The sequence below is a fragment of the Muntiacus reevesi genome, chromosome 1, assembly GCF_963930625.1.
Source record: "Muntiacus reevesi chromosome 1, mMunRee1.1, whole genome shotgun sequence".
Classification (NCBI taxonomy): Eukaryota; Metazoa; Chordata; class Mammalia; order Artiodactyla; family Cervidae; genus Muntiacus; species Muntiacus reevesi.
The window spans coordinates 71,989,144-72,061,232 of NC_089249.1; the positions used below are offsets into that span (position 1 = coordinate 71,989,144).

A 72,089-nucleotide genomic window follows, 5' to 3' on the forward strand; every position below is an offset into this window, starting at 1 on the left:
ATGGTTCATCACGTGCTTTGTCTCTAACTTATGCTGGAAATTTACCATCGGTCTTATGAAGAAGCCCAGGAATAATGTTCCTTTCCCGAGGGCATGAAGCAGTCTGTCCCAGGTCTCTGAGGATGGTCCCTGGTCTTGACCACAGGTCATACTCCCTGTGCCTCACCTGCTGCAGCTATTTGAGGTTCGTCATTTAATCACTTACACCTACTTTCAAGAAATAATGAAAATGACAGACGCCAAATGCAAAACACCCACCAAATACTGCGCTGGACACCTTACTTGAATTAGGTCTTTTAGTTCTCCCAACAACCCCATGAGATGGTGGCTCATCTTAACACTGCTACTGATGAAGAAAGAAAGGCTTAGAGAGATTAAATAACTTGCCAAAGTCACATGATTTATAAATAACAGACTAGGGACTTAACCTCAGGTTTGTCTGACTACAGAACTGAGCTTTTTCTTTTAACTTTCTAAAACTTTTTATTTTGTATTGGGGTTTAGCCTACATATGTGATAGTTTCCGGTGACTAGCAAAGGGACTCAGCTATACAAATACATGTATCCATTCTTCCCCAAATTCCCCTCCTATCCAGGTTGCCAAATAACATTGAGCAGAGTTCCATGTGCTATACAGTAGGTCCTCACTGCTTATCCATTTTAAATATAGTAGTGTGTACATGTTCATCCCAAAGTGAAAGTGTGAAAGTGAAAGTCTCTCAGTCATGTCAGACTCTTCACAACCCCATGGACTATATAGTCCATGGAATTCTCTAGGCCAGAATATTGGAGTGGGTAGCCTTTCCCTTCTCTAGGGGATCTTCCCAACCCAGGGATCAAACCCAGGTCTCCTGCATTGCAGGCAGATTCTTTACCAGCAGAGTCACAATCAAACTCCCTAGTTATTCCTTCCCCCCAACCTTCCCCAACTCCTTGGCAACCATAAGTTCATTCTCGAAGTCTGTGAGTCTGTTTCTGTTTTGTGAGTAAACTCATTTGTTTCATTTCTTTTTAGATTCCACATATAAGGATATCATACAAAATTTCTCCTTCTGACTTATTTCACTCAGTATGACAACTATGTTACTGCAAATGTCAAGCCAAAATTCTGAACCAGTCACTCTAGCACCTTATAAACAAAGATTTAGAGGAGATTTGCAAACTTGAAAAGTTGTGACAAGGCTGGAAAACTATAGAAGACTTTATTTTCTTTCTTTAAAAATTTTCTTCAATATTGTGCTATATTTGCAATCTTTAAAAGAGGAGACAGAATCCTAATATTTAAAAACTCCACTTCCTAAATATTCTGCTTTTAACTAGTAGTGATATCTGATAAAATAATTCAAGCAAGTAGTTGATAATTAAATGTGTTAGTCCTCATACAATCACGTGAAAAAAGAACATTTGGCATAATTATATTTTAACCCAGTGGAATGGTTTTCTCAGGGTTAGTGTTGGAGCAAGCAAGTGGATGGAGAAGAGGAAGCTACTAAACTTCCTCTACCATCCTTCATCTGGGGCCGTCCACATAATTCATTGCGCTCTCCAGTGGCCCCAGCTAGAGTCTTCACCGAAGCTTTCTAGTCTATAGCTCATTGTTGGTTTTTTGTTTTGTTTGCTGCCTCTAAGAGCCCTTCTTTTATTGGGAGATAAATACAGTCAAACAGGTGGGTCAGCCAACATATGTAGTTCTAGGGGCTACATATGTAAGAGGAAAGAAACTGACTTTCTCAGAACTCAGCTAGTATCCTAACTTCTCCCTTCTCCCTGGACTTGCTTCGAGTCAGTCCACTTCACTGGCATGACGACACAGGATTCCCTGTTCTGGGCTGCATACATGGCCCATTAGCGTCTCAGACAATCATTAAATGACCTCACAGAAGGTGCAGTGCTCCTTCCCCAGCTCTGTGTCTCAGGGAAGCCATGGTGGTTGGAGACTGGATCTATTCAGAGAGAAAGGAGCATTTTGCTCCTTGCCAACCTTTGCAGGAGAAGTGCTCAGTAAATGTACCAAAGAGCCTTCCAGAATGACTGAAATGAGGCCTTGGCTTGAGCTTTGTATAGAGGGAAGAATAAGGCTGACAGTGATTATTCAGGGTTTCTAGAGTACTTCACAAATTATAGTCATATTTATCTCTCTTGTCTACGAAGGTAGATCAGGGACTTCCCTGGTGGTCCAGTGGTTAAGAATTCACCTTCCAATGCAGGGGATGTGGGTTCAACCCCTGATCAGGGAGCCAAGATCCCACATGCTGCAGGGCAACTAAGCCTGCATGCCATAACTACTGAGCTGTGTGCTTGCCCATGAGCTGCAACGAAGAGCAGAGTGTCACAAGGAAGGCCCAGTGCAGCAAAAGATAGAGAGAGAGAAGGTGGATCAGAGTTATGGGAGGCAGTTTTTGGTGCACAGGAAAAGGTTTGAGGTTGGTGCCTGAACAGCCACTGTCCCTGGCTCCTGAGGCTTGTTCCTTCCTAGAAGGTGTGGGCTGATAAGGGCATTTCCCTCTTTTTGGTGGTTTATGCCTGTAGAAAGCAAGCTAGCAAGCTACGTGGCTGCCATGTAGGGCAATTTGGGGGACATTAAAGAGTACCCCCACCCTACCAAGAATGCTTCTCAAAGAGCTGAGGAGACTTCAGGGACATGAGAAGTTCAGGGTCAAGTTCCAAAAAGGTCTCAGAAAAGGAGAGATCTCCACGCATTGCCTCTGAGGTCTGGAAGGATGGCTAAAGCATCAGGGAAGTGAGAAGAGTTTGGAGAGAAAATCTTCAGATTACATATGCTCATAGATCTCTCTCCTCAACATCCAGGCTCCAGTGATCTGAACCAGATCTGAACTCTAGAGAAGGCACTGATGTGGGAAATCTGGTAAAAACCCTTGAAGTGGGCAATCTGAGTAGCACAGATCAGGTAAGGGTCAGAAGGCGCTGCCAGTGGGCATCATTACAGGCTGTTCTGGGCTACGTACCCAGCTTCCCCTCCTTGAGCCTGGGCACATCAACCTGCTCAGGAAGGTAACTTCCTGAGTTCTCAGGGGAAAGATGCTGGATAAAACCTGGGTCTAGATCTGAGTGACAGCCACCTCATAGTCTCGTTTTCGCCCCCGTCTCCCCTCAACCCTACACCCCCAGGCTGTGGCAGGGCTGTTTGGTACACTGGTCTGCTCAGCCTCCATATCAGACACCTGTCCCCATTGAGCTTCCTCATCTCACCCCACAGGGCGGACCCCAGGGTGTTTTTCCCAGTGCTTTCCCCAGGCCAGTTTTAGACTCTGCAATCAGGTCTCCTAGGAGATGTTTCAGAGTTTGGGGGAATTTCATACTTTCATTTTGCTTTTGTGGGGTTTTTGTTTATTTGTTTTTTTTTTTTTTTTTTTTTTTACTTATCCAGATAAGTGAACTCATCATGGGCTCCGAGTGGCCAGGTGATCTGAACCTTCGCAGTGACCCTTCCTGCGGGGCTGGCTTATATTATAGGGACCTCTGATCAGAGACCAGAGAATGGTCGTTGGCTGGGAAGTTGGAATGCTCAGGGGCAGTCTAGAGCCAGGAAACTTCAGGCAGGTCACTTTGCCATCTCTCACCTTAAAGTGTCAGAAGAGAGAGTAGCAAGTCTCAGGGGGATATTTACACCGTCCTGATTAAGAGCAGGAGATGACTTCATGTGCAGCCCACCTGAGATTGTTTGCAGAGGGTTTTTTTTTCCACAGACACATGGTCCCCCTTGCTCTCAGGGAGAGGCTCCACTAAGGCAAAGGGAAGGAAGTAGTGTTTTGTGACAAGAGATGAATGTGTGGGGCAGAAATTGTACTCATCCAGATGCTCCTGTTGCCTATGCATGTCTCTGTGCCAAATGGAATGTTCCATGGATAATGGGCTATTGATCAACACAAGCATGAAGATTGATTAGGATCCTTGTCCAGTGCAATGTGAAGGCTTTTGAACATGACTCTGTAAATACAAGGCATTATCACCGGTCTATCTTTTGTTGTTGATCTGTCAGAGTCTGTTCTTTATAGCTGACGAAGCAGCTTGGTGTACCAAGTTAATAACTGCAAACCTCAGGTTAGTCACCTTGCCCCTTAGGTTTTAAAATAGTTTCCTGTGACAGCTGTAACAAAGCAGCTATAACAAATTACCACAAACTTGATGGCTTAACTATAGGATTTTGTGGATATTCTTTATCAAATTGGGAAATTCCCCTTCCCCCATTTCTAGCTGGTCGAGTTTTTATCATGAAAACCTGTTCAATTTTGTCAAATGTTTTTCTGCATCCATTAATGTGATCGTGTGAGTCTTTTTCTTTAGCCTGTTGATATGATGGATTAATTGATTTCCACATGTTAAACCAGTCTTGCATACCTGGGATAAATCCTATTTTGTTGGAAGTATATAGGTTTTTTTTTCCTCCTTGTAGTTCTAACAGTTTTTGCCTCATTATTTGAGCTCTGTTGTTAGGTGCATACATGTTAAGGATTGTTATGCCTTTGTGGAGACTTCTTTGTCATTATGTAATACTCCTCTATTCCTCATAGCTTTCCTTACTTTGATGGCTTGCCTGTCAGAAATTAATGTAGCCACATCTGCTTTCTTTTGATTAACTTGTTTTCTTTTTCCATTCATTTACTTTTAATTCTTTTATGTGTTTTCTTTTTCCATTCATTTACTTTTAATTTTTTTATGTGTTTATATTTAAAGTGGGTTTCTTGAAGACATATAGTTAAGTCTTGCTTTGGGATGGACTCTGACAATCTCTGCCTCTTAATTGGTTCATTTAGACTATTAACATTCAAAGTGTTTACTGATATTGTTGGGGTAATATCTACCATGTTTGTTACTATTTTCTATTTGTTAACCTCATTCTTTGTTGCACTTTTTGTCTTCCATTCTTTTTCTGCCTTTTATGGCTTTGATTGAGCTTTTGTAAGATTTCACTTTTTCTCCTTTCTTAGTATGTCAGTTATACTTCTTTTTTTAACTTCTTTTAGTGATTGCCCTGGATTTTGCAATATACATTTATAACTAATCCAAGCACAGTTTTAAATAACACTATACTGCTTCATGGGTAGTATGAGTACTTAATAGTAGCAAAATAATCCCAATTCCTCCCTCCCGTGACTTGTGCATCATTGCTGTTGTTCATTTCAGTTATACATAAGCATATATGCACAAGACATATGCAGAAGCATACACAATTTGGTATATTGTTTATATATTGTTGCTATTATTATTTTGAACAATGTGTTATCTGTTAGATCAATTAAGAGTAAAAGGAATAAAAGCTTCTATTTTTACCTTCACTTATCCCATCTCTGATGCTCTTCCTCAGTAGATTTGAGTTTCTGACCTTTATTATTTTCCTTCTCTCTAAAGAAATTCTTGTAACATTCCTTACAAGTCAGAACTATGGCAACAAATTCCCTCCATCTTTGTTTGTCTGAACATATCTTTATTTCTTCTTCACTTTTGAAGAATAATTTCACAGGATACAGAAAATTATAAGTTGGTGGTTATAATTATATAATTATAATTATATTTATATAATTATGTTTTTTCCTCAAGACTTTTAAGTGTTTTATTCCATTCTCAATTATTGCTTGCAGTTAATTCTTTTTAAGTTAAAGAAATGTGAAGATATATAGAAGACATATATTGTGACACTAGTGACTTTATGCCGAATAAAATAAAAGTTTTTAAATACTAGAAAATATTTCCTCAACTTTTTATGCATTTCACAATTAAAACTACAGTCATGACACACTTTTAAGTTTAATCTTTTTCTCACTGTCTTACATCTAGACAATTAACAAAACAATAAATCAAGGGACTTCCCTCATGGTCCGGTGGTTAAGAATGCACCTTGCAATTCAGGAGATGTGGGCTGGATCTCTGGTCAGAATGCTAAGACCCTGCATGCCACAGAGCGACTAACCCCAAGCAACGCAACTACTGCGAGTCCCTACACCACAAGAAAGACCCCGCATGGCGCAACTAAGACCTGACGCAGTCAAATAAATAAATATTCTAAAAACCCAGTGAATCATTACTCTGATTTATATGGTTTTCCTCTTTTCATGGTATATGTGATGTCATTGAATGCAAAGCTGGGAAAAGCCGTGTAGCAGCACCCATGATCAGATATTTTGTTCCCATGACAGAGGTACGATAGATGTAATGTTCTCAAGAGCATAGAGAATAGTAAAATGCAAAATAAAGAAGAAGTAATGAGCTTTGAGTTTTCAATTCCCTCAGTTTTGGATGTAATTTGTTTACTTGTAAATTTATATAATTCCATTTTTAATAATATAATGTTTATCAATTACCAGCTCACAAGATTTCTGAAACTTTAACAACCGGCTCTCGAGAGTTGATATGTGCTGACTTCAGCACATCGCTGGATAGTGTTGTGGGCAGGATAGCTGGGTTTATAAATGTGGAGAGGGGAATGATGAGAATAAACAGCACTTTCACTATATCACCAGCTCTTATTACCCTTATCCTCTTAGGGAGGCCCATTGGAAGCGACTTTGACCTGTTAGGTGGACTTTAAAAATACCTGTTACAGGGGCTTCCCTGGTGGTCCAGGAAGAACCCACCGTGTGGTGCGGGGAGCGAGTATGGGGCGATCTCACACGCCAGGGGGCAACTCAGCCCGTGCCCCACGGTGACCGCGCCCACACACCTAGAGCACGCGAGCCGCGGCTGCTGAAGCCGGGGCTGGCGACCAGAGAGGCCGGCACAGCGAGAAGCCGGAGCACCAAGGTTCAGAAGCCCCTGCTCGCAGCCAGAGAAAGCCGGAGCCCAGCAATGAAGACCCAGCACAGCCCAAAAAAATTCCCGTTGCAATTGCATTTCAAAGTTTCCTTGTGAGCCAATAACAGTGTGTTTCATATTTATTGCTTAACTTATGGAAAAGCACAAGACTTTCTGTCAGTTTTAGTCCCTTCTCCTCAACAAAAAGATTAGTTGCAAAAAAAAAAAAAGATCAGTTGCAAGATCTAAAATAAGGTAGCCCCTCCAAACACAGCATACGGCTCATTAAATTCTACCACAATGTACCCAGCAGGGAAATTGGGTTTCTGCCAGCTGACCCACCCTTGCCCACCTCCATCTCTCTGTGATTTTGGCACCAGGACCCGACTGCATGGAGAGATGCTCTCTGAAATTATGGAACAAATCAGAAGTAAAATGTCCGTCATCTTGCACAGGGGTCACGCTAATCTTCTCTGTATCATTCCAGTTTTATTTACAGGGGAACAATGGGGAATCAGATGCAGAGAATAGACATATGGACATGAGGAGAAGGGAGGAGACGATGAGATATATGGAAAGAGGAACATGGAAACTTCCATTACCATGTGTAAAATAGATAGCCAACGGGAATTTGCTGTGTGGCTCAGGAAACTCAAACAGGGGCTCTGTACCAACCTAGACGGGTGGGGTGGGGAGGGAGATGGGAGGGAGGTTCAAAAGGGAGCGGGTATATGTATACCTATGGCTGATTCATGTTGAGGTTTGACAGAAAACAACACAATTCTGTAAAGCAATTATCTTTCAACAAAAATAAATTAATTTTTTTAAAAAGTCAATCATCCAAGTACAACTTGAACGAACCCATCCAAATTTGGGGTAGCCTGACACAACTACATCTTTTCTTTGCACTGTAATAAGAGTTACCAGACAGAACTGCTCAGAGAGGCTTGACATCCCTTTCCCGGAGACAGCAGAGAAAGGGAGGGGGTGGGGGGGGGTGGAGGGAACATCTCTGCCAAGGCTGGGGGTTTGACCGAGGTGATTACACAGATCCCTTCCCGGCTCTTGCAGTGTAAGCACCTGACTCTGACTTCTTGGGAAGAGCAGAGTGACTTCAGGCTTGAGAGAGATGACCAATCCTCGAGGCACAGGCAGAAAAAGCCCCAGTGAGACAGGAAGCCTGCTGGTTTCTGATGCATAAACTAGACAGTAGAGGCAGCATTTGGCTGACGCGGAGCTCTCTCTGCTCCGGCTGGTGTCTGAGAGCAGCGGCCCGGCTCTCACCAGACTCCCTTCCTTATCCTCACTGGCTGATGGATCCCAAAGGGCGCCTCTCCTTGAATGTCCTGCTGTTTTTCTCTCTGATTTTTGAGCTGAGCTTCAGAACAGGTAAGGGTTCATCTGTTTGAGGGCTTGGGTCCTAGGATTACCTACCAGGAATCAGCTATAGCCACCTAGACAAAGAGAGAACTCAGCGGCCAGGGGTTGTTATTTGGCTGTGGGTAGGAGGCAGGGGGGTAGGGGGAGGGCTGTGATCTGCTGCCTCTTCCTCAGAGACTGAGTTCCTCCTGCCTCTGTTGGAGAGGAAGGAAGATTGTGAGTTACTAGGCTCCTGGATCTGAGGCTCAGCACCGCCAATCCTAGTTTCCAAGGAAACCAGGAATTCCAGTCCAAGACACCGGTCACATTCTAGACCGGCCTCTCTGGGGGAGAGGCTGCAGTCAAAGTCCTGGCTGAGTGGTTGGTTTTGTGTGAGTATCCTTCTGGCAAAGGCCCAGGCTAAGGGAATGAGCTGGAGGGAGGGAGATCTGGGGGAAAATTACTCCTACAACCCTGTCCTGGATGGGGATCTTATCCTTCTGGCAAAGACCCAGGCTAAGGGAATGAGCTGGAGGGAGGGAGCTCTGGGGGAAAATTACTCCTACAACTCTGTCCTGGATGGGATCCTCACACACACAAGCAGACAAACCAAAAACATGGTCCACCTACAAGAAAGAGATGTAGCGGGAAGACAGGGTCAAAGTGAAAACCCCAGGGAATGGTTGGGAACCAATAGTGGCCAGTGTGGTTGTGCTGGTGGCTACTTTCCTGGAAGTAGCGTTCCAAGGCAGCAAGAGGGGAAGAGGCCAGGATTTTTGGAGCCCAGGGCTGGTTACAGTTAGTGAGAAATGCAAAGCAGGAATGCTCAGAGTCAGGGTAGCTCCAGTGTAGAGCCAAAGTGTTTGGAAATGGACTCTGCTACTATCTGTCTGATTTGCTGGCATTCTCTGTTTAGTAGTTTTGTGAACTACTCTGTTTAGAGATTTGAGAAAAGGTGTTTGGGAAAGAAAAAGCCAAGCAAGGAGCAAACTTTGGGCTCACTAAGGAGTGGATGAGCATCTACTTTCTGCTTAAATGCCTCCAGACTTTGTTTAGACTGTGGGAGGCAGCCTAAAGTGGAAGCGGCATTAGGGAAAGAGGGAAAATCCTGAGGCTCTGGATGTTTTGTTCTTGGGGTTTTCAAGACCGCAAATCCATTATGGACTTTTCCAGGAGAAGCCCAGAGATACGCTGAGGTTATCTGAGGGGCTGCACTTGAGATTGGTCTTGTGACAGATTCCCAGATGAATAGCTCTTCCTTGGCCCTGCGTTTCCTCAGAATCAGACAGACTGATGGCTCTTGCTGCCCAGGGTCTCAGAGAGCAGTGATTGAACTCAGAGCTCAGAAAGCCATATGGAACTACTTTAAGCCATAATAAGGAGATGGCTCAGATGATAAAGAACCTGCCTGCAATGCAGGAGACCCAGCTTTGATCCCTGGGTCAGGAAGATCTCCTGGAGAAGAAAATGGCGACACACTCTAGTATTCTTGCCTGGAGAATTCTATGGACAGTGGAGCCTGGCAAGCTACAGTCCACGGGTTCGCAAAGAGTTAGACATGACTGAGCGACTAACACTTCACTTCAGGCAGAGTCAAACATTCCTGGGGGCACTCCATTCACAGCTCCACCATTTTTGGAATACTTTCTGGTGACTATCAGGAGTGATGGGTTTGAACAGTGAGCTGAACTTTTCTATCCCTGTGCTGACTTGCCTTCTAGTCAGCCTGGCCCTGGCATCTCAGGTTCTGCTGACAGCTGCTGCAGGCAAAGCTTTGGAGGTCACTGGTTAGTAAGAAACAGCCCAGCCTTTTAAAGGCGTGTCTATCCAATCAGCAGTGTTCATCTTTCTTACGACTGTCTTCTCTGAAATATGTACAAAAATTTTACTGTTTTTATTTTTAAACATGCACTCTCTTGTGAAACCCCAATAAAACCCAGACAGAAATGCTTTGCAAATGGGACAGGTCAACCATGACAGATTTACCCAACCAAGAAGCCCAGTTCTTGTAAAATTAGTACCCACTCCCCTTTCCATCTCTACTCAGCTCACCTTCCAATTCCCAGTCAAAACCGTAAAAATCAAAAAGTCCACATGTCCCCTCCCCCAATGAACTGAATTCTCCTTTTCCCCCAGTGATACATTTTTTTAATAGGCTTCACTTTTTCAGAGCAGTTTTGGGTTCACAGCAAAATGATTGAAAAGTACAGAAATTTCCCAGGGCCCCCACATACACATAGCCTCTCCCATTACCAATATCTCCCACCAGAGTGGTACATATGTTACAACTGATGAATCTACCCCAGTAGGATTTTTTATTCTTTCATTCAGGTCCTCCCCACTTCCTTCACACACATAGGGGGAGAAGTGAGGGGCAAGTTGGGGGAGTGGTTCTAGATTTTGCCCAATCTTGGGTATTCACTGTCCCATTCTACCCCAATATTTAGATCTAGGCATTTTTATTTTTCAAAAGTTTTAATACTGTGACATAACGCCACTGACTTCCCTATCTCTGGTGTTAGACTGGAAATCAGAACTTCAGGGCTATTTGGTTTTATCCATAGATTGACTTTGGACAATCACATTCAGCAACTATCTGTTAAGGACGCATGGCATGGCTGGCACTAGGTGACATGTGGGGTAAAATGAACAACCACAGCCTCTGCCCAGAACTTGGCACAGACTCTGGCACATGAGAACCTTTCTACAAGTGTTTGTTGAATGATTAATAACAGTATGTACAGAATTTTCTTGCTATATACCAAACACTGTTGTAAGTGCTTTATGTATATTATTCATTTAATTATACCAACTCTATGAGTTGGTATTGCTACATTATGATTTTATAAAAGAAAAAAAAGAGGCATAGAGTAGTTAGTAATTTCTCCTTAATCACACTCCAGAGGCCTCAAGGAATGAAACTGGATAAGCTTATGTTTAGGGAGGAGAATCCTAAAATTTGTATCCAGGTCCCATGGTAAAAATTAGATTGTGCTGTGTATAATTGAAGCACATGAGTTGATTTTAATTGAATTGAAATTAAATATAGGAATTCACAAAAGGTGAGAGAAGTTGGATAAATCAGAGAAGGAAGTAGAAGGCATAATGGAAGTATTTGATCTGGGATTTGGAAAGTAGATAGAAACATCTTTCATCATGTGGTTTTTTTATTTAATTTTCTGTTAACTAGTTTGTTCATAGAGGAGTATCCTACGTAGGTCTATAAAACTTCAACAGTATAAAAGGGTATTGAAGAGAGATTTGTTTCCCTGTTACAATGGTGAACAAAACAGACGCAGACCCTACTCTTAGAAGCTTGTAATTGCATAAGGATAAAAGGCATTGAACGAGAGTTAAAAGTGTGATGGGTGATATGAAAGGAGTGACCCAAAGCGTGCTGGTAGCACATGGCAGAAAAACCGTATCACAGCCAGGGGCCAGATGTAGAGGCCTGGAGGACGAGAGCTAGCCAGGCAAATATAGGGCAGTGACAGGCTTTCAGGCTGGGGAATGGGTAAGTGCAAATATTCTAAGATGGAAAGACCCAGCAGCATCAGAGAATGGGACTAGAAGGACATCTGGTAGGACTTCAATTTAAGAAGGAGACTTAGACACTTTATCTTTTCTTTGTGAGCCCAGATTTCCCATAAGAACTATGAGGGCTCTGAGTCCTCCCTGAAAGAAATGGTGTAGCAAGATGCCCAGTGTCAGGGCTGCCCCCCTCCCCGCCCCCGCCAAAGAGGTTATCATTAGGTAGAGTCCCACCTTCTGAAAGGGTTGGCTAAATGCTACTAATTTCAGGAAAATATCCATGGGCTCATGTGAATCACTCTACTTTCTAAGTAGAATTGCCCTGGAAGGAAAGTGAGTTGGTGTTAACAGCTGCAAATGTTTCCTCCAGACTCTTTTAGTAAACAGGGTCTGACTGAATCACAAACCCACTGGAAAACACTCATCAGGCAGTAGGATGTTTCAGGAGCTGGTACTCTACTTGAAGGGTTTTAATGAACCACTTTAAAGTCCCCACTTGTTTTTCCACTCTTGCTCAGGTGTCAGTGAGGTCACACACCCCCTACAGACCGGGCCACTCACACACTCAGTTGTTACATCATCATTCTTCATGTGGGTTGTGGCATGTGAGGGTCTGTTCTTAATGAAGTTTTGATTCCATTCCCCATGACCAAGTCTGCTTAAACCACTCATCCTGTCATTCTCATCTGCCCTCTCTTTCTTTCCCTCTTCTTTTCTTTAAAAAGAAATTTAAAATTTTTTTTTCTTTTTTTGGCTACTTTGCCCCATCCTCTATCTCCTCTTCCCCTGACTCCCTTCCATTTCTGAATTCCAAAAACAACCATGGTGTAAACAGTCTGTTGGATTAGGTGGGTGGAAAGGACACACAGGCCACAAGGGAGGGTGGAGGCTTATGGTCTATAAGTGGGTATCATTTGCATTTTTTTCTTCTCCATATCAAAAGTGATCTAAAAAAATCAACAGTGTGATGGTAGTTCTCGACCTTGATTTGAAGCTCAGACTCCTTTGAGAAGTGACATTCGTGGCTATGCTCCTAGAAAAAATGTACATATGCTTACCTATATGACTTCTAAATTCAATTTAGGGGGCCTGTATACCATGTGATATTTCTGCTTGCATGGATGGTTCTAGTTTTCTGCCATCCCTTTATGGGTAGAAGTTTAGGTTCAGGATTCAAAAGGTACTCTCCTGGGTATCTGGACAGCCAGGCATCCGTAAGTGCGACTAGAAGGAATTTCAACATATTCTCTTATATATCTTTGTAAAAATAACAATACCAGCACCAAGAATAGCATTCTTTGTCTAATAAATTAAGCAACTGTTTAATTAGGCACTCTGTTTCAAGAGTTGATTTAATAGCAATATGCAAAAGAACAAGTGCTAATTGTCTTTCCACCATTCCTTAATAGTTATGTGCCAGGAATTCCCTAGCAATCCAGTGGTTAAGACTCAGCGTTTTCACTGCTGGGGCTGAGGTTCAATCCCTGGTTGGGGAACTAACATCCCACAAATCACATAGCATAGGAAAAAAACTTACAAGAGCCAACCACTCAAATCCTAATTTTTCTTTTTCCCAACCTTTAAATCTCTAGTCTGATATCAGCAGGGCCTTTTGCAGGATATCAAAGCATTTTGCTATCAAGAACATCTGAATCTGTTTGCCCAAATTTCCAACAACACATCTTAACCACAAGTTAATTGTGCCTTTTCTAGGTGTCTGCATTATTTAAGCAGTTTTATTGTACTCTTTTGACTTTCTTATCAACTAGAACAATCTGTGCTCTCTTTGAGTCATGGGCTCCTTTTATGAACATTAGCTTATGATTAAGTTCAGTTATTAAGTTCAGCCACATATGGGTCAAAGCTAAATAAGAGAGATTTTAGTCAGGTAACATGACTTTCAGCATTCATAAATTGAACAGATATTTATTTAAAATCTATTGTATGCCAACCACTGTTATAGGTCCTAGGGAAAAAACAATGAACGACATGAACTTCTTCCTCTTGAGAAGCTGGCATTATAGTAGGGGGGGAGGCAAAAATAAAAATGACCAAATACACAGTATAACATCAGACAGTGATAAGTGCAGCAAGAAAGGATAGGGTAGGGTAGATAGGATCATCAGAGCAGGTTTTTCAGAAAAGATGATTTTTTTGAAATCTTGAAATGAAATTGAAATTGAAATCTTGAATTGAAGTCTAAAAGAAAATGAGAGTATGAGCTCTTTAGATACGTAAGAGAAGAGATTTCCAGAAAGAGAGACAACAATAAATGCAAAAGCTATGAGATGAGAATGCTCCGGATGAGTTATGGACCAGCTGGAGCTGGTGTGGCCATAGTGTAGTGAGTGAAGAGTGGGCAGGAGATGGAGTCAGAGAGGCACAAGGGACTGGATTATTCAGAATCTTTGAAGCCATAACAAGGACTATGGATTTTGTCTCTCTTTGAAGAGAGGCAAAATCTGACATAGTTTTAAAAGATTTCTCTGTCCATTGTATAGATGCAGGAAGATTTGTTGGAAGACAAAAGAAGAGCCAGGCCTGTGATAATGGTGGTAGAAATGAAGAGGGTTGGAAATTCTCAGATGCCGGATGTATTTTGAAGGCAGAGCCAACAGGATTTGCTGATAGATTGAATATGGAATATGAGAGGAAGAAAGGAGGCAAGGGTGATTCCAGTGTTTTGGCCTGGGAATTGTAATGTTGTTTGCAGAAGAGGCTATAGAATCAAGAGTTCATTTGCAAAGTCTAAGATGCCCTTTAGACCTCCAAACACACACTAATAGTAATTGGTGTAGGCAGTTTGGAGTACAGTGAAGGATTTGGATGGGCGATACCTCTCTGGAGGCATTCCAGAAACCTGTCAAACTATGCAACTATTTATAGATAAGTATTGCTGGGAAAGAAAAGAAGTCTGAGGACTGATCCCTGGAATGCTCCAATTTTAAAGCTCTTTAAAAGCAGAAGATTTCAGTCAAGGAGACTGAGAAAGGGCAGCTAATGAAATAGGAAGAAAACCAAGAGAGTGTATTGTTCTCTGGGCCAAATGAAAACAGTGTTTCAATGCGGGGATGTGAACTTTCTTAGCACTCTTGAGAAAGCAAGATAAAGATGGAGAATTGACTTAGTATCATAGGATATACAGTGACCTTGACAAGAGTGTTCCAGTGAGGGGTAAAGGAGAAAGCCTCTCTGAAGTGAGTACAAGGAAAAATAAGTCAGGAGATGAGAACAGAAGGGATAAATACACATTAAAGAACTTTAGGATAAAGGAAAACAGAGAAATGGGGAATTGGCTGGGGATGGACCTGCGATCAGGGTTTTTAAGATAAGGGAAATTACATGTTGGTATGTTGGGTGTAATAGAAATAACCCACAGTGTACCATAGCAATAACAAAATTGGTGATGCAAGGGGTGCAGAAGTTGCGGGAGCAAAGCCTTAAAGTGAGTGAGTGCTCCACGAAGAGGCTAGCCTTACCCAAGAGCATAGACCATCCATCCAAGTGTGTAGGTTGACTTGGTAGTGGGAACAAATGGAAGTTCTCTTTTGTTTCTTTTCCTTTTTCAGTGAAATGAGAGGCAGGTTCATCAACTGAGGTTGTGGGTTTGAGGAGAGAGGAGGTGTTAAAAAGTCAGCAGTAGGATCCCTTACAGTGGTTTGAAAGATTTGGGGTTTTTTTTTTTTTTTTGGTTCGGCATTTTTGAAAAAGAGAAATAAAATAATTTCTCTCCCTCAACATTATTAAATATCTCAATGGCTTTTTGGAGAGATAAGATTCCACAGGCTAACCTTCTCCTTGACTCCACATCCCTTAGACTTTTCTCTTTCCTTCTCACTTGAAATGATGCTTCTGTAACCTTGGTCTCTTGGGCTCACAAGCTCAGAATTAGTTTCAGTTACGCTCCTTCCTTCATACTATTTATGAGTAAGTCCCCTATGTATGAACGAGTTAAGTCCCCTATGTGTGATTGAGTTACATTCTGAGAGGGAGCTCGTAAGTCCAATTTGCTCATAAAACCTATTTCTTTGTAGGTCCAACAAAGTTAGCGTAGGTACTCAACTAACATGATCGGCTATATAGTACTGAAATGTACTGGGTTGATGATACTTTTCACACAAATAATGCTTTAAAAACAAACACATAAAAAGCATTTTGAGAAGGTCATGTACACACTACTATATTTAAAATGGATAACCAACAAAGTACCTATTGTATAGCACAGGGAACTCTGCTCAGTGTTATGTGCCAGCCTGGATGGGAGGGAGTTTGAGGGAGAATGGATACATGTATATGGTGGCTGAGTCCCTTCACTGTTCATCTGAAACTATTACAGCATTGTTAACTGGCTATACCCCAATACAAAAGTTTTTGGTGTTAAAAATAAAAAGAAAATTAAAAGAAAACATTTTTAATTTTACAGTATAGTACCTTGGAAAGTACAATAGCACAATACAGTAAACAGTTGGCATATAAGGGCACGTTCACATCTCTGAAAGTTTGCAACTTGAATACTCATGTGTAGGGGACTTACAGTATCCAGTGGTGGTGAGAAGTCTGGCTGAGGAATTAATCTAGTTACTAGTTATATGACTTTAGGCATGTCATTTAACTTCTCTATGCCTTAGGTGCCTTAACTGTAAATCTGAGTTGATAGAATTCCCTCCTAGATCATAGAGACCAAGTATTCTAGTTAACCTACACACTTCTATTATAAGACTTCCACTGGGATTTTTTTAACACTGAGAATGCAGTGAGATCCTCATGACAGTCCTTATAAACTACTAAGGATCTGGCAACCCCAGGGATTGGCCAAGAGGAAAAGAGAGATCCTTCACTCTGTTTTTCCTGATGCATGGACATAAGTCTCAAAGGCTTCTATGATAAGATACTTCCCTCTCCCTCTTTCCACAGGTGAGGGCTTGACCAGTTCCACAAAGACGATTCTCGGGCAGCTGGGAAGCAGCGTGCTGTTGCCCCTGGCATCTAAGGAGATAAGCAGGAGCATGAATAAGAGCATCCACATCCTTGTCACAATGGCAGAATCACCCAAAGACACGGTCAAGAAGAAAATAGTGTCCCTAGATCTGCGGAAAGGTGACTCTCCACGTCCTCTGGAGGATGGCTATGAGTTTCATCTGGAAAACCTGAGTCTGAGGATCCTGAAGAGCAAAAAGGAGGATGAAGGCTGGTACTTTATGAGCCTGGAGGAAAATGTTTCAGTCCAGCAGTTTAGCCTGCAGCTGAAGCTCTATGGTAATGACGGTGGCTTCCGTGGCCCACAAGGAACGATATAGTGCCTTGCCTAAGAATTCAAACTTCTCTCAGAAGCAAAGGGTATACAGAATTGGAAGCAACTTGAAAGACATCTCAGTCTAGGGTTAAACAGTGTTTCAGGGAAAAGTTGTAGAGGTTCACAAATCTTTTGGGGGGGGTCCAAATTGCACATTAGTAATAGCTGATTAGCACTAGTTACCTTTACCCCCATTTTCTAAAGGAAAGGAGCCCAGCTGCTTGTATGCTAGAAGGCCTGGAGCCTCAAGAGTCTCAATCTTACAAATAAGATTTTGTTTGAAAAAAGTGGGTTTTTCTTCTGATTTTTAAAAGTTTGAATACCACTGATCAAGCAAAACCTCTCTTTCATAGGCAAGGACACTGAAATCAAGAGATAAGTGGTTTGCATGTGCCTACTCACATCTGCGTAGGTGGTTCACTACACTAGGGGTCCTGGGAGAAGGAGAGCTGAAACTCAGCCCACACACCACTCACCAAGCCCTGCACCCTGGCAGAGGATTGCATCTACCCGGTGGAAGAAGCATAGTTTTCTCACTTAAACAAAGGCCCTGGTTGCTAAAAAATCGCCTAGTTGTAGAACTTAAACTAAAACCTAGGTCCATCTGAATCCAAGGCCAGTGTTTTTTGTTTTGTTTTGTTTTTGGTTTTGAGCCTCTTTAACTACCAGCCCCTCTTGAATGCACCCAGGGTTTATCTCTTCAGTCCCAAAGCTCCTTTGAATTCCCAGGGATCCCGGCAGCCATGTGTGGTATCCTGCTTCTTCAGAGTGATTTTCTTATCTCTGAAGATGGGTCAAGAAACCCCATACACACATTTCTTTAAAATCCTCAGGTACCACAAGACAGCAATTCCCTCCCTGGCCTTCCCTTGGTATCTTCCCTTCCAATGTCTGCAGAATTCCCACAGCCCTTCACCAACTAACAGGGCTCTCTGATCATTCCAGTAGTGTCCCCAGGGCAAGGCTGCCGTAAGCACAAAGGTTACACATAGGTTTTCTAGAACAGTTCACTGTCTTTGTCACATCTTATCATATTTTATGATCAAATTCTCACCTTAGAAAATATGTTCTCTGCAACCATGGTTTTGTCTCAAGTCAAAGAAAGAGGCTGGATTTTGGAATCAGACAGACATACTTTCAGATCTCAGCTTGGCTGTTAAAAGTTGAGTGGCATTATGTAAGACACGCTACCTCTCTGGGACTCAGCTTCCTCATCTATAAAATGAGAATAATTAGACTAGGGTAATAATTGTTAGAAAGTTGTTGAAAAGATTAAAGAACACGATGAGTGTGAAATTCTAGCATTCTGCCTGTCCTATAGTAGTTACTAAATAAATAGGACTTTCCCTTTTACCTTGCCAATTTTACATCATTAGAGTGAAAAAGTTTGGTGAGGCCTGTGGCTATCCCAAGTTCAGGCATCCTAAAGCACTTGCCACACACACACACTCACACACACAGAGCACAGATGAAATTCCACCACTGAAAAGTCATCCTTTTAGATATAGAAGGTAATACTTTAACCAAGGACATTAAAACCCATGGGGAAATTAGCTGAGAACAAACTCCCCAGATGGAATACAGGAGAGCAACCTAAATTAGAAACAAGAGGAATGCAAGGGGAGCCGTAACAGTCTTGGTGGGAGGGAACTAAAAGACAATATTTCTCTTCTCTGTTTTATCCCTGGTCCTGGAAAGGAGTATAGAGGGGTAATAGGGGGAGGGAAGGTGTGAAGTAGTAGGTTCCTACTAGAAATATATTACAGCGCAGATCCATAGGGAGGGAACAATGCTGTTAGTTTGCATTATTTCTAACAAAAAGGTTAAATCACCATTCCAGAGGATTCATTTCAGTGATGGCTCCCTTCCTCCCCCTCTTGACAGAGCAGGTCTCCATTCCTCAAATTAAGGTGTTGAACTCCACCCAGGAAGATGGGAACTGCAGTCTCAAGCTGGCCTGCATGGTGGAGAAAGGGGACCATGTGACTTACAACTGGAGTGAGGAAGCAGGCACCCCTCTGCTGAGTCCCACCAACAGCTCCCACCTCCTGTATCTCACTCTTGGCCCTCAGCATGCCAACAACGTCTACGTCTGCACTGTGACCAACCCCATCAGCAACAGCTCTCAGACCTTCATCCCTTGGTCCAGTTGCAGCTCCAGTCCCCCAGGTAAGTGTCTGAGAGGCAACTTTTATGCCACATTAATGATATGGACGCAGTCCCCACCTGGACCAATGCTCTGCTTCCATAGCCATGGCCTTCACCGTGGTAACAACACTTTGTATTTTCTCTATGGCTTGTAAAAAGCCTCCCATGTGCATTCAGTGAGTGGCTACTCTTCATAATGAGCAAGATGTTGTTATGCTCCATTCATAGTTGAGAAAACTGGTGAGAAATGATGGAACTAGACCTAGAGCGCTGGGTGAACCCTCCCCTCCCCTCCTGCCTTGGCACCAACCTACAAGGCTGGCGGGGTAAGGGGGTTAGGCGGCAGGTCCTGACTTCCAAGTTCATGTTCTGCTAACAGTGGGACAGTTCTACACCATCAATAAGTATTTATCAGCCCCGTGTGCTGTAGGAAATTGGGAACAGATATGACATGCAACCTCTACTGTCCAGATAATACATGAAACATGGGCTCAGTAATGAGAAGCAAGATGTAACAGAGGGAAACATTTTATGAAATGGACTGTGACTCTCACAGCAGGTCAGAGGGCCAGGGGAGTCAGGTCTCTAACTAAGACCTAGACTGTGAAGCTTGGGAAAGTGGTAAGTCATATAGCATTTATTGTTGACAAAGCATTTCAACTGTATGATCTCTTTTGTTTCTCACAATGGCCTTATCAGATAAGTGTTGTCATCATCCTCATTTTATTACAAATTAGGAACTTGAAGCTCACAGCCTGTAAGAACCCTTCTCAAGTTTTTTCAGGTTATAAATGGTTCAGTTCAGTTCAGTCGCTCAGTCGTGTCTGACTCTGTGCGACCCCATGAATCGCAGCATGCCAGGCCTCCCTGTCCATCACAAACCCCCGGAGTCTATTCAAATTCATGCCCATCGAGTCGGTGATGCCATCCAGCCATCTCAACCTCTGTCGTCCCCTTCTCCTCGTGACCCCAATCCCTCCCAGCATCAGGGTCTTTTCCAGTGAGTCAACTCTTCACATCAGGTGGCCAAGGTATTGGAGTTTCAGCTTCAGCATCAGTCCTTCCAATGAACACCCAGGACTTATCTCCTTCAGGGTGGACTTGTTGGATCTCCTTGCAGTCCAAGGGACTCTCAAGAGTCTTCTCCAACACCACAGTTCAAAAGCATCAATTTTTCAGCGCTCAGCTTTCTTCACAGTCCAACTCTCACATCCATACGTGACCACTGGAAAAACCATAGCCTTGACCAGATGGACCTTTGTTGGCAAAGTAATGTCTCTGCTTTTTAATATGCTATCTAGGTTGGTCATAAATTTCCTTCCAAGGAGTAAGCGTCTTTTAATTTCATGGCTGTAGTCACCATCTGCAGTGATTTTGCAACCCCCAAAAATAAGTCAGCCACTGTTTCCACTGTCTCCCCATTTATTTCCCATGAGGTGATGGGACCAGATGCCATGATCTTAGTTTTCTGAATGTTAAGCTTTAAGCCAACTTTTTCACTCTCCTCTTTCACTTTCATCAAGAGGCTTTTTAGTTTCAGAACCTCAACCTAGATCTTCTGACTAATCTTTCCCTGGAAAGATAAAGGGTCATTATTCTGTTATCAAAAGGAAGGAAGGGCTGATTAAGTAAGCCCATCTCTCCACTTGAGACTGGAAACAGAGCCTGAAATCAGACCACTGAGCCTTTTCACTAAGATCTTGTGTCTGTGCCTCAGGAAGGTTCAGGGACAGAAGAACCAGTGTGTTGGACCTGCCAGTCATTACCTGTGCCCTGACATTCTTCCTTCTGCACCCACTGAGGGTAAACAGGAATCATTCTAAGGAGACTCTTGCCCACAGTAGACTTGATGTATATTTGGAAGGCTTTTCTAGATAACCAAGGATCTAGGGACAGGGGAATCCAGTCAGGTCATGCCCTTAAGCATAGCATGTCCAGTCAGCAACTTCCCTGAGGAATTCCAGATGGACTGCTGGGGAAATCCACCTGCCTTCTGCATCTAAGAGCTCCTTGGTGAGACTCACCCACTGCAAGTTGCCTCCCCCAGCCACTCATGGCAGAGTCAGCCACGTGTCCACTCACATGAGGTGTCTGGCTGCTTGCCTACCTTACACATGAACCACATTCAGAGTTTCTCCCGCAGCTATTCAGAACATGATGGTGGGATCAAGAAAGCAGTCTTTCATGAGTGTAGAGTTTACAGAATGCAAATTCTAGAGGATCACAGACCCTTCATCCCTGCCTGACCCTGATCTCGGGTACCTGCACCCTGCAACTCCACTCAGAGTCCCCACAGACATTGCGCCCATGCTGAGGGAGATAACAAAGTGCACCATCACAGAGCTACCACCCCGATTCCAACTACTGTCCTCTTTTGCCTGGTTTTCTACAATAGCCTTCTTCCTGGTCTCCCCACTGCCACCCTTGGCCCCCTGGAGTCGATTCTCTACAAGCAGTCAGAACTAACCTTTGAAAACAATACCATGGGGAACATCGTTTTCTGTTTGGATTACTATTGGATCTCAAGTGTCACAGACCAAGCCTGATATATAGCAGAGATCAAACCCTGAGCCTTTGGAGTGGGAGCACTGTCTCCAAGACCCTAGACCAGAGAGTTAACCCTAGGGAGTATCAAATGGTGAGAACTCACAAAAGGAAACCACTTGAATACAAGATCCAGCATCACCCAACCACCAGTAGCACCCTGTGTGGGACACCTCATCTAAACAACAAACAAAACAAAAATACAAACCCAGTCATCAGCAAACAAGATTACTGCCTCACTCAGCCTTGCCCATCAGAGGAAAAACAAACAAGCAAAAACTCAGCACAAATCTCACCCTATATGAAACTTACACAAACCACTGGACCAAGCTTAGGGAAAGAGAAGTCACTCAGTCGTGTCTGACTCTTTGCAAACCCATGGACTGTAGCCTACCAAGCTCCTCCATCCATGGGATTTTCCAGGCAAGAGTACTGGCGTGGGTTGCCATTTCCTTATCCAGGGGATCTTCCCGACCCAGGGATCGAACCCAGGTCTCCCCCATTGTAGGCAGACACTTTTACCATCTGAGCCACCAGGGAAGACCAAACTCAGGAGGGCAAAAATCAAAAGAAAGAAAGAATTCAACTGTTTTCAAGGAAAGAATTCAACTTTCCTTGAAGCCTAGGAAAAGGAAACCTCAAACACAGTAAGTTAAAAGAAAATAATAAAAAGGCAGAGAAATACTACACAAATGAAGGGACACACTAGAAACACAGAAGTCCAAATAAATGAAGAGGAAATAGGCAAACTACATGAAAAAGAATTCAGAATAGTGATAGTAAAGTTGATCAAAAACCTTGAATACAAAATGGAGAAAATGCAAGAATCAATTAATAAAAACCTAGAAGAATTAAAGAATAAACCTACAGAGACAAACAACACAATTACTGAAATTAAAAATACTCTAGAAGGAATCAATAGCAGAATATCTGAAGTAGAAGAACGAATCAGTGAGCTGGAAGATAAAATGGTAGAAATAACTTCTGAAGAGCAGAATAAAGTAAAAAGAATGAAAAGAACTGAGGACAATCTCAGAGACCTCTGGGACAATATCAAATGCACCAACATTCTAATTATAGGGGTCCTAGAAGAAGAAGAGAAAAAGAAAGGGTATGAGAAAATTTTTGAAGAGATTAGAGTTGAAAATTTCCCCAACATGGAAAAGGAAATAGTCAATCAAGTCTAAGAGGTATAAAGAAAAGGATATTAAAAGCAGCGAGGGAGAAGCAACAGGTATCATACAAGGGAAACCCCATACACTTAACAGCTGATCTTTCTGTAGAAACTCTGCAGGCCAGAAGGGAATGGCAGGATATATTTAAAGTACTGAAAGGGAAAAATCTACAACCAAGATTACTGTACCTGACAAGGATCTTATTCAAAATTGACAGAGAAACAAAAAGCTTCTCAGACAAGCAAAAGTTAAGAGAATTCAGTACCACCAAACCAGCTTTACAACAAATGTTAAAGGGGTCTATATAGTCAAGAAATACAAGGGAAGAAAAAAAATCTACAAAATCAACCCCAAACAATTAAGAAAATAACAATAGGAACATAAATGTCAATAATTACTTTAAATGTAAATGGATTAAATGCTCCAACAAAAACATGCAGAAAGTAAACTCTAGATCCAGTGTTACCCTTCTTACTCACAAAGATAAGCCACTTAACCTAAGACTCGGATTCTTTATTTAAAATAATACCTGAAAGTTTTTCTTGACTATGTGTCAATTATGTGGACTCTCATTTAAATCCTCACAGCAACCAAATAGTATTAATATCCCCACCTTACAGATGAGGAAACAAAGATATGCAAAAGTCACACACCGAGCAAGTGGCAGAGTTGAGTTGTCTGATCCTGAAATCCTCATGGGTACTATTGGAATAGATAATACACTTTTAAAATGCCATATAAATCATAATAAATATGTGTGTTTTTCCTTTGTGGCTGAGAAAGTGGTAGCCCTCACCTCAGCACAGCCTTCTCTGGTCATAGCAACCCCCTTAGAGCACCAAATGTTTTACCCTGACCCATCTCAGAAAAGAAGAATAATTCTCTTCAAGTTCCTCAGTATGGTTTAACAAGAATTTAATTAATGCATCTCAAAGTCTTGGCCATAAAGTTTCTGCTAGAGGCACTTAGCTCAAGACATTCTTAAAACAACATATAAAGGGACTTCCCTGGTGGTCCAGTGGTTAAGACTGCACTTCCACTGAAGGGGGCATGTAGCTCAGAGGATAAAGCATCTGCCTACAGTGCGGGAGACCCAGGTTTGATCCCTGGGTCAGGAAGATCCCCTGGAGAAGGAGATGGCAACCCACTCCCGTACCCTTGCCTGGAAAATCCCATGGACAGAGGAGCCTGGTAGGGGGCTTCTCCATGGGTAGTCCACAGGGTCACAAAGAGTTGGACACGACTGACCGACTTCACTTTCTTTCTTTCTAGGGAACTAAGATCACACATGCCACATGACATGGCCAAAAAATAAAATAAAAATTGAATATAAAATTTTAAAAAGGAAAGAAAAAAGAAACATGTAAAGTTGTTTGAGTGGTTCATGTAAACCACTTTGAGGATTGAGTATGCACTAGTGTGAGCCGATTTACTGGATATGGAGCAGGCTTTCATGAGATGGGAGGGACAAGAAGTGGCAGAAACATGGAACCAGGGGAAAACCCTGTCAGGACCTCAACTCAGGTGTTAAGGCAGCTACTCAGCAGCCATTGCACTTTCTTGGACCTCTGTTTCATTGCATGTAAACTGAAAAGGGCGAACTCCTGAAGTTCTTTCCAGAGTAAGTAGTCTATAAGTCCATTTGTATGTACGTTAATAAGAAATGCCAATGAAGGATTACCAAGGTATATTCATTTGCTGGGGTGTTGTAAAAAGGTGCTGTAAACTGAGTGACTCACATAACCAAAATTTATTGTCTCACAGTTCTGGAGGCTAGAAGTTCAAACTCAACGTGTCAGTAGCGTTAAGTTTCTTTTGAGGGCCATGAGGGAAGGATCTGCTACAGGCTTCTCTCCCTGGCTTGGAAATAGCTGTCTTCTCCTTTTGTCTCTTCACGTTGTCTTCCCTCTCTGCGTATATCTGTCCAAATTTCCCCTTATTAAAATGATATCAGTCATGTTGGATTAGGACCCACCTGTAATTACTTTGCTAGGGTTGCCGTAACAAAAACACCACAGATGAGGTGGCCTACATAACAGAAATTTACATTCTCACAGAAGAAAAGAGGCTAGAAGTCCAAGATCAAAGGTTGGAAGGGTTGATTTTTCCCTGAGGCCTCTCTCCTTGACTTGTAGATGGCTGTCTTCTTGCTGTGTCCTCACGTGGTCTATGTTCACGTTCATCCCTAGCGACTCTTTGTATGCCCAGATTTCCTCTTACAAGGACACTAGTAAGATTAGATTTGGATCCACCCTAATGACCTCATGTTAACTTGATTACCTCTGTAAAGACCCAGTCTCCAAATAAGGTCACATTCTAAGGACTTAACATGTGAATTTTTTGGGGAAACACAGTCAACCCATAACACAAACAGAGATCCCCTCCCCTGCCTCCAGGGATGGGGAACCACAGCATTCGAGAACCAAATCATGCAGCTACTCTGTGGCATGCCATTTTCAGTACATCAGATTGCCTAAATATGGAAAACAGAATTTTATTATTTCATTGACTTGGGTTTGCAAAGGAATATCACTAATTTTTAAAACACCATGCTTAGTTCAACAAACAAAGCATTACTGAGATTCTGCTATGTTCCAACGTTGAGTTAGGTGCTGGGAGCACAAAGCCAAAAAAAAAATAATAATAAAGACAGAGTCTTTGCTCTTAAGAAAGGGAATAGCTCTATAAGTAATGATTATTCCAGGTTAAGTAGTACAATAGGGGATGTGCAAGTTAACCCAGAGGAGGGAATGCTTGACACTGTTTAAGGGAATCAGAAAGAGCATCACAGAGAATGTGACACAAACTAGGTTTTAAAGAATAAATAGAAATTATCCAAGCAGATAAGAGAAAGACACTCCAGGCAGAGAGAAAAGCAGATATAACTGGGCCTTGTTCTGTATTGTCCTATGGTATTCTGATGGGAAATAATAGATAGTTTTAGATAGAAGTGTAATGTAATCAGCTTTGCATTTCAGAGAGAATTTTCAGTGGTGTGGATAGTAGACTGTGGTGGGGAAGAAGCAGAAGAAAAAGAAACTAGTTGTGGGGAGGGCCCATTATTGCAGTCACCCGTCAAGAGATGATGAGTCCTGAGACAGAGCACTGGCTGTTCCTGTAACAAAGATCCCATACAAGGGAGGGAAATCCCAGCCTTGGGATGATGTGGTGGGGTATGAGGATTTATTAGAGGTCTCTTTGCCATCTGTAATAAGAACAGTGACTTTAAGACATTTCTCACTTTCGTTTATGAAAAATTCAAACAGTAATGATGTGATGAAAGCAAATGTGACATGATGTCAGCACAGGTTCTCATCAGGACTAAACCATACAAGAACATATTTGTTTCTCAAGATCTTTTTTTCTTAACAGTTGTCCAGGCTCTCCATCATATATTCATCTTTATTCCAATTGTTATCTCAGTGTTTTACAGCAAGAAATACCTTCATATCTATTATTATGAAGCCTCTTTACTATAAAGTACTTTCTTAGTGGCTCAGTGGTGGGGGAAAAAAAAAAATCCACCTACCAATACAGGAGACGTGGGTTCAATCTCTGGGTCAAGAAGATTCCCTGGAGGAGAAAATGACAACCCACTCCAGTATTCTCCCGGGATCCATGGAAAAATCTCCTGGGAAATCCATGGACCGAAGAGCCTGGCAGACTACAGTAGACAGGGTCCCAAAGAGCTGGACATGATTTAGTGACTAAACAACAACATAAAACCAAATCCAGGGATGCTACCAAGCCTTCTCCGAGGTCATGTCAATGTGGGTCAGCACTGGACAGTGAGTGACTTGCTGCCATCCTTCATGACTGTGTTCTGAAATAGTTCTGTCTGTGCAGTAATGAGTAATACTAAACCTTAAACAGTTGAACTCGGAGGGAATGCCCCTGGTAGCTCATTTTGAAAAGAGGACCCCTTTCAGTAGATTAGCAAAAAGGTTGGCTCAGCAAGTCTAGGTTAGCTCGGTGGAAGGAAAATCTGACTCCTGCCAGTGAGCTCCGGGGGCTCCCCCTTTCTAACAAGGCCATTGCATCAAAAGGGAGCTCCCATTGTTACTGAGTCATCTAGCTGTCTGTGTACAGGCAAGTCCCTCTCCCCGGTACTCCCAACCCAGGAAGCATGGCAACAGTCTTGGAAGGATGAAACCTGTCCCCGCTCACGGACCAGAGCCCTGTCACATGGCCACACCTGCTGCACAGGAAGCTGAGAAATGTAGTCCTTAGCTGGGCAGGCATGTGACTGGACAAGACTTGCTTTGTCGGAGAAGAATGAAAATGGCCCCAGGGGTTACACCCAGCAGTCCCTTCAACACAATGCTGGGTGGGATAGGCAAGTGTAAGGGATTTTTCTGGAAGCTGAGAACTCTGTAATAATTTTTACTTGGGTGGTCCCAGGACTTAAATTAGTGTATGGTTTGGGACCACCCTTCCCCCACTCCCAATTCTGAGAGGAAACTGCCACCAACAAAAAGGTGTCTCTTGAAGATGATTGACTTCTTCAAGTTGATGTGCTCCAGGCAGACGGCCTTACTGACAGAACCACATGAAAGGCAGGAAAGAGATATGGCACTCTCAGACCGTTACATTAGCATCTCAGTATCTCCTGGTGTGAGCTACGTTTGTTTCTCAGATTCTTTTTATTTTCTTCTTTATCTCCCTTAAACAATTAGAGTTTGGGGACTTGAAAGAGACTTTTGTGTTTCTGTGGCAGTAGACTTTCAGAGATAAATTAAAAAGGCCCTTAAGCCTTTTCCTTAGAGGCGTGGCTACCTGCCAACTTGTCAGGTTTAAACTATAGCCAATCAAATAGAAGAGGAAAGGTTGGAAACTCATGCAAAGAACTCTTCATAAATGGCTCTGGAGTTCTCAACCAGCCTGCTCAGCTATCTCTAAGAGGTTCCACGGGGGGGGGAAAGTCCTAACTCTCCTCTTTAAGAATGTTCAGGGACTTCTGGCAGTGGTTGAGACTTCGCCTTCCAACACAGGGGCTGTGGGTTTGATCCCTGGTTGGGGAGCTAAGATCCCATGTGTCTTCGACCAAAAAACCAAAACGTAAAGCAGAAACAATGTTGTAACAAATTCAATAAAGATTTTTGTAATGATTTTTTTTTTTTTAAAGAAGACTGTTCAGATAAAATTTCTTTTTAGATGAAGAATGGGACCTGTGGACCCCAGAACAATATTGGTCTGATTTCTGAGCATTGTCATCCTGAGGGGCCTCACTATATGACTGAGCAAAAAAGAGGGAGAGCAAAAAGAGCCAGAGTCTCTGCCACAGGAAGTGGTGGTTTGAAAATGGGAACACAGATGGTGCTGAGAGCACAGATGCACACCTTCTTTCTGGTTCCATTTGGCTATAAAAAAAACACTGCCAAGTAGGTCATTGATTGTTCTCTTCTACTCCTGCCTTGGGCCATTCAGAAGGTGACCCTGAGTTCCTTCTGAGACCTTCTTATTCTTTTGTGTATATGCATGCATGCTCAGTCATGTCCGACTCTTTGCCACCCCACAGACTGTGGCCCTCCAGGCTCCTCTGTCCATGGAATTTCCCAGCAAGAATACTAGACTGGGTTGTCATTTCCTCCCTCAGGGGATCTTCCCGACCCAAGGATCAAACCTGCATCTCCTGTGTCTCCTGCACTGGAAGGTGGATTCTTTACCACTGATAATTCTTAGCCAAAGGTATATGACAGTCTTCTCCCATCTTCATGCTATGGCTCCTAATTTAATTTAACTTAAATCATTTGCCCATCATGTGTATATTGGGTGCCCCCTGCCCTCTACTGTGTCATGTGGAAAGGGGAATGCATGTGAAGCATAAGGTACAGGATCTACCTTCAAGGAGTTTACCATCTAGATGGGATTCCTACACCTGACTGGGTTAGAAAAACATGATCATATTAAAGAAACCACTACTAGAATCCCTTTTTGGGAGGGAACAGAGTTTCTTTAGGATAAAGAGCTTCATAAATACTTTATGAAGAGTGTAAGGTGCTCTTTATGGAAAGCAGAAGATAAGACCTCCCTCCTGCAAAGAATCCAGCTGTAGGTTAAATACTTCTGTGTTATAACGGGGGAAGGTGTTGCTTGTGCAGATATAGGAAGAGAAAGATAGGGTCTGAGCCTCTCATGTGTTAGATAGCTTCCCTTTTCACGATGGAATCTGCTTCTTGTGAACTTTCAAATCTACATACAGTAGAGGATTTGAACCCACAACATTCTTTTTGTTTGTTTGTTTTTGCTACACCACACAGCATACAGGATCTTAATTCCCAGACCGGCTACTGAGCTCATGCCCCTTGCAGTGGAAGCATAGAGTCTTAACCACTGAATCACCAGGGAAGTCCCCCAACAGAATTCTTAGTATAGGTTTCTTGGTTTTGTTTTATTTTTGTGTGTGTGTGGAAACTGGTGATGGCGCTGAACCTTGCACTCAGGACAGCTCAGACTAAAGGGCTACAGGAGAGAAAACTCACGGGATTATAGGAAGTTATTGATAGAAATTAAAGAGATCATGGTCAGCCTGACCCCCACAAGCTGTAAAAGTAGCTTTTTGTTCATATTTATTTAAATTCCCAAAGGCATAGAGTCCATGACATTTAGTTTCCATATGCATATGATAATTGAAAAAGAGCACCAAAAAGATGAGCACCAAGTGTAGAAGCTACACCTGGGAAGAATGTGGTGAATAAACATCAATTCCACTTGCCTCGGGATTCCCAGGTGGTGCTAATAGTAAAGAACCTGTCTGCCAATGCAGGAGATGCAGGCTTGATCCCTGGGTTAGGAAGATCCCTTGGAGTGAGGGCATGGCAACCCACTCCAGTATTCTTACCTGGAGAATATCCATGGGATGGAGAATCTCATGGACAGAGGAGCCTGGTGGGCTATAGTTCTTAGGGTTGCAAAGAGTTGGACACAACTCTTTGTTGTGATAAATCAGAAGTGATTTATCATGCATGTACCACATGCTAGATTCTAGGCATTGCTCTAAGCACTTTCCATATGTTATTTCATTGGTTCATCAGAACAACTCTGTGAACTGAATATATTTATGTTTGTTTTGCCATTGAGGAAACAGGGACCCCAGAGGGTATGAGGCCTCTGGAAGTCACAGAGCTATCAAGTGGTAGACCCAGAATTTGAATCCATCTGTCTGGCTCCAGGTGCCCTCCTTGAAGACAGTGTCCACAGCAAAGATGATTTTAAGATGTAGGACATAAATCAGGGGCCTTCAGAGTCCAAAGGAGAGGGGAGAATGGGAGCTGGAGTGGAAGGAAAAGTTACACAGAGGAATTAAGCTTGGCCTGGGGTCAGCCTGGGCAGGCAATGGGACTGGTGAAGGTGCAGTGGGAGGAAGTAGAGGATAGAGCATACCCGCAGATGTTGGATGAAGGTTGGTGAAGGGGTGAGCTGGGACCTCAGGAAGCTTTTGACTCATAATGTCTGCCAGGCATCCTACCCTTCTGCTGCTCTCATTGTAAGAGGCCTCACCTCCATAGAATAAAACAAACTGTAAAGCCTACATGTCTCTTCTCACCTGTTTTGGCCATTGCCTTCTTCTGTGACTCTAGGTATGCTTGCCTGAGTCTCAGTTTTCTCAACATAAAACTAGTGAGCTGGGCCAGATAAGCTCTGTAATTCCTTTAAAGTTAAAAAAAAGTCTGTGGTCCTATAACTTAAATCCTCCAATAGATTCATATCAATTTGTATCCGAAGATTAGGGGGGAAATTAGGACTTAAGAAATATCTTTCAGGACTGTGACCAGCTTGCCTTTCAGATGTGGCTGACCTGGCAGAAATTGGTCATGTATAGGACCTTGGAGGAGGACAAGAGGAGCAGATAGCTTTCATCCTCCTGAGACCCTGAAAAGAAAGAGACAGCTGTTGCTATTATGTCCCCTGGGCCAGTAATATGCCCCAGTTATGCCAGTTATGCCCCAGTCCCAGCAATATGCCCCAGTTTCGTTTATGTGAGTAGGTAGGTGGCTGGGCTGTCACAACAGAAGCAACTCTCATTTGGCAGGTGTTACTTATGCACTTATGTCATCTTCTATTTTCTAGTTTTACTTTAGTTAATTTCTTTAGCTATCTTGCTATTTTCTAGTTTTAGGTACACCACCTTATTGGTTTTTTACTTTTATATAAAGAAAATTTGAAAGAAATGCTATTTTTTAAATTCACTTATGTACTTGCAGTGCTTGTTCTTAAATTAACTGTTGTTTTAGAAGGTCTCAAAATACATGAGGGAAGAAAAAAGAGGAAATAGTCTTGAAATACTAAGTGCTACTACAACTGTTTGCTGGGTCCATCCCATGGGTTGAAGAATCCTGGTGGTACTTGGGCTGCTGGCTCTGCTGCTTTATCTTAGGATTTGAACACTTTCTCCATGAGTTTTCTTGTGTTGGCAACATAAGCACGAAATAATCAGGCTGTCACTGTTCCTCAGATACACATACACACACACGTAAAGTGGACTCTCAGCAACCCTCAGCCATTCAGGTGAGAGCCGTTCACAAGGCAAGTCCAGCTCCCACAGCGACTTTGTCCTCACATCTCAGACTCTATGTAAATTTAGAAGCCTTATTACAACTCTGCTTCCACCCTTGCTTTTTGATTGGGGGTCATGTGACTGCTAAAATTGTTATCTGGCAGGGTTAAAATATGTTTAGTTCTGGGAAGAAACTCTATAATTAAGATGCTTACAAAACCCCAGTTCAGTGGGATTCCCTGGGATGTCTTGATGTGTTAAAGACCTAGAAAGAAAAAATCTTTTCAAATCCTGGAGGCAACTTCTGCTCATCTATCAGGCTGAAGGCCCAGTTGGATCTTGGCAGGACGCATTTTATCAGTTTGTTGTGACTTCAGGTTATATCTCTGGCCAACTTTGTAAATGTCTGAATTGTGTCTGTAAGTACCCTGCCCTTCTGTCCCCTACTTATTCCTTTCTATCAGTTACTTCCCAACAAATCCATCACAGATTTAACAACAAACAGCATGATTCCACAATCATCTTTACAAATTACTCATCTTTCTATTTAGAATGTGAATGCTATTACTTCACTTGGAACCCTAGTGCTCTGGGTTGTCTGCCACTGTTCATTACCCTGATGTAACTTAACCCCAAGCCCATACATCTCCCTGACTCTCCAAGAAGTCTTTCTTCAATATTCAGCCATGTTTCTACTCTTAGACCAACCTATAGTTCTCAAGGATCTCTGCACCCTCTTCCTTATCCACAAAATAGGAGTAATGAGTATCTACCTCATAGGATTGCTTTGAGGATTAAATGCATTAATAGACAAGATGCACTAAAAATGCTTGGTCCATTGTAAATGCTCAGTAATTATCTATTATTATCTTATTGAGGTAAATGTCTTATTTACTAAGACGCTGCTCCTGGTTCAGAAGGATTTGGTAAAGGAGGGAGAGGAGAGAAAGCAATGAACACTGGCTCTCTGATTTTTAACTTAGTGACTGGTACTCCAGTGATTCAGAGGAAAACTACATGCTTTTCTTTCAGTTCAGGTCTAGTTGGTTCAATTATTTGCATGAAAGGACAATAATAGCACTACTGTGTTTATTTTAAAAACAAGGTAGATCCTCCTTCCTCCTGGTGTCTCATGAGAATTATGTGGGAGTATGGGGACAGTATGTGGAGCCATCATGTTCTTTTTACCAAAATGGATACAGGACACATTAGAAATTCAAAAAAGAGAGACCTAGCAGAGAAATTGACTTAGGAAAAAACAAAGATAAGTTTAGCTTTCAGTTCAGTTCAGTTCAGTCGCTCAGTCGTGTCCGACTCTTTGTGACCCCATGAATCGCAGCACGCCGGGCCTCCCTGTCCATCACCAACTCCCGGAGTTTACTCAAACTCAAGTCCATCGAGTTGGTGATGCCATCCAGCCATCTCATCCTCTGTCGTCCCCTTCTCCTCCTGCCCCCAATCCCTCCCAGCATCAGGTAGTCACGTGGTAAAATAGGTAAAGTGAAACGAAAAACAAAACATCTGAATAGAAGAGTCTTTACAAAAACTAGGAGCCTGGAAGTCAAGCATAGTGACAGAAATCAGGATAAGGAAACAGATTTGGAACTCTTCAGTGGGCTAAATTTGATCTCTAAAGCCATGAGAATTAATGTCTCCCTTGAGAAGGAACATAGGCAGAAAACATGAGGCTAGGTCTCCCCACTTCTGCGTGGGATGTTTTTAAACTCACAGCGCTTTTGAGTTTGCCCTTTAACATTTTTTTTTCAGAATCAAGACAATGGGGACTATATGCCGGGCTCTTCTTAGGGGGCATCGTTGGCATTATCATGATTCTCCAAGTGGTGATACTACTGTTGAGAAGAAGAGGTAGGTGTCTGACAACAGAGATTCTTATCAGACTCCCTGTGGTAAGCAGGGGAGCTCTCCCCACAAGCACTTGCTCTCACCAGTTTGGCTTTCTGCAGGAAATAAGCGCCTTTGCAAAAACACCAAATAAACATATCCTGAGACCTTGCTTAATTCAGCCTCATTCAACATGTCTTGCTTGATCCCCCCACGCTAGTCTATAGGGATGAAAGGAAAGATGAACCACAGGTATATAACATAGGAGACATTACACAGATAATTTAAATTCAGTATGACAAGCACTGCAGCTGAAGTGTGTATAGGATGCTGAAGGGCTCCAGATAAGAGGCTGAAACTAGGAGCAGAATTCAGAGGAGCCTTGGATCTTGTTCAAGTGAAGCTATATCTGATCAAAAAAACCTTATAGTAAGGTGTTTTTACCCAAGGGTTGAAACCTTTCTATAATTTCTTTTTATGCTTAAGATATGTCTCTGAGTAAAGGAGGGGATAGTTGTTTCCAGGTGACTTAGCAATGGGGTAACCAAGGCACAGAGAGGCTAAGTGACTCCTGCAAGCTCACCCAGATGGTTGGTGAGGGAATCAGAACTGCAACTGTGTGTTCCAACTCCCAGGGTATGTTCCTCTGGGAAGGCCCACAGGTCATCAGAAGACAGCAGAGGGAACACACTTTACTATGACTTAGCACATGTTCTGACTCACCTTGGTCAAGTGTGCAATCCATGAGGTCACTTAAAGCCAAACTAAATAGTTAATGGAAAGTCACCCAGGGTAGACTGAAACAATTACGGTCCAATGACTCCCTTGAAGTTTCAATGTCTAGCGTTAGTATCTCCTGGCTTCTCCTCCACGTTGTCCTGTGATTCAATATCTCAAGGCCATATGCTCTCCTCTGCCACACTACCTCCCACCCGCCCACACCAGCCACAGAAGCTCCTGCTCCACAATCAGGACAGGTCCCCGGGCTGGTCTGTCCATGAGGAAGATAGAACCTCATCTTCACACCACTGATCTGATGGCCAGCGTCATTCTCAAGCAGATTAATGTTCTCCACATATAACCTTCTTGGAAAAGCCCTACCTCAGCACTCTGATGTTGGTTTTGCTTGTATAAAATAATCTAGGTCATAGCAGGCCACCTACCTTGTCTCATTTCCTCCATCTAAGAGGTAGCTGGGGAGGAACTGGAGGGGGTGGGGCGATTCAGACAGACATCACGACGAAAGCTTGTGGGGATGAGGCCGGGTAACCACTTTTGGCTAAAATGATAAAGAAGCACTGAAATACTAGCAATGAGAAAACTGAGATTCGTGCCTGCATTAACCCTGCTGGCGAAGGTCCTGGGATCCTAATCCACACTCTTTCCTCAACTACATCCTGCTGTCACGTGGTTACCTCTGAAGGGACTCGTGCTCCTCACCCCACAGTAATTCTCTATCACTTTTCCCAGCACACGTACCCATCCTTGTTTCTAATCACTGTGTATTCTTTGTAAGCCAGGAACACACAAGAATCTTGCCTTAAATCTGTGGTTAAAACCTATACTTAATTACTGTAACCCCATAAGACTTTGTTCAAGAGATTTTATCGGCCACGCCTACCGGTGTCATTTCCAGAATGCAGTCCATGTGAAGGTTTTCAAATGGACTCTGGAAATTCCGGGCCCAGGAGGTACATTGAGTAACAACAGAGATTTAGCCGTCAAATGCAGACTTTGCCACTTATGAGTTCTGTGATCAAACAGATAATCTAACTTCTCCTCTGCAAAATGGGGATAATAATACATACTTCATGGCATTTTTGTGGGGATTCAAGAGTCAATACCAGAAAGCACTGATAAATGATGAATTATAGATGGATAAATAGATGGATGGATACATACTTAACATACAGAAATAAAGTTTTTAACGTAGGCATTACTATTTAAATCCTATTGCCAGCAGAGGGCAGCACTGGAAGGCTCTGGGAAGAACACAAAGAGAGGATTTAAAGTATCAATACTTGAGGTTAGGGTGACATAAGACAACTTATTGCCGCAGGTAAGAGTTGAAAAAGAATAGTAGACAGTCCACTCCTTTATCTTACAGTGATGGTAAGAGAAGAGATCCATTGAGATGACATGTGTTATCTAATGTCACACAACTAATGAGGACTAGAAGGTAGATGCCGCCATTCTAAGGCCAAGAACTTTTTCATTACATCCTAAGGTCTCAGTGACTAGAGTTGAGCTGGCTCATGAAAACTTGTCCCTGCATTGAGGAAAAAAAGCACGAAACTGAATTATCTTGATCGACCAGTCTTTTTGAGAAGCAACGTTCAGCCTTTTGCGTCTCTCTGACTGTTTAAGACTGTCCCCTCTACTGTAATTTTCAGCGTGAGCTGACTGAAAGACTGAAAGTCCTTAAGGTTACTCTGTACCCTCTCTGTTCCCCTCCAACACCAAGGACAGTGCTGAGTGAGGGTTCTAACTGTACAGACACCCTGGATTTGAACTGAAAGGATGTATTTCACAGAACTAACTTGCAAGGCCTCTGTTATCTCCTCTGATCATCCCAATCTCTATTCTCCATTCCCATATCCAAACACGTGCACACTCCTCAGCCAGTTATCCACTCAGATCAAAAAAGGGAAGTTGAAACCACCAGGTAAGTAAGCACTCCATGCCCACACCCACACAGGAAAACCATATTTTGGTTTCTTTGCATTCTCTGAGCTTCTCCTGGGGCTGCCCATCATTTCCTCCCCAAGGGTCACACCCTCAAGCAGCACGTTCCACCACCTTTATCACGAACATACACACAAGGCCTTTTCCTTCCAAATAAAGGTATACCTCTCCTAAGTGCTATTTCCTCAGAGACATGTCTAGATTTTTAAGAGAATAAATTAACTGGTGTTAAAATAAGTCTTCCCTAAAGACTGTGATTTCCTCTGCATTAAGCCCCATTGCTTTTGCTTGGACTTTGCCATAGTCCCCAAAACAGGCATCCTTGCTTCTGTTTTTTCCCTCCATCATTCTCAATACTACATGATGCATGCAAAGCATACCATGAAACATCAGAAAGAATGAGATCGATCTACTGCTTTAGCAAGGAAAATGTCCTCAATATATCGTAAGGGAGAAGGTTGTGTTACAGAGAAGTGTGTATGGAATGACCATATTTGCATTGAAAAAAATCTATACAAGTGTCCAGAACCACATTGTCTAATTTGGTGGTCACCAGCCACATGTGGCTGTTTAAATTTAAATTAGTTAGAATTAAATGCAATTGTTTTAAAATTTTTATTGAAGAATAGTTGATTTACAATGTTGTGTTAATTTCTGCTGTAAGCACAGTGATTCAGCTATACATTTATGTATATTCTTTTTCATAGCATTGAAAGCAGTTTAAAATTGAAAAGTTGAACTGAAGGTTCAATTCCTCAGTTGCATTAGCCTCCATTCAAGTGCTCAGTAGCCACTTGAGAATTGTGGCTACCATATTAGATTGCTGATAGGGAACATTTCCATCATCAAAGATGAAGTTCTATTGTACAGAGTTCATCTGGAAGGAGGTACATCAAACTGTTAAAAACTATTACTTCTGAGAATGAAATCATACTGGTTACTGGGTGAAGAAGGAAGGGGAAAGTGCTTTTTGCTCTCCACTATTTAAATTTTTGTAACAATGAATTATTTCTATAGATTTAAAAAGAAAAAGTTTAAAACTATTTAAAAATTTAAATGTTCTGCAACATATTAATTTTCAGAGGCCTTGGACTTTGAGGGGAAAAAACAAAGATGGTAGGCATTAGAATGACATGGCAGCTTTATTCCAAATAGTCCCTGGCAGATCATTCCTCTTATACCCCTCCCACTACACATCTACCAGGTTCCCCAGAAACAAGGAGGTGAGAAAACTGTGAATGAACCTCTATGAACTGAAGAATACAAAAAAGGTGTAAATAACTTTCCATACCCTTAAAAAACTTGGAATTCTAATAGGAGACTAGATATGCACATCAAACAATAGGGATCAAAACAATCAAATGGCATATCAATTACACCTGACAATTACACGTAACACTATGTGCCAGGCACCATCCTATACACTTTACAGGCAATATCTCATGTAATCATCACAACAGCCCTGAGAGGCATGTATTTTGATCTCATTTCACAGATGGGGACATCAGGCCCAGAGAGATCAAGTGACTAGCCTAATGTCACAGGACAAATGTGCACGGGATCTGGGGCTCAGTGCTTTTTTCTGTGGCACTCCTGGGGTAGGTGGGTATGCACCGAGGTGCAAAGATCAGAGAAGTCTGAGCAGAGAATTCATGCTGGAAACCAGAGCGAGAGATAAACATTATGGTTTCTTTTCCCCAGGTAAAACAGACAATCACCAGCCAACAATGGAAGCAAAAAGCCTTACTATCTATGCCCAAGTCCAGAAATCAGGTGTAAGTGCTATACTTTCTTTGTCTGGGGCGAACCTGTCATGTTTCCCATGGACTCCTTGGCCAATCAGTTCATTTTGCATGTCTGACATTCATTGTTCTACATGAGTTATAAAGCAGAAGAAATTTGGAAAGCAGAAGGCAAGAACAAGAGCTCTCTAAAAGGGCATTAAACTTCAGTGTCAGATGGGATGATTTATTATTTGAAATGATGGGAAACACTGGTTTCTTTTCTAGCTATCTGTTTCTTCATAGGAAAAAAATGAGGACACTAGAAACATGTAGTGTATGGCTCCTTCCCCCTCTGGCATTTTAGGATTTACAGTTCCATGTTATCAAACTCTTTCCTTCTCTAAGGAAAAGGATGCAGCTTGAAGAGAGAGGGAATGGTTGAGAAAGGCTATTGTGTGACATGTTGGTCTGACCCGAGTTTAAGAGTTTGCAAACATCAAAGAGATAAAGAAGGAGGATCTTGAGGATTCTGACTAGAGAGTGGTTGGCAGATGGAAGAGGGTATGTAGGCAGGAGATGAAAGCAGAACTGTGATGGAGTGATGGTTAGATTGAAATGGAAGAGATGGGTTTTATTTTATTTTTTTTAATAAAAAGTTTTATTGGAGAAAAATAGAACCACAGGGAAAAGAGCACAGAAATTCAACTGATACAGAACTGAAAGTCACAACCACCCAATGTTGTTTGAGATTACTTTTCAATTTCTTAAATGGCTTCCCTCAATTTTTTAAATAGCCTTGCCAATTTTTTTCAGCTGAAATAGCATCAAGTTTTCAAAAAATTAAGAGCCTCAGCGAAGGGACCAGCTTTTAAGATAACAAAGGTGACACCAAGAGTATCCTAATAGGACCAATTCTACTGAAAAATTCCTGAAGCACATAACTGCTGAGTCTGGTAGAACAGTAGCTCAGAGACCATCAGGGATTAGTTAGAATACTGACTCAGACGGTCCAGTATGCAGAGAGGGCAAACAAAAACGCTGTATTTCCCTGTCAGATGAGTTCACGTAAGAAAACCAAGGAGGTGCTAAGAAAATACAGGCAATGGCTGCTCAAAATAATTAAGAAGGCATTCTAAATACCACATATTATTAGACAACCGTGTGTAAAGTGATGCAATTAGAAAACAGGCAACTTTAAAAAAAATATGGTCACAGGTCTTTGAGAACTCAAGAAAACAATTAATAGCAAACACAAGAGCTGAAAGTCTTCTCAGCTGAGGGTTGAAAGTGAAAGTGAAAGTGAAGTCGCTCAGTCATATCCAACTCTTTGCGACCCCGTGGACTGTAGCCCACCAGGCTCCTCCGTCCATGGGATTCTTCAGGCAAGAATACTGGAGTGGGTTGCCATTTCCTTCTCCAGGAAGAGTTGGATTTTAAAAAAGAGTCGAGATAAAGTTGAGGAGCAGATATGTTAGAAGTAAGAGGGTGGCTAAAGGATAATGGGTTAGATATGAAGATATTTTGTCTCTGGGAGTTGGTGATGGACAGGGAAGCCTGGCGTGATGCAATGCATGGGATCGCAAAAAGAAGGACACAACTGAGTGACTGAACTGAACTGATGAAGATATTATAGTTTTTCAGAACTGAAAGCAATTCTAAGTGATGTGTAACCCAGAATCTCGCCTTTAGGCTATAGGGGAAGGCAAATTCTTGAGTAAAAGATGTGAAGGTAAATACAGTTTTGATTAACACCTTGGGAAATTGCATCATATGACTGTAAATACATTTCTGTAAACCAGAGATTAACTCTTGGACAAAAATCTTCTTTCTGCTGTCCCCTAGAGGCCTGGAGGATTTATTACACAGGCCATGACCACCACTGAGAACCAAACTCCCTTTAAATATGAGTCCCAAGAGCAACCTCTTTTGCATTTACACTTTCAGGTAATCAGGTTCAAGTTTACCATGGTGCCTTCCCTATCTATTGTATCCCATTTTGTTAGCATCTCTCTTTTTACTTCCTGGTGGCTCAGATGGTAAAGAATCTGCCTGCAATGCAGGACACCTGGGTTCAATCCCTGGGTTCAGAAGATCTCCTGGAGGAGGAAATGGCAACCCACTCCAGTATTCTTGCCTGGAGAATTTCATGGACAGAGGAGCCTGGTGGGCTACAGTCCACGGGGTTGCAAAGAGTCGGACATGACTGAGTGATTAACAGCATGACATACATACTAAACAATACACAATCTATCAAGTGTCACCTCAATGAATTATCCCATCTTCGTATCTAATAAAGTCTTCTCATCTTGTTTTCCTTCAAGAGTTTTGACTATCCTTGTCCCTTTGTACTTTCATATATATTTTAGAATCAGCTTCTCAAGCATCACAAAAAGAGGAAAAATCCTATTAGGATTGCACTGAACCTGCACATCTATTATATTTGAGGAGAAATTATATCTCTCAGTATTGAGTCTTTTAGGAACATAAAACTAACCCCTAGATCAAGGAACAGAATATCATCCGGACCCCTAGAAGACCCCTTTGTATGTCTCCTAATCACTCTCTTCTCTCTCCTCCTCAAAGATTCCATATCCTGACTTTCTAAAAATAAAGTTTACTCTTTTTTTGGACTTTATAAAAGTGGAATCCTACAGTATTTTCCCCCCCTATGTCTGGTTTCTTTTGCTTAGTATTACCTTTATAAGATACATCCATGTCTTTGATCTTAGATACAATGCATTCATATTCATTGCTTTATGGAATATCGATGTATGCATATATTAGAGTTTATTATTCCAATTAACTATTGATGGACATTTACTTCATTTCTAGTCTGAGGGATTATGAAAACTACAGCTATTTGTATTCATATGTGCACTTCTTGGTAGATATGTGCACATATTTTTGTTGGGGATATGTCTAGAGGTAGACTGCTAATTCATACAGTATACATGTCTTCATATTGACTAGACAAGGCCAAGCTATATTTCAAAACATGTATATCAATTTACTTTTTTACACCTGTATACCAGAGTTTCCGCTGTTATACATTCTAATCAAAACTTGGTGGTGGTGTTTTTCAATCACTAAATTCTGTCTGACACTTTGCAATACCATGGACTATAGCATGCCAGGCTTCCTTGTCCTTTGCTATATCCTGGTGTTTGTTGAAATTCATGTCCATTGAGTAAGTGATGCTATCTAACCATCTTATCCTCTGCTACCCACTTCTCCTTTTGCCTTCAATTTTTCCCAGCATCAGGGTCTTTTCCAATGAGTTGGCTCTTTGCATTAGTTGGCCAAAGTATTGGAGCTTCAGCTTCAGCATCAGTCCTTCCAATGAATATTCAGGATTGATTTCCTTTAGGATTGACTGGTTTGATTCTTTGCAGCCTAAGGAACTCTCAAGAGTCTTCTCTAGCACCACAATTTAAAAGCATGAATTCTTTAGCACTCAGCCTTCTTTATGATCCAACTCTCACATACATACGTGGAAAAACCATAGTTTTGACTATATGGACCTTTGTCAGCAAAGTGATATCTCTGCTTTTTAATACATTATCTAGGTTTGTCATAGCCTTCCTTCCAAGGAGCAAGTGTCTTTTAATTTCATGGCTGCAATCACCACCTGCAGCAATTTTGGAGCCTAAGAAAATAAAATCTGTCACTGTTTCCACTTTTCCCTACTATTTGCCATGAAGTGATGGGACTGGATGTCATGATCTTAGCTTCTTGAATGTTGAGTTTTAAGCCAGCTTTTTTTCACACTTCTCTTTCACCTTCATCAAGAGGCTCTTTAGTTCCTCTTCTCTTTCTGCCACTAGAGTGTTATCATCTGCATATCTGAGGTTGTTCATATTTCTCCTGGCAATCTTGATTTCAGCTTGTAATTCCATCTAGCTCAGCATTTCTCATGATGTACTCTGCATATAAGTTAAATAAATAGGGTGACAATATATAGCTTTGATGTACTCCTTTCCCAATTTGGAACCAGTCCGTTGTTCTATGTCCAGTTCTAACTGTTGCTTCTTGATCTGCATACAGGTTTCTCAGCAGACAGGTAAAGTAGTCTGGTATTCCCATCTCTTTCAGAATTTTCCACAATTTGTCATGATCCACATTGTCAAAGGTTCTAGCATCGTCAGTGAAGCAGAAGTAGATGCTTTTCTGGAATCCCCTTGCTTTCTCTAATGTCTGATGAATGTGGCAATTTGATCTCTAGTTCCTCTGCCTTTCTAAACCCAGCTTGTACATCTAGACATTCTCTAGCAAGCTTCACCTTGCTAGCATGTGAAATGAGTGCAATTGTGTGGTAGTGGGAACATTCTTTGGCATTGCCTTTCTTTGGGATTGGAATGAAAACTGACCTTTTCCAGTTCTGTGACCACTGCTGAGTTTTCCAAATTTGCTGATGTATTGAGTGCAGCACTTAAACAGCATCATCTTTTAAGATTTGAAAGAGCTCACCTGGAATTCATCATCTACACTAACTCTGTTCATAGTAGTGTTTCCTAAGGCCCGCTTGATTTCACACTCCAGGATGCCTGGCTCTGGGTGAGTGACCACACCACGAGGGTTATCCAGGTCATTAAGACTTCTTTTGTATAATTCTGTGTATTCTTGCCACCTCTTCTTAATCTCTTTTGTTTCTGTTAAGTCCTTGGCATTTCTGCCCTCTCTTGTGCCCATCCTTGTATGAAATGTTCCCTTGATATCTCCAGTTTTCTTAAAGAGATTTCTAGTCTTTCCCATATTACTGCTTTCCTCTATTTCTTTGCATTGTTCACTTAAGAAGTCTTTCTTATTTATTAGTCTTTTGAACTTTAGTCATTCTGTTGGATACCTTTTTATAGTTTTCTTTTGCATCCTCTAATTATCAAGCAAGTTGAACAATTTTTCATATTGTTTATTGCCATATTAATATCCTCTTTCTTAGAGCGGCTGTTAAATCTCTTACCCATTTTTCCTTTGAGTCTCAGTCTATTTGGGGTGGGATTATCATAAGATACTTAAATATTTTTAGCTTTTTGCCAGTTATATGTTAGCAGATACCTTTACCCATCTTATGGCTTGCCTCTGAAATTTCTCAGAGATACATTTTGATAAAAGAACATTCTCAATTTTAGCATAGAACAATTAGTAATTTAGTAATCTCTTCCTTTGTAGATAAAACTTTTTGTATTCTGGTTAAGAATTTTTGAAGATATTCCAGTTAGTCTTCTAAAAACAGCGTGGTCTAACTTTTAAACTTTTGTCTGTTATGTACCTGAAAATGATGTCTTGAGGATGGTATGAGATGGGTTGTTTTATATTTCTCCATATGGATATCCTATTGACTGTATTTAAAAGACTGTTCTTGACCTACTGCAGTCCCATATCATTATAAATCAAGGGTCCATATATGTGTGGATCTATTTTGAAGTTCTCTATTCTGCTCCATTGTTCTATTTCTTTACACCTGCACCAGTACCATACTGTCTTTACAAACCTGTGCTTTCAGATTTATTATAAATCTATGGCTCACATAGTAAAGAATCTACCTGCAATGCAGAAGACCCAGGTATGATCCCTGGGTCAGGAAGATCCCTTGGAGAAGGGAATGGCAACCCACTCCAGTATTCTTGCCTAGAGAATCCTATGGACAGAGGAGCCTGGCGAGCTACAGTTCATGGGGTTGCAGAGTCAGACATAACTGAGTGACTAACACCTTCTTTCTTTTCACTTGTTCTTGTTCTTCTCCAAGTTCTTGACCATTTTTAGTCCTTTGCATTTTCATCTATATATTTTAGATTCAATTTTCAAGATCCTCCTAAAAATTTTGTTGGAATTTTAATTAGAACTGCATTAATCAATTTGAGAAGACCAAGTATGTTTTAACATTGAACTTTAAATTCACAAAATGTTATGTCCTCTCCTTTATTTAGATCTTCTTTAATTTCACCCAGTTACTGCTTGAATTATCTTCTACAACATTACTTCCAAAGTGCTGGCTAGCTCCTTTTTACTAAAATGATCTTTTACTAAAAGCATTACCTGGGACCTAATTAAAAATGCAGAAAGTTCCCACCTCAGATCTTCTGAAATGGAACCAAACTTCTAACAAGATCCCTAGGAAATTCTTATGCACATTAAAGTGTGAGAATTCCTGCTCTACCCCAACCACTTCCCGTAGTGGGGAATTCACTGCCTCTCAAGACAATTCATCCCACATTTGAGCACCTCTTACTTCCCTGGTGGCTCAGATGGTAAAGAATCTGCCTGCAATGCAGGAGACCTGGGTTCAATCTCTGGGTCAGGAAGCTCCTCTGGAGAAGAGAATGACAACCCAGTCCAGTACTCTTGCCTGGAGAATATCATGGACAGAGGAGCTTGGAGGGCTACAGCCCACGGGGTTGTAGAGAGTCAGACACAACTGAGCGACTAACATTTTCTTTCTTTTCTTTTACTATTAGAAAGATCTTCATTATACTGAATCAAAATCTTAACCCTAAAGCTTCCAACCTTGGTTTAAAGCTAAAGTACTCTATAGAACAATGTAATTCCTCTTCTACATGGCAATTCATCAGATGTATGAAAAGAAAGATCATGTCACACCTTGAATCTTCTTTCCTCTAGTAAACTTTTCCAATTTCTTATCTCTTCCATCAGATGACAAGATTCCAAGTTCTCTCCCAATAAAACCCATGAGCTTCAGCGTTAAGTCTTTCTCTATGTTCAGGAAAGGAGAATATAACATCCTACACCAGTGTCCCTATGTATGTTGAAAGGATGACTTTCCAGGCATCATATCTGTCATCTCCATCTAAGAGAAATGTGATCTCAGTTAACACCAACACTGATTTTGTCCTGGTATTGTAGATTTTAATTCATTCTAAGTAACATTAACAAACATCGACTGAAGATTTTTGTATGCCCAGCACTGCTTTGTAGGTAATGCAAAAAAATATATATAGGCTATTTGTCAAGGAACTGATGGCTTGTTTGGAGAAGCAACATATAAATATAACAGAGTGTCTTGTGTGCAGTGTACAGTTAAGTGCCATAATGTGAGAATTAGACTTTAAGTACCTAAGGAATTTGAGTAAAGGAGAGGTCATTATAAGTTGGGGTAACCAAAGAAGAACAGCATGATGGAAAGTACATGTGCTTTAAGTTAAATCCTGGCTTTAATACTTCTTGTATGTGCCATTAAGAAAACACTAAATTTTTCTAGACTTTAGCATCTTCATCTATGAAATGTGAGTCACAATAGTATTTAACATATAGAGTGATTGTGAGACAAAAGGGAAGATACATGTGAAGAACTTTGTGAACTTAAAACACTTGCATATGTATGGTTATTATTAAGCTCGATATTTAGATAGGAAAGTGAATTGCTGAGAAGCCATGAGACTGAGGAACAGCAGGACCTCTGCATATTGTGAGTGATGTGTGTGTGTGTGTATGTGTGTGCTAGTCACTCAGTCGTGTCTGACTCTTTGCAACCAGATGGACGATAGCCCGCCAGACTGCTCTGTTCATGAGATTTCCCAGGCATTTTCCCAGTATTTTCCAGAATACTGGAGTGTGTTGCCATTACCTTCTCCAGGGGATCTTCCCAGGGATCCAAACCTGGGTCTCCTACACTGCAGGCAGATTTTTTATAGTCTGAGTATCAGAGAAGTCCTATGTAGGTGATACAAGTGAGACTAAAATACTGTGTAAATCTCATTCTCATCGGCTATCCATGTAAGAGCCACACCAATTTCAGTTCACTATGAGGAAGACTTTAACACAGCTGAGAAGTGGTAATGGGAAATCAGGCTGCCTCACAAGGCTGTAAGTGCCAAGATGTCACTCAAGGAGTCTTAAGCAAAACCCAGGGAATTGGGTTCCTGGGAATCCGTGGGAGAATTTTCACCTGAAAAGGACCAAATGACTCCAAAGATCTTTTCAGCTCATAACTTCTTGATTCTGTGCTTCTGCATGAGGAGAATTAGGTGGGAAATAACTCGATGCTCAACTAACGTCTTGTCTACTTTGTTTCCCTTGTAGTCTGTTCAGAAGAAACCTGACCCTCTGCCAGCACAGGACCCTTGCACCACCATTTACGTCGCTGCCACAGAGCCTGTCCCAGAGCCCGTCCAGGTGAGGCGTTGCTCTGTAAAGAGGGGATAGGTGGAGGCAGGAAAAGGGTGGAACCTGTGTAGAGCTGAACGCAGATCCTAGCAAGCACGTAGCAAGGAGCATCTGCAGCCTCGACTGCAGGGCTTCTGGGAAAACCCTCATGGCTTCTCACGTGCAGTTCCTGCTCGCTTTCTCTTCACCAGTGTTTCTCTGAGAGCTGTCTAAGGACCACATCAGAATCAGCTGGCATATTTATTAAAAATAAAGATTCTGAGAACTTCTCTCTAGGATCTGTTCAATCAGAATGTCGATAGCAGGTCACCAGGCATCTGCACATTGAAAAACACAACATCTTCCAAGTGATCCTGATGCATGCTTAAGTTCAGGAATTGCATCTTGAGTCCAGGAGTTCTTAAGTCCAGCTGCACATAGCCAGGGGAGCTTTGTAACAATGCCCATGCCTAGTTCCATTCAGCCCTATTTATCAGAATATTTAGGAGTAGAGCTCTGCAAACGTGTAAAGAATATGACGCCTAGCCCACCAGTTTTATTCTGTTGCAATATCAGAATGGAGTAAGTTTACTTGATAAATATCTTCCTTTTACTATATGAACAGGAGTAAATTCTGGGCTGAAGTCTTGGCTCCAATTGGGCTTTATTAAATAAAGCATTTTAGGAGATAATGGAGGATCAAAAGACCACAGAAATATCTACTTTTACCTATTTTCCTCAAGCCTACTGTACACATACCCAGCAATGCCTGGAAGGATGCCTTGTCTCCATTTTGAGGTTTAGTTACAGAACACTCCTATCCAAGGGGAAGGAAAAACATAAATCTGACTTTTAAAGCTTTAAAAAAAATCACATAGATTTTTAATGATGTTTTCTTGGGGAACAAATACCACACTTGGTATATATTCACATTTTACAGCAAAACCACCTGAATTCCCCACTCCTGTCTCTTTGTGTCTCTGATTCTTGAATCTCCTCTCCTATGAGAATTCTTTGCTCACAGTCTTCATCTCCTCCCCATGTCTCTCCCACCAGAACCACTTCTTCCTTCTCCCTTTAGGTCTCACCGATCTTCCCTTTTTTAAAACTTGGTACTTTAGAACTCTCTTGGCTGCTCTAAATTGAGTGCCAGTCCTCAGATGACTGGGTGAGTTCTCCTTGTCTCCCTGCTGGCTTGCATATGCTTGAAGGAAATCATTTTTAAAGTCTCTGTTGAGTTTGTTAATACATTGCTTCCGATCTATGCCCATCTGTGGGCAGGCAGACAACCTGGGGACCTGAGTGCTGCCTCTAGCTCTATGGTTTCCCAGAGGTCTTGTGGTTAGTACTGTGCATTCCAATGCAGGGGATGTGGACTCGATCAATCCCTGGTTGGGGAGCTAAGATCCCACATGCCTCAGGGCCCAAAAACCAAAACATAGATCAGAAGCAATGTATTAACAAACTCAACAGAGACTTTAAAAATGATTCATATCAAAACGATCTTGACAAACCCAGCTGTGACAGATGCTGAGCAAGTGGCAATGCTACCTGATTCTCGAGAACCTTTCCTTTTCCTGAGCATCACACTTTCCATTCACAGCCTGTAAACCTAGTGCTGGACCCTCCACTCACAGACCTGTTCTGTTTTCGCCCAGGAATCAGGCTCCTTCACAGTCTATGCCAGTGTGACGCTTCCAGAGAGCTGACATCACAGACTCAGTGAAAGGACTTTCTGAAGGAATATAGAAGAGGCAAAATAAACACTGAACTTGGTCCCGGATCCCAAGTATTCTGTGACATCTGCACATGTGCCTTCTTCTCGGCCCGGCTCCCCGGTGACACTTCTTCCACATCTACCTGTGACATGGATACAGAAGCGAGACTTCCCAAGCGCTTAGCCTGCTCTGCAAGTGGCACAGGCTCAGAGCAGAGAGCTGGTTGATCTAACTTTACATCTCTGGGGTGTGGCAGATGAAGTGGATAATGCTGGTCCAGTCAGCCTGGACCTTCAGGTGCCTTGCCTTTTGCCACAGCTTGATGACAGCTAAAGGCAGAAAGCCAGCACAGGACATCTAGGACCTATCTCAGACAGCTGACCACCAGCCACAGAGTCTGGAACCGCTTACACCTTGGCTGCCTGTACTCAGTCTGGGAACTGCTTGTGATCACCAAGTAGATTTCATCAAGGCTCTGTGCCTCAGTTTCTCTCTCTGAATAGACAGTGAAGGATGAATTCCTCATTGTATGTAAAACACTCTGACATTATTTTATCAAAGAAGCTATTAAAGTATTTTATTTGTAAAACCTGGAAGCTAAAGAGTCAATAAACTAAAAGCATGATTTTGAGGTCTCTGAACTTTGAATAACAGGATGAAAAAAATCTAAGATTCTTAAGAGTACTGTTATGTGGAAATGGCAGTTGGATTTAAAGAAAATCGGCCAGTGTTTGGTGATGCTATTACAAAGAAACTTGATTTTCACTTCCCAAAATGATTTTTAAATCCTACTTCTCTATTTACTCCATTGAGCAACAAACCTGGAGCCTTAACTAAGACTGCAAACTGACTCTGAGACCATTTTACATCCATGGCCTCATGTCTTCAGGGTCTCTATCAAACAAGTCTTAATCTTCGCATACCTCTCCTCGCCACTAAACATATCCTGAAGTAGAAAATTAACATATTTTGGCCTAAGAGTTTCAACTAATTGAATACTTAATAGTTTAAACTATAGGCTGCAGACAGAAAGAGCCTCTTCCAGTGAAGTCCTATTTCCCTTCTATTCTCTGGTTTCAGACAGGCCTTCTTGAATTTAAGCACTTCTTCTTTCTGATAGGGTCTTGTATGACCTCAGCGAACACTTTAAGAAACTGCCAACAGTCTTACAACCACATGACAAGGGTCACCAACTTTCCAACCCAAAACTCTGAGGTCCTCATAACCTTATACTTTACCCTCTCTAGTCAATCAATTCACATTTTAGCTCTGCTGTTCAGTGCATCTCATTTCTTAGAACCAATTCCAGTAGTATTCCAATTTGTGATGAACAGGAACTGACACTGAATTTTTTATATAGAAAAGGAATCTACTGAAAAGATGCTGGTTAGTTCATAACTACTGGGAGGTTCTGTAAAATGATGGCTTGAAAATGAGCAAGAAGAGGGGAGACTTTGGCTGTGGTTAGGAGTACAGCCCAAATAACAAAACTGGCCCAGAGATGACAATGCTGGCTGTACTCCTATTGTCCTCCCAGCACTAGACCCAGACTCCACCACTCCCTCCCTGCCTCAGCTAGACTTGGAAACTCCAAATTGCTGTTGTACTGTCTATACCAAAGTGACTTCTCCAGGGTCCATTCTTCATCTTTTCTTCTCTAGTTTCTAAATCAGAAGCTAAGATCAAGTGACCAATCCCAGGTCATATATCCATGTTCTACTTCCAGGGGAGGTTGGGAATTGAACCTCTGGCATTTTCCACTTTCATCGTGGTGGCTGGGTCTTCCACAAACACAATGAGTGGGATTCAATGCTGGGCAGGCGCACGCACGCACACACACACACACACACACAAACACACTTACCATTATATCACCTGTGTATAGTCTTAAGCTCATTAGCTTCCTATACTCAAAAACTGAGGAACTGCTAATCAGGATTTGCAAACCCCAGGGCGATGAGCAATCACTCGTTTACTATAACTCAGACTTTTTAGCAGTCAGTTCCCAGCAGTTGGGTTTTTCCTGTGGCTGAATTCCACCTGATGAACGGGCAGAAACAAATAGGGGAAAGAAGAGGCTATCCCCTCAAAATTCCCTTACCAAGGCTTGTGAACTCACTGGGAGAATGGCTACATTTTGGAATCTTTTTGGCTATCCTTAAAATAACATTCAGTGTATGTCCTACATTATCAGGTCCAGATTCAAGTCGAAAATCAGAGAATCCCTCAGATTATTCTTTTACTGCTCCCCAGATTTCCCCTAAGGCATTGTGGGTAAGCTGGAGCTTTCTTTTTCCTCAGTCTTAAAAAAAAATAAAAAATTTAACTGATACTTTAGAATCTGGTTTCCCCATGTTTCTCCAATGTTTTCTTTTGACTGAGCATATCTGAATTCTGGAGAACTCAGGAGGAACAGACCCATTCTCAGTTTTAAGGGGCTGGGGTTCTGAAATAAACTGGGTGTAACCTTAAGCTTCCTTAGGACACTTACTGTAGTCACACAACCAGGATCTGATTGATAAAGAGTCCATATGCTGACTGTGAAACCACTGACTACAGTAAGTTACTTCTCTTCCTCAAGATTCTGTTTCTACCTCCTGGAAAGAGTAAAATACCGACAGTCCACTCAAGAAATTGTGCTTTCGTCTTTGTTACCCAGAGAATATGTAACATAGCAGTGTGGCAAAACAGGTTCCATGACCTTGTGTCTCTATCGCTATAGTTGTAAAGCCCTGAAGGTGGCTGACTGGATTTGATGAACTGTGACGTTGTCCTTTGTATAGTCTTAAACTCATTAGCTTAAGAAAAGTCAGGAGTCACACTCCACACCGAGAAGAAACAATTTTTAAAGGATTAATTTGTGTCACTGCCAAAGTTATTGCCTTCCCTGAATTTCTTCAACTTCCCCTTGTGGAGCAAATCTAGATTGGGTTTCTCAACTGCAGCACTATTGACATTTTGGTCCAGATAACTGCTTGATATGGGGGACTGTTCTGTACATCGTATGATGTTTAGCAGCATCCCTGGCCTCTGTCCATTAGATGCCAGTAGCACATCCCCTGTCCCTGGTCATGACAATCAAAGATGCTTCCTGACATTACCAGATATTTTTGCAGGGAAAAATCTTCCTACTGACTGAGAACCCCCAAATTGAGAACAACTGATCTAGAAACATACTGGCCATCTAGTCATCTTTGCTTAGACTAAATATACATGAATATACCAAGAAGTGGATCTATCAAAAATCATATTTTTTATATACATTAAAGATTAACTACAAGGGGAAAAGAACAGTAGGAAAGGCAAATGAAGGATAGTCAACGGGAATTTGCTGTACGGCTCAGGAAACTCAAACAGGGGCACTGTATCATCCCAGAGGGGTAGAATGGGGAGGGAGATGGGAGGGAGCTTCAGAAGGGAGGGGATATATGTATACCTATGGCTGATTCATGTTGAGGTTGGACAGAAAACAGCAAAACTCTGTAAAGCAATTATCCTTCAATAAGAAAATAAATTTTTAAAAAAATCGTATTTTGAAAGTGGCCACCTAGTCACTTAAGAATGACTCACATCTGCCGATATTATGATGGTTATCTACATCGAGCTCCTTGTCCAAACCCTACCTCAAATCTGAATGATGTCTGGGTGAAGATCTGTAGAAGCACCAACTTACAGGCTATGATTATAGCCAGAAAGGATTTTGTGAAGAGTTCCACAGAGCAGCCACTAGAGGGAGATATAGCCATTCAATCCACCCTACACCTGCATCCCCAACACCACTTTGCCAGTATTTGAAGGATGCGATCATGGACTGGCTGAAATTGTGGCTGAATTCTCACCAGTTCACAACGTTTACATGCTGGAGGGAGAGTTGATCCGTTCCCTTAGAGATAATGAGATGCAATGTGGGTTTGTAACAGACTTTAATCAAAGTTGACTGCCAAAAGTTTATCTCACAGAACTCTTAATTCTCCTCAGTGCTGGACTCATTCAGCAAATAGTTTCTGGGCTTCCCTGGTGGCTCAGTGGCAAAGAATCTACCTGTCTGCCAATTCTGGAGACGCGGGTTCAATCCCTGGTCTGGGAAGACCCCACAACTTCTGAGCCTGTGTTCCAGAGCCTGGGAGCCACAGCTACTAAGTCAAGTGCTGCAACTGCTTAAGCCTTCATCCTCTGGAACCGGTGCTCCTGCAACAAGAGAAGCCACCACAACGAGAAGCCCATGTACTGCAATAGAGAGTTGCCCCTGCTCACCACAGCTAGAGGAAAAGCCTGCGCAGCAACTAAGACCCAGCACAGCCAAAAATAAAGTAATTTTTTAAAAACACACACAAAATTAAGCTTCTACTAAGTGTTAGGGATTGTCATCCAGTGCATGTGTGCTCAGCCACTCCGGCTCTTTGCAATGTTATGCACTGTAGCCTACCAAGTTCCTCTGACCACAAGATTTTCCAGGCAAGAACACTAGAGGGAATTGTCATTTCCTTCTCCAGAGGGTCTTCCTGACCCAGGGATCGAACCGAATCTCCTGCATTGCATGTGGGTTCTTTACCTCTGAGCCACTGGAGAAGCCTCTGTGGACATATATACAGTGGAATATTACTCAGCCATTAAAAAGGATGAAATAATGCCATTTGTTGCAATGTGGACTTAAAGGTTTTCATACTAAGTAAATTAGACAGAGAAAGACAAATATCATATGATATCATTCATAAGTGGAATTAATATTTTTAAAAGATGCAAATGATTTATTTACAAAATAGAAAAAGACTTACAAATATTGAAAACAAACTTAATGGTTACCAAAAGGGAAACATTGTGAGGAGGAGGGATAGACTGGAAGCTTGGTATGACTACTACCTGTAAGATCGATAATGAACAAGGACCTACTGTATAGCACAGGGAACTCTACTCAATATTCTGTGATAACCTATGTGAGAAAATAATCTAAAAGAGAATAAATATATGCATAGCTGAGTCACTTTGCCATACACCTGAAACTAACAATCCAAACCAACTATACTCCAATAAGATTAAAACAAATGAATAAAATACTGCCATAGGTAGGCAACCACCTGATCTCCTGGGACCACATGAAAGTAAAAGGAAGTGCTGTTAATAATTATACTGTGGCAATGGTTAGGCAAATTAGAGTCTGTAGTCACCCTGATGACAGAGAGGGTCAGGGATGTACAGTGAGCACAGAGGAGAGGCCCAAATCTCAGACTTCAGCAGTGAGGAGTGTAAGCTTATTTTAGTTTAGAAGTTTTAAGTAACAATGAAGATTAAAGGTCTCCTTCCCCTAAAATCCTATTGTCTAAGTCTCCATTTCTTCAGTTATCTGTTGCAGGACACAAGCCCCTGACATGCCCTTCTCACTGTTCTGACTGGTCTCCCGAACACAGTCAGGTTTGTCAATGATCTTAAAATTTGCTGCTCAAAATTGAACTCTGCTTCAGACGTAAATATACCAATGTAGACCAAGAACTGTTCTCCTCCATGATAGGGGCAATATACAATCTTTTGATTTTTAAGTCAGATTCAAGTCTACAGAAATGGATGAATATAATTAAGCATATTCCTCAGTTTATGGTGGATAATCATCAATGGTCCATGTACCACATCTCTTATATCTTGTTTTAATTTTTTTTCTTATTTTCCCCCTTCTACCACAACCCTGTTCTCTTTCCCACCTTCATGTCCCTGAATGAGTTCGGTTCAGTCGCTCAGTCGTGTCCAACTCTTTGCAATCCCATGAATCGCAGCATGCCAGGCCTCCCTGTCCATCACCAACTCCCGGAGTTTACTCAGACTCATGCCCATCGAGTCGGTGATGCCATCCAGCCATCTCATCCTCTGTCATCCCCTTCTCCTCCTGCCCCCAATCCCTCCCAGCATCAGGGTCTTTTCCTGTGAGTCAGTTCTTCGCATGAGATGGCCAAAGTATTGGAGTTTCAGGTTCAACATTAGTCCTTCCAATGAACACCCAGCCTGATCTGCTTTAGGATGGACTGGTTGGATCTCCTTGTGGTCCAAGGGACTCTCAAGAGTCTTCTCCAACACCACAGTTCAAAAGCATCAATTTTTCAGCACTCAGCTTTCTTTATAGTCCAACTCTCACATCCATACATGACTACTGGAAAAACCATAGCCTTGACTAGACAGACTTTTGTTGGCAAAGTAATGTCTCTGCTTTTTAATAGGCTGTTTAGGTTGGTCATAACTTTCCTTTCAAGGAGTAAGCGTCTTTTAATTTCATGGCTGCAATCACCATCTACAGTGATTTTGGAGCCCCCCAAAATAAAGTCTGACACTGTTTCCACTGTCTCCCCATCTATTTCCCATGAAGTGATGGGACCAGATGCCATGATGTTAGTTTTCTGACTATTGAGCTTTAAGCCAACTTTTTCACTCTCCTCTTTCACTTTCATCAAGAGGCTTTTTCGTTCCTCTTCACTTTCTGCCATAAGGGTGGTGTCATATGCATATCTGAGGTTATTGGTATTTCTACTGGCAATCTTGATTCCAGCTTGTGTTTCTTCCAGCCCAGCGTTTCTCATGATGTACTCTGCATATAAGTTAAATAAGCAGGGTGACAATATACAGCCTTGATGTACTCTTTTTCCTATTTGGAACCAGTCTGTTGGTCCATGTCCAATTCTAACTGTTGCTTCCTGACCTGCATATAGGTTTCTCAAGAGGCAGGTCAGGTGGTCTGCTATTCCCATCTCTTTCAGAATTTTCTACAGTTTGTTGTGATCCACACAGTCAAAGGCTTTGGCTTAGTCAATAAAGCAGAAATAGATTTATTTCTGGAAATCTCTTGCTTTTTTGATGATCCAATGGATGTTGGCAATTTGATCTCTGGTTCCTCTGCCTTTTCTAAAACCAGCTTGAACATCTAGAAGTTCTCAGTTCATGTATTGCTGAAGACTTTGAGAATTTTGAGCATTACTTTACTAATGTGTGAGATGAGTGCAGTCTTGCGGTAGTTTGAGCATTCTTTGGCATTGCCTTTCTTTGGGATTGGAATGAAAACTGACCTTTTCCAGTCCTGTGGCCACTGCTGAGTTTTCCAAATTTGCTGGCATATTGAGTGCAGCACTTTCACAGCATCATCTTTCAGGATTTGAAATAGCTCAACTGGAATTCCATCACCTCCACTAGCTTTGTTCATAGCGATGCTTTCTAAGGCCCACTTGACTTCACATTCCAAGATGTCTGGCTCTAGGTAACTGATTATCTGGGTCACACCAGATAATCACACCATCGTGATTTTCTGGGTCACACAAGATAATCACACCATCGTGATTATCTTCTTGGTCATGAAGATCTTTTTTGTAAAGTTCTTCTGTGTATTCTTGCCACCTCTTCTTAATGTCTTCTGCTTCTGTTAGATCCCTACCATTTCTGTCCTTTATTGAGCCTGTCTTTGTATCAAATGTTCCCTTGGTATCTCTAATTTTCTTGAAGTGATCTCTAGTCTTTCCCATTCTGTTGTTTTCCTCTATTTCTTTGCATTGATTGCTGAGGAAGGCTTTCTTATCTCTCCTTGCTACTCTTTGGAACTCTGCATTCAAATGGGAATATCTTTCCTTTTCTCCTTTGCTTTTCACTTCTCTTCCTATCACAGCTATTTGTAAGGCCTCCTTAGACAACCATTTTGCCTTTTTGCATTTCTTTTCCATGGAGATGGGCTTGATCCCTGTCTCCTGTACAATGTCATGAACCTCCGTCCATAGTTCATCACGCTCTCTGTCTATCAGATCTAGTCCCTTTAATCTATTTCTCACTTCCACTGTATAGTCATAAAGGATTTGATTTAGGTCATACCTGAATGGTCTGGTTGCTTTCCCTACTTTCTTCAATTTAAGTCTGAATTTGGCAATAAGGAGTTCATGATCTGAGCCACAGTCAGTCCCAGTCTTGTTTTTGCTGACTGTACAGAGCTTCTCCATCTTTGGCTGCAAAGAACATGATCAATCTGATTTTGGTGTTGACCACCTGGTGATGTCCATGTGTAGAGTCTTCTCTTGTGTTATTGGAAGAGGGTGTTTGCTATGACCAGTGCGTTCTCTTGGCAGAACTCTATTAGCCTTTGCCCTGCTTTATTCTGTACTCCAAGGCCAAATTTGCCTGTTACTCAAGGTGTTTCTTGACTTCCTACTTTTGCATTCCAGTCCCCTATAATGAAAAGGACATCTGTTTTTGGGTGTTAGTTCTAAAAGGCCTTGTAGGTCTTCATAGAACCATTCATTCTTCAGCGTTACTGGTTCAGGCATAGGCTTGGACTACCGTGATATTGAATGGTTTGCCTTGGAAATGAACAGAGATCATTCTATCATTTTTGAGATTGCATCGAAGTACTGCATTTCAGACTCTTTTGCTGACCATAATGGCTACTCCATTTCTTCTAGGGGATTCCTGCCCACAGTAGTAGATATAATGGTCATCTGAGTTAAATTCACCCATTCCTGAATAGAAATCTATCTAATGTCCCTGAATAGAATCTATCTAATGTGGGCCCTTTTAGACCATTATCTATATATTTATTTATGTGTGTTTGCAAGTGTATGTGGATATCTAGAATGGTTTTTGAGTTACATATATACAGACATCACATTCTGTTTTTCAGATTCATTTTCATTTTGTCGCTCAATGTTGTGATTTTTAGATCTTTCCAGGTTGAAATAGGATGATGTAGTTCAATCTTTTTGAATAATGTCTAGTATTACATCCTCCAGACATGCTGCATTTCATCTATTTCCCTTTTGAAAGACGTTGAAGTTTTTCTAACTCTCTGTTATTGCAAATAATGCCATGATGAACAACCTTATTCCCATCCTTTTATATCTCTTTTGCCACCCATGTAAGTGATTCTCTGGGTAGTCCAAGGGGTGCAATTTCTGGGTAATAAATTATGTAAAAACTCACCTCTCTAGATATGTACAATTGTTCTACAAAAATTATAATCCCACTGAGTGTATACAAAGTTTCTCCTACCCCGCTTCCTCAACAGCACTTGATAGTATCTGGGTTTTGTTTTGCTTTTGGCCAGTCAAGTATGTAATATAACATAGTTGTTTTAACTTTCACTCCTCTGATCCCTATTAAAGGATTCTGCTTCTCTCCATATGTTTGCTTGCTGTTTCTAGTTTCCACTTCAACGAATTTCATATGCATATTATTGACTCATTTTCCCATGAGATATTCTGTTCTTGATAATATTCAGGTTATTCCTATTTATTTGGGATTTTCAGTCTCAGCTGGTTACATTCATGCACCTCTCTTTATACACTGTGCATAGTGTTTTTCACAAAGTGTAAAACAATTTTGATGTAGTTATACATTTTCACTTTTTGGTTAGAATACAGTTGATTTACAATGTTGTGTTAGTTTCAGATGTATAACAAAGTGAAGCAGTTAAACATACACATATATCCACTCTTTTTAAGATTCCTTCCCCATATAGGCCATTACAGAGGTTTTTTTTTTTTTTTCTTTTTTAATTTATTTATAGTAGTTGGAGGCTAATTCCTTTACAATATTGTAGTGGTTTTTGACATATATTCACATGAATCAGCCATGGGAATACATGTGTTCCCCATCCTGAACCCCCCTCCCACCTCCCTCCCCATCCCATCACTCTGGGTCATCTCAGTGCACCAGCCCTGAGCAACCTGTCTCATGCATTGAACCTGAACTGGCGATCTGTTTCACATATGATAATATACATGTTTCAATGCTATTCTCTCAGATCATCCCACCCTCGCCTTCTCCTACAGAGTCCAAAAGACTGTTCTATATATCTGTGTCTCTTTTGCTGTCTCGCATATAGGATTATCATTACCATCTTCCTAAATTCCGTATATTTGTGTTAGTATACAATATAGGTGTTTTTCTTTCTGTCTTACTTCACTCTGTATAATAGGCTCCAGTTTCATCCACCTCATTAGAACTGATTCAAATGAATTCTTTTTAATGGCTGGGTAATATTCCATTGTGTATATGTACCACACCTCTCTTATCCATTCGTCTGCTGATGGACATCTAGGTTACTTCCTTGTCCTGGCTATTATAAACACTGCTGTGATGAACATTGGGGTACACGTGTCTCTTTCAATTCTGGATTCCTCGGTGTGTATGCCCAGGAGTGGGATTGCTGGGTCATATGGCAGTTCTATTTCCCGTTTTTAAAGGATCTCCACAATCTTCTCCATAGTGGTTATACAAGTTTGCATTCCCACCAACAGTGTAAGAGGGTTCCCTTTTTTCCACGCCCTCTCCAGCATTTATTGTTTGTAGACTTTTGGATAGCAGCCATTCTGATCAGCGTGAGATAGTACCGTCATTGTGGTTTTGATCTGCATTTTCCTAATAATGAGTGATGTTGAGCATCTTTCCGTGTGTTTGTTAGCCATCTATATGTCTTCTTTGGAGAAATGTCTGTTTAGTTCTTTGGCCCCTTTTTTGATTGGGTCATTTATTTCTCTGGAATTGAGTGGCAGGGGTTGCTTGTATATTTTTGAGATTAATCCTTTGTCTGTTGCTTCGTTTGCTATTATTTTCTCCCATTCTGAAGGCTGTCTTTTCACCTTTCTTATAGTTTCCTTTGTTGTGCAAAAGCTTTTAAGTTTCATTAGGTCCCATTTGTTTATTTTTGCTTTTATTTCCAATATTCTGGGAGGTGGGTCATAGAGGATTTTGCTGTGATTTATGTTGGAGAGTGTTTTGCCTATGTTCTCCTCTAGGATTTTATAGTTTCTGGTCTTCATTTAGATCTTTAATCCATTTTGAGTTTATTTTTGTGTATGGTGGTAGAAAGTGTTCTAGTGTTATTCTTTTACAAGTGGTTGACCAGTTTTCCCAGCACCACTTGTTAAAGAGGTTGTCTTTTTTCCATTGTATATTCTTGCCTCCTTTGTCAAAGATAAAGTGTCCATAGGTACATGGATTTATCTCTGGGCTTTCTATTCTGTTCCATTGATCTATATTTCTGTCTTTGTGCCAGTACCATACTGTCTTGATGACTGTGGCTTTGTAGTAGAGCCTTAAGTCAGGCAGGTTGATTCCTCCAGTTTCATTCTTCTTTCTCAAGATTGCTTTGTCTTCTCTATTCAAAGTTTTTTGTAATTCCATACAAATTGTGAAATTATTTGTTCTAATTCTCTGAAGAATACCATTGGTAGCTTGATAGGGGTTGCATTGAATCTATAGATTGCTTTGGGTAGTATATTCATTTTCACAGTATTGATTCTTCCAATCCATGTACACAGTATATTTCTCCATCTATTTGTGTCCTCTTTGATTTTTCTCATCAGTGTTTTATAATTTTCTATATATAGGTCTTTTGTTTCTTTAGGTAGATATACTCCTAAGTATTTTATTCTTTACGTTGTGGTGGTGAATGGTATTGTTTCCTTAATTTCTCTTTCTGTTTTCTCATTGTTAGTGTATAGGAATGCAAGGGATTTCTGTGTGTTAATTTTATATCCTGCAACTTTACTACATTCCTTGATTAGCTCTAGTAATTTTCTGGTAGAATCTTTAGGGTTTTCTATGTAGAGGATCATGTCATCTGCAAACAGTGAGAGTTTTACTTTTTCTTTTCCTATCTGGATTCCTTTTATTTCTTTTTCTGCTCTGATTGCTGTGGCCAAAACTTCCAACACTATGTTGAATAGTAGTGGTGAGAGTTGGCACCCTTGTCTTGTTGCTGACTTTAGGGAGAATGCTTTCAATTTTTCACCATTGAGGGTAAGGCGTGCTGTGGGTTTGTCATATATAGCTTTTATTATGTTGAGGTATGTTCCTTCTATGCCTGCTTTCTGGAGAGTTTTTATCATAAATGGATGCTGAATTTTGTCAAAGAATTTTTCTGCATCTATTGAAATAATCATATGGTTTTTATCTTTCAATTTGTTAATGTGGTGTATTAGATCGATTGATTTTTAGATATTAAAGAATCCTTGCATTCCTGGAATAAAGCCCACTTGGTCATGACGTATAATCTTTTTAATATGTTGTTGAATTCTGTTTGCTAGAATTTTGTTAAGGATTTTTGCATCTATGTTCACCAGTGATATTGGCCTGTAGTTTTCTTTTTTTGTGGCATCTTTGTCTGGTTTTGGAATTAGGATGGTGGCCTCATAGAATGAGTTTGGAAGTTTACCTTCTTCTGCAATTTTCTGGAAGAGTTTGAGTAAGATAGGTGTTAGCTCTTCTCTAAATTTTTGGTAGAATTCAGCTGTGAAGTCATCTGGTCCTGGGTTTTTGTTTGCTGGAAGATTTCTGATTACAGTTTCAATTTCCATGCTTGTGATGGGTCTGTTAAATCTTCTATTTCTTCCTGGTTCAGTTTTGGAAAGTTATACTTTTCTAAGAATTTGTCCAAGTTGTCCATTTTATTTGCATATAGCTGCTGGTAGTAGTCTCATGATCCTTTGAATTTCTGTGTTGTCTGTTGATATCTCTCCATTTTCATTTCCAATTTTGTTGGTTTGATTCTTCTTTGTTTGTTTCTTGATGAGTCTGGCTAACGGTTTGTCAATTTTATTTATCCTTTCAAAAAACCAGCTTTTAGCTGTGTTGATTTTTTGCTATGGTCTCTTTTGTTTCTTTTGTATTTATTTCTGCCCTAATTTTTAATATTTCTTTCCTTCTACTAACCCTGGGATTCTTCATTTCTTCCTTCTCTAATTGCTTTAGGTGTAGAGTTAGGTTATTTATTTGACTTTTTCCTTGTTTCTTGAGGTAAGCCTGTATTGCTATGAAGCTTCCCCTTAGTACTGCTTTTAAGGTGTCCCATAGGTTTTGGGTTGTTGTGTTTTCATCTTCATTCGTTTCTATGCATACTTTGATTCTTTTTTGATTTCTTCTATGGTTTGTTGGTTATTCAGAAGCATGTTGTTCAGTCTCCATATGTTTGAAATTTAACAGTTTTTTTCCCCCTGTAATTGAGATCTAATCTTACTGCATTGTGGTCAGAAAAGATGACTGGAATTATTTCAATTGTTTTGAATTTACCAAGGCTAGATTTATGGCCCAGGATGTGATTTATTCTGGAGAAAAAGGTGAAATTGACTGTTTTGGTGTGAAATGTCCTATAGATACCAATTAGGTCTAACTGGTCCTTTGTGTCATTTAAAATTTGTGTTTCCTTGTTAATTTCCTGTTTAGTTGATCTATCCATAGGTGTGAGTGGGGTATTAAAGTCTCCCACTATTATTGTGTTATTGTTAATTTCCCCTTTCATACTTGTTAGCATTTGCCTTACATATTGCAGTGCTCCTATTTTGGGTGCATCTATATCTATGATTGTTATATCTTCTTCTTGGGTTGATCCTTTGATCATTATGTAGTGTCCTTCTTTGCCTCTTTTCACAGTCTTTATTTTTAACTCTATTTTATCTGATATGAGTGTTGCGACTCCTGCTTTCTTTTGGTCTCCGTTTGCATGAAATACTTTTTTCCTGCCCTTCACTTTCAGTCTGTATGTGTCCCTTGTTTTGAGATGGGTCTCTTGTAGAGAGCATATATAGGTGTCTTGTTTTTGTATCCATTCAGCCAGTCTTTGTCTTTTGGTTGCAGCATACAACCCATTTACACTTAAGGTAATTATTGATAAGTATGATCCCGTTGCTACTTACTTTATTGTTTTGGGTTCTAGTTTATACACCCTTTCTGTGTTTCCTGTCTAGAGAAGATCCTTTAGCATTTGTTGAAGAGCTGGTTTGGTGGTGCTGAATTCTCTCAGCTTTTGCTTGTCTGTAAAGCTTGTGATTTCTCCTTCATATCTGAATGAGATCTTTGCTGGGTATAGTAATCTGGGTTGTAGGTTTTTTTTCTTTCATCATTTTAAGTATGTCCTGCCATTCCCTTCTGGCCTGAAGAGTTTCTATTGAAAAATCAGTTGTTATCCTTATGGGAATCCCCTTGTGTGCTATTTGTTGTTTTTCCCTTGCTGCTTTTTATATTTGTTCTTTGTATTTGATATTTGTTAATTTGATTAATATGTGTCTTGGGGTGTTTCGCCTTGGGTTTATCCTGTTTGGGACTCTCTGGGTTTCTTGGACTTGTGTGACTATTTTCTTCCCCATTTTAGGGAAGTTTTCAACTATTATCTCCTCGAGTATTTTCTCATGGCCTTTCTTTTTGTCTTCTTCTGGGACTCCTATGATTCGAATGTTGAGGCGTTTCACATTGTCCCAGAGGTCCCTGAGGTTGCCCTCATTTCTTTTGATTCTTTTTTCCTCCCTGCTTCATTTATTTCCACCATTCTATCTTCTACCTCACTTATCCTATCTTCTGCCTCCGTTATTCTACTGTTGGTTCCCTCCAGAGTGTTTTTTATCTCATTTATTACATTATTCATTATTAATTGACTCTTTTTTATTTCTTCTAGGTCTTTGTTAAACATTTCTTGAATCTTCTCAATCTTTGTCTCCAGGCTGTTTATCTTTAACTCCCTTTTGTTTTCAAGATTTTGGATCATTTTTATTATCATTATTCTAAATTCTTTTTCAGGTAGATTCCCTATCTCCTCCTCTTTTGTTTGACTTGCATTTTTCATGTTCCTTTACCTGCTGAGTATTTCTCTGCCTTTTCATCTTGTTTAGATTGCTGTGTTTGGGGTGGTCTTTCTGTATTCTGGTAGTTGGCGGTTCCTCATTATTATGGAGATTCCTTGCTGTGGGTGGGGTTGGATGAGTGACTTGCCAAGTTTCCTGGTTAGGGAAGCTTGTGTCAATGTTCTGGTGGGTAGAGCTGGATTTCTTCTCTTGGAGTGCAATAAAGTGTCCAAGAGTGAGTTTTGAGATGTCTATGGGTTTGGTGTGACTTTGGGCAGCCTATATATTGAGGCTCAGGGCTATGTTCCTGCATTTCTGGAGAATTTGTGTGGTATGTCTTGCTCTGGAACTTATTGGCTCTTGGGTGGTGGTTGGTTTCAGTGTAGATATGAAGACTTTTGGGTGATCTCTTATCAATTAATGTTCCCTGGAGTCAGGAGTTCTCTGATTTTCTCAGGTTTGGGGCTTAAGCCTCCTGCCTCTGGTTTTCAGTCTTATTCTTACAGTAGCCTCAAGACTTCTCCATCCATACAGCTCTGATGATAAAAACATCTAGGTTAATGGTGAAAAGATTGTCCACAGTGAGGGACATCCAGGGAGGTTGACTGAGTTACATGAAGAAGAGAAGAGGGAGGTGGGAGAGAGAAGTGACCAGGAGGAGAAGAGGGGGAATCAAAAGGGGAGAGAGCAATCTAGCCAGTGAACAGTTCCCTATGTGCTCTCCACAGTCTGGAACCCTCAGAGAGGTTCACGGAGTTACATAGAGAAGAGAAGAGGGAGGAAGGAGATAGAGTTGAGCAGGAGGAGAAAAGGGGGAATCAAAAGTAGAGAGATAGATCTAGGCAGTGCTCTGTTCCCTAAGTGTTCTCCACAGCTCAGAACACACAAAGAGATTCACAGAGTTGGGTTTAGAAGAGAAGGGGGAGGGAGGAGATAGAGGTGACCTGGGGGAGAAAAAGGAGTGTCAAAAGAGGGAGAAAGTAATCAAGCCAGTAATCACACTTCTAAGTAAAAATTGGTACTGAAGATTGGATTCTTAAAAGTACAAAATTGATGACAAATACTATAAAGCAAAGATTAAAAATCTAGAGTAGAGGTTAGACTCTCAAAAATACAATATTTTAAAAAATCACAAAATTTATAAGAAATATATATGAAGTTTGCTTTAAAAATAGGGTCTTTTTTTTGGGGGGGGGCAAGGTAATGAAAGTGAAAGTGAAAATGAAGTCGTGTCTGACTCTTTGCGACCCCGTGGACTGTAGCCTACCAGGCTCCTCTATCCATGGGATTCTCCAGGCAAGAATACTGGAGTGAGTTGCCATTTCCTTCTCCAGGGGATCTTCCTGACCCAGGGATCGAACCCGGGTCTCCCGCATGGCAGGCAGACGCTTTAACCTCTGAGCCACCAGGGAAAATAGTAGATTATAAAAATGAAAATTAAAGGGGTAATAGAGGACTTAAAGAAAGAAAAAAAAATGTTTTTAATAATAGTAAAAATATATCTAGGAATTTCTCTGGTGCTGTTGTGGGCAGTGTGGGGTGAGTTCAGTTTCAGATAGTTCCTTGTTCCCGCTTATACTTCTCAAGATTTATAGGCCCCTTCCAATGTATTTGGGGTTAACGACAAGGATTTTAATCTGTTGCACCTGTCACTTCCAAAGCGGTTCCCTCTGTTTTTGGCTTCTTCTGTTTGCAGGTGTCTTCAGTGTCTAATTTCTGCCCTGACACTAGGAGGGGGGCGAAGGCGGTCTCTTGTTTTGGCTCACTTGTTCAGTCGTGCTGTGGGGAGGGAGGGACACTGCAAACACACACTGGTATCTGTGGGGAGTACTCGCAGTGTCTGCGCCACACTGGGCTTGCCCCCGCTCACGGCGTGTGTGCTTTCCCGGTCTACACTGCTCAGGCTCCAGGTTGCTCTGCAGGCAGCAGGTCCTAGGTTGCATGCACTTCCCAGGTCTAAGCCATTCAAGTTCAGGTTCTCAAGTACTCCACAAAGGCGCAGACTTGGTTGGGCCTGTGTTTTGTGCCCTTCCCAGGTCGGAGCAGCTCGGGCCACCAGGTGTGTGGGGAGCTCACTCTCCTCCGGTGCGGTGCGTCTTATCACCTCCCCAGTCCCAGCTGCTCGCTTTCCTGGCGCGCCCGGTGTGCCATGTATCTCTTCTGGGGAGCTGATCTCTGGCTGTGGCCCTCCTGGCAGATGTCAACCGTTCAGAATCTCAGGAAGTCTTTGGTTAGAAACCGGAAGCCTGTTCCCAGTTTGGTAGGGGATGCCACCTCTGGGGTCAAGTTTGCCCCTTCTGGCTCTGGCTGGCGCCCTCCTGGCCCCTGTCTCTGGCGGGGGATGGACAGGTCCACAGCCTGTGAGCTCTTCTCTGGTACTGGCTCAGTCCTTTGTTCTGTGAGTGGCCCGGCAGCTCCTTAGGTTAGGATATCCTAACCTGTCCTATTTGCAGGATAGTTCTCTCTCTCTCTCTCTCTCTCTCTCTCTCTCTCTCTCTCTCTCTTTTTTCTCTCTCTCTCTCTGGCTCTCCCACAGTTTGGGTTGCTATCTCACGTTAGCTCCCTCAGATTGCCCTCAGGGCTTTCAGGCCCGGTCCTTACTCTAAGCAATGCCGCCTGCTCTTTGTTCAGCCCCCGCTTGCTGGTGGAGGATGCTAGCATCTGGGGTACTTCTCTGCTGGGAGTTGCCTTTAGGCACGTAATCTGTGGCTTTTATTTATTTATTTTTCCTCCCGGTTATGTTGCCCTCCGAAATTGGAAACTTCCCCCAGACGCCCTGGTGGGAGGGTTTCCTGGTGTTGGAAACTTCTCCTCTATTAAGACTCCCTTTCTGGGATGGATTTCCATCCCTAACTCTTTTGTCTCTCTTTTTATCTTCTGTATTTTGTCCTACCTCCTTTTGAAGACAATGGGCTGCTTTTCTGGTTGCCTGATGTCCTCTGCCAGCATTCAGAAGTTGTTCTGTGGAGTTTGCTCAGTGTTCAAATGCTCTTTCAATGAATTTGTGGGGAGAAAGTGGTCTCCCCATCCTATTCCTCCGCCATCTTAGGACCGCCCCCATTACAGAGAATTGAGTAGTTTCCTGTGCTACACAGTAGGTTCTTATTAGTTATGCATTTTATATAGAGTAGTGTGGCTATGTCGGTCACAATCTTCCAATTTATCACTCCCTTCTCCTAATCTCCTGGTAACTGTTAGTTTACTATCTACAACTATATCACTTCTGTTTTGTAGAGAAGTTCATTTGTGCTCTTTTTTTTTTTTAACAATCCACATATAAGTGATACCATCTGATATTTGTCTTTCTGTGTCTGACTTACTCCGCTCAGTTTAACAATCTCTAGGTCCATCCACATTGCTGCCAATGGTATTATTTTCTTCTTTTTATGGCTGAGTAATATTCCGTTGTATATATGTACCATATCTTCTTTATCTATTCCTCTGTTGAATGAGGTCAATGGAACAGGTTAGAAAGCACAGAGATAAACCCAACCATCTATGGTCACCTAACCTATGACAAAAGAGGTAAGAATATATAATGGAGAAAAGACAGTCTCTTTAACAAGTGGTGCTGGGAAAACTGGACAGTTACAAGTAAAAGAATGAAATTAGAACACCTCCTAAATTCAAAATGGATTAAGGGCCTAAATGTAAGGCTAAATACTAGAAAACTCTTAAAGGAAAACATAGAACACTCTTCTTTAAAAAATAATTTTTATTTATTTATTTTATTTTTGGATGCACTGGGGGCTGCGGTGCAGGCTTCTTTCTAGCTGCAGAGAGTGGGGGCCACGCTCTAGTTGCAGTTTGCGGGCTTCTCACTGCAGTGGCTTCTCTTGTTTCAGAGCCCAGACTCTAGGGTGCACAAGGTTCAGTAGTTGTGGCACATAGGCTCAGGAGTTTCAGCTCCCAGGCTCTAAATCACAGGCCCAGCAGTTGTGGTGCAAGGACTTAGTTGCTCCATGGCATGTGGGATCTTTCCAGATCAGGGAACAAACCCATGTCTCCTGCACTGGCAGGTGGATTCTTACCACTGAGCCACCAGGGAAGCCTGGCAGAACACTCTCTGACATAAATCACAGGAAGACCTTTTTTTGACCCACCTCCTATAGTAATTTAAAAAAAAAAAAAAATGGACACAAACTGAAAAGCTTTTGTACAGCAAAAGGAACCACAGACAATATGGAAAGACAACCCTCAGAGTGGGAGAAAATATTTGCAAAAGAAGTCATTGACGAGGGATTAATATCCAAAATACACAAATAGTTCATGCTGCTCAGTATCTAAAAAACAAACAACCCGATCAAAAAAGAGTTGAAAGACCCAAAGAAACATTTCTCTGGAGAAGACATGCAAATGGCCAAATAGCACATAAAAAGATGCTCAACATCATTAATTACTAGAGAAATGAAAATTCCAAAGCTACAATGAAGTATCACCTCACACCAGTCAGAAAGTCAGAATGGCCATCACCAAAAAATCTACAAACAGTAAATACTGGAGAGGGTATGGAAGAAGGGAACCCTCCTACACTGTTGGTAGAAATGTAAATGTGCAGTCACTATGGAGAACAGTATGCTGTTTAAAAGCTAAAAACAGAGCTACTATATGAACCTACAACATATATCCAGAGAAAACCATAATTCAAAAAGATAGATGCACCCTAGTGTTCACTGCAGCACTGTCTACAATAGTCAGGACTTGGAAGGAACCTCAATGTCCATCAACAGAAAAATGGATTAGGAAGGTGTGAAAAAATATTAGCTGGAATATTACTCAGTCATAAAAAAGAACAAAGTCTTCACTTTATTATTATTTTTTTTTATATTTTGATTAAAAAATTTCCTCACTCTCAGGGCTATAAAGATATTCTTCTATTTCATCATATAATAGATTAAGTACATCAAATTCACTTTTTAAAAGATTCAAATTCTCTATTGAAGTTATTCATCTTTTCATCTATTATGTACATTTTTTCCTCTATTTTCTTCAAAATATTAAGCATAGTTAATTTAAAGTCTTTAACCTATATATGTAGATCTGTTTCTAATGTCTACTTTCTCTTTATTATCAATTATAGCTTTGTCTGCCTAGAATTTTTTCAATGTAATGTTGTATTATTGTTGTTTAGTCGCTAAATGGTGTCTGACTCTTTGTAGCCCATCAGGCTCTTCTGTCCATGGAATTTCCTAGGCAAGAATATTTGGCTGGGTTGCCATTTCCTTCTCCAGGTGAACTTCCTGACCCAGGGATGAAACATGCATCTCCTGCATTGGCAAACTGAGCCACCAGTTTGTGTAAAAGAACCAAAGAGGCTTCAGATTATGTTCTCTTTCAGCAGAAAGGGTTCCCTTTACTTTCTGTTAGCCAGGTAGAGTAAAAGTCTGACCACCTTAGTGCAATCAGGGAGTTAGTTTGTTTGGGCTGGATTTCAATTTAAACAAGACAGTTTATCTCTGCTTTACCCTATTCTTGGGTGTGGCTCCTACAGGTCTCTGACTGAGAGACTGTCAGGCATCTCTCTGCACCCCATGGGCTGCAACACACCAGAAAGGACAGGAGTCACAAAGAGTCAGAGGCGATTGCGCGACTGAACAACAGGCATCAATCTCTTCAGATCTGGAAGGCAATCAGAAGATGCAGTTTTCAGCCTCCATCCCACACAGTTTCAAAATCTAGAAGGTGAATTAGGGAAAGACCATCATAGTAGGTCTCTTTCATAGGACTATAGGACTGGAAGAGTTCACTCTTTCTTAAGAAGATGTCAGTCAAACTCATCATCATCCAAGGCACTCCTGGAAACAAGCAAATGTCTGTTGAGAAAATCAGTCATGTATTAGAGACTGCCTCAGTTTTCCAATTTTCACTCTAGATTTGTACAGTAAAAAAAAAAAAAAAAAAAAAAAAAAAACTTTCTGTCCCTAGCTTGCTCAACTTGTACCAAATTCAATATTTAGCTTGTGAATGGAGTAGGTCAATTTCCCCTACCTCCAGGTATAAAAATGGCTGGTGATGATCAGCTTACCTCAGAAAAGTTCTACCTCTCTGGAATTTTATGTCATGGAGTCCCATTGTTTTCACAGTTCTCTGATACCTCTAAGAATAAGATTTTTGTAATTCATCTGGCCTTTTAAAATTTGTTTTAAATTTTTGCAGCATTGACCTGGTGCAAACTGCTACATCCCACTTGGCAGTGGAAGACATGTTTTGTAACGTCTTGACTTCTGTAAAGAATTTCTGAGTCAAATTCTTATTTTCAATTGGATATATTTTTACTCTATACCAGACTTGAATGTAATTAATAAGGCTTATAATTTTGTAGCATTTAACTTTAGCAAAATAACCAAAGAATTATAACCAGATACAATGTATCATGTATCATTCTGTACTCCAAGGCCAAATTTGCCTGTTACTCCAGGTGTTTCTTGACTTCCTACTTTTGCATTCCAGCCCCCTATAATGAAAGGACATCTTTTGGGGTTGTTAGTTCTAGAAGGTCTTGTAGGTCTTCATAGAACCATTCAACTTCAGCTTCTTCAGCATTACTGGTCAGGGCATAGACTTGGAAAACAAATAGGTCTTTCAGAAGGGACAATATGGTAGCTGTGAGTGAAAAGTCAGTCTTCATCCTTGTTCTCTGGACTCTACCCTTTTCCCTCATCTCCATCCTGCCTCATCCATTTCTGCCTCATCACTGAGGTAATGTAGACACACAAATATGCTTTATTAAAAAATCTCCACAGTATCATATCCTGACCTCACATCCCCTACCATATACCATCTCATATTCTTTCCTCCTATTAAAAACAAAACATATTGAGCTATGAAACTATTCCACTTAATTTCCATGATTATGTCTTTTTTGTAAGTCACATACTATAATAACATATAGAATAATTATTCCTGGTACATAGTCACAGAATTTCATCAGTTTTTCATTTGTATGTTTCTAATTTCAGGTTGCTGGAATTTTTTAGAAGAATATACTTTCTAAACTAACATTGATCTTATGGTTTTAAATTAGTTATCTTCTTTTCAAATATTTTTTGAAAAAAATAGAAGAGAAAAAGAATAAGAGAGATAAGGAGAGAAGAAGAAAAAAAGAGTTTGATTTAAAAATTGAATCTGTCCTTATGCACTGAAAGTATGGATTAGATGCTAATAATGGACTCTGAGCAAATACCTTAAGGAGGATGTGTGCACAAGTGTGTGTATGTGTTTGTGCAGGGGGCTTGCTGTTTTTCACATGACTTTTTCCCAAACAATTAGAGAAAGCACTTGTGAGCTTTAGGTGTTTCACACATTCTCTCTCTGATTAACAGTTAAACATAAGCATCTTTGTTTTTTATGACCCCAAAATAGATTTCCATACATTGATATAAAAAGTTATTGATTCTTTTCATTTCAGCCTGAAAGCTGAGAAAATCAAAATTGTTGCAGAATTTATCCCCTCCTCCACTGATATTTATCATTTTAGGTTACCCACAGGCTGCTGATGGTTTTTAAAGTCAACTTGAAAAACAAAATCTATTAGATAAACAACCTCTAAGTTCAAGGCACCACATACTAGGTAGCTGGGAGAACTTCATAACAATGAAACATAGACTTTAAAAACTTTGGGTACATTCAAGATTCAACTACAAAATGAGACATTTCCACAATTACATCTGCTTTTCAGAGGTCCAGGTGAGGTCCCTGTGGAATGAAACACTTGTAAGTAGAAGCAGGGGGAGCAGAGGCAATCTGAGTGCTGAACTGAAGTCAGCTTCCTGGAACAAGATCCGTGGTGACTAGTGTGGCCTTATGGACACACCTTGATGCCATCATCCAAACACCAGTGTTTCAAATATCTGACCATATTTATTATGCTGTTCCACTTGCTGCCTTAATCCCAGCCCTCCTCACCAGATTTCCTCTTTTCCAAGCTAATCACCCCCAATTGCTTCAACTGTTTCTCATTAGGAAGTATTTAGCATAGTCTTAGAAACAAATTCTACAGTCAATAAATGATAATTATACCTTTCTTAATGTTACCAGTGCCTGATATTTCACCATCAGTTGCCCTCTGGTGGACAGTTTCCTCATCATCAAAGTTGTTCATATGCTATTTATTATTCATTTCTTAATGATGATAATATTAAGAACTAACATTTATGGAAAGCTGACGGTGTATCAAGCACTTTGCTTGTAAACAATTTGTTTTCAGACAAATCGTAAAAACAATGTGCTTACAAACATTCTAATTCAATATGCAGAGCACACATGGGGTACTATTACGGTTTGTCCTCATTTTACAAATCAGGAAACCAAGGCCTGGAATAGTTAAAAAAAAAAAAAGACTGTTGAGGTAACATAGCCAAGGGGTTACAACTGTAGTCTTCTGCATCCTCTCCCATGCTTTCAGCTATTTGTACAGCATTGCCATCTTATAACTTTCCTCTTGTTTCTCACTTAAATTGTGGTAGCCTCTATTCTCTTTCCACCTAACAGTGTTTCTGCTAAGGTCAAAACTATGGCCATATAGGTAGATGGATTTGGAGCCTTTTTATGCTTCTTGGTTATTTGGCTTCTTTCTTTCTCAGAATCTAACTTTTGCTTGTGGTGCAGACATGCTCAATCATGTCTGACTATTTGTGACCCCATGGACTATGGCCCACCAGCCTCCTCTGTCCATGAAATTTTCCAAGCAAGAATACTGGAGTGGGCTGCCATTTCCTTCTCCAGGTGATCTTCCTAATCCAGGAATTGAACCCAGATCTCTTATGTATCTTGCATTGGCAGGCTGGTTCTTTACCACCAACACTACCTGGGAAGCTTACATTAGTTTAAAAACTGCATATACTCTTTGGTTTCTCTTTTAATTATCTGCAGAATTAAAAATGTTTCAATATTCCTTTCTTATGTAAATCCTTCTTTGTTTGAATTTCATGACATTTCCTCTCCTGTTTTCCTCTGATTAGCAACTTTTTCTCAGTTTCCTTCTCTTCCAATCATAGTTGTTTCCCTCAGGGTTTTGTCACTATGTCTTATTTTTTAGTCTACACTTTCACTAGCATAGAGAATTTCCAAACATGGAATTAAAGATAATCATAAAACAAGAATTAAGTGTGACTGGAGGCTAAGAAAAGATTCTTGGAAATCAATGTATATTACCAAAATTTAAAACTCAAGCAAAAAGCTGAAGATCAGTATGAAAATGTTTGAAACCCATGTTTGGAAGATGTCCCATAAGATATCTATAAATAAATATATCAGAAAGAGGCTGATACATGTTGTTGTATGGCAGAAACCAACACAATATTGTAAAGCAATTATCCTTCAATTAAAAATAAATAAATCTTAAAAAGAATCATGTTGGAATGTAAAATAGATAAAAAGAGAAAACCGGGATATAATAATTAATTCATATGGAAGATACCTTCATATATTTTAATAGGAATTTCAGGAAGAAAAATTAGAGAGGCCAGAAAACAAGTAATAATCAAGGAAATAGAAGAGAATTTCTCTTTATTGAAAAAAATGCAATCAATGCCATACAAGAATATGTAACACACTTGAACACATCCTGGTACAATCTTGGTTACCTTCAAGTGTAACCAAGTAGGACCGTATGGGGCCTCCACAGAACAGTCCCCATCTCCACATCCTCCTCCTGCCTTTTGTCTATAGAAAAACTTTAATCAAAGATCAAATTTAATCAAAGAACTAATAAAACATAGAAGAAAAAAAAGGAAAATAGTCAAGCAAGACAAAATAATAATACTTTAGCCATTTAGTTCCAAAAAGTCAAGAACCTTTAGTTCTTCCCCAAGCCCTACAGGTAATATTCTGAGCCATGTCCTTTGAGTTGTTTTGCAGATGCTGAAATCCCCACTAGGTGGAAGAAGTTAACCGTATGCTGCCCACAAGCATGTAGACCTCAGACCATTTGGAACCAGAAGGTTAAAGATATTGACTCCCAGTTACCTCACCACCAACCAATCAAAAGAATATCCATGAGCTGATGACATACCCTACAATCCTTTGCCTCACCCAGTCTTAAAAAACCTTTCCCTGAAAGCCTTCTGGGAGTTTAGGTCTTTCAAGCACGAGCTACCTAAACTCCTTGTTTGGTATCCTGCAATAAATGTTGCACTTCCCTTCACCACAACCTGGA

The 72,089-nt window shown here is 41.1% G+C and overlaps 1 protein-coding gene and 1 pseudogene across 1 annotated transcript; one reads left to right on the plus strand and one right to left on the minus strand.

The window, feature by feature from the left end:
* Window positions 1-7,158: 7,158 nt before the first annotated feature.
* LOC136156797 (U6 spliceosomal RNA) lies at window positions 7,159-7,255 on the minus strand (annotated as a pseudogene).
* A 727-nt stretch (window positions 7,256-7,982) lies between these two features.
* SLAMF1 (signaling lymphocytic activation molecule family member 1) lies at window positions 7,983-47,951 on the plus strand. Its single transcript, XM_065925336.1, has 7 exons — window positions 7,983-8,139; window positions 16,555-16,896; window positions 18,818-19,102; window positions 33,065-33,163; window positions 37,526-37,599; window positions 45,583-45,675; window positions 47,304-47,951. Exons 1-7 carry the CDS (start codon window positions 8,064-8,066, stop codon window positions 47,352-47,354), a joined length of 1,020 nt encoding a protein of 339 aa, XP_065781408.1. The 5' UTR covers window positions 7,983-8,063; the 3' UTR covers window positions 47,355-47,951.
* Window positions 47,952-72,089: the final 24,138 nt, after the last annotated feature.

Bases quoted from the DNA above. Each gene is read 5' to 3' on its own strand.
- SLAMF1 (XM_065925336.1), top strand. From the start codon at position 8,064: ATGGATCCCAAAGGGCGCCTCTCCTTGAATGTCCTGCTGTTTTTCTCT. The intron at 37,600-45,582 runs GTAAGTGCTATA...TTTCCCTTGTAG, and splicing joins CCCAAGTCCAGAAATCAGGT to TCTGTTCAGAAGAAACCTGA. The intron at 45,676-47,303 runs GTGAGGCGTTGC...GTTTTCGCCCAG, and splicing joins CTGTCCCAGAGCCCGTCCAG to GAATCAGGCTCCTTCACAGT.